Source organism: Gymnogyps californianus, chromosome 4 (assembly GCF_018139145.2).
Source record: "Gymnogyps californianus isolate 813 chromosome 4, ASM1813914v2, whole genome shotgun sequence".
Taxonomy (NCBI): Eukaryota; Metazoa; Chordata; class Aves; order Accipitriformes; family Cathartidae; genus Gymnogyps; species Gymnogyps californianus.
The window spans coordinates 7342062-7403009 of record NC_059474.1 but is presented as its reverse complement, the minus strand read 5'-3'; the positions used below and the strand labels follow the sequence as shown (position 1 = coordinate 7403009).

The following is a 60948-nucleotide window of genomic DNA, read 5'->3' as shown; positions in this document are numbered from 1 at the left end:
AAAAAACCCTTTTTTTGGGGTGTGAGGGTCAAAATCTGCTGCCCTCAGGCCCCCCCCCGTGGGGGAGGGGTGCCTCCACCCCTCACCTCAGGGCCTGGTCGTGCCTCAGACTGGAGGAACATGGCGGAGGGAGGCCTGTAGGCCTCATCCCGGGGGCAGCAAGGAGGGTCAGCATCTGCCTCAGCCGCCTGCTCCCTGCCGGCCCCTCCTGCCCCTCCGCCCCATGGCTGTCCCGGTCTTTTGCAACGTCTGCTTCTGTGAGCCCCGCAAGCCCACCCCACGGTTCAGCCTCACAAGCTGCGGCCATGTTATCTGTGAGATCTGCCTCCAGAAAGGTAATGGCTTCTGCAGGCACAGGCGGCTCAGCCCTCTGCTTCAGTGGGTCAGGCAGTGCTGGTGTGTGCACGTTTACCTTAACCACTAGCATTTCTGACTCACTGTGGAAAAAAGAAAGGCCTGAGCATTTCTTCTTGTCAATCACATGTTATTCATAAATCTTTTCAATTCTTGCTATTGATTTTCTTTAAATGGTAAAAACCACCTGTGTCTGCCTCCAGATGAATCTGGCTGGAGCAATGTGGCTTTGAGAGCAAGCCTTAGACACAGAAAACTGGCGGCTTTAATAGAAGTTGAGTCTGGATGCTTATGATCCATGATCGCATTGTAAAAAAAATAAGATGGCATTCTGTTCTGTCTAATTTTGGAAAGGGCATGCTTTTTCATTAGTGAAGGAGCAATTTGCAAAACATAGGATTTGTTTAGGGCAGGTTTTGCGAATAGTCTTAAGACATTTTAAATCTCAGTATTGTCACTGAAAGACTAGAAAATTTTCAGCAGCATTAGGAGGATTGGAGGTGATGTTTTGAAGCTCTTGTGTGTTGTGTGCAATTCCTGAGTCATATTCTGGGACTCCTGTGATGCATTTAGATGAAGACCTGTGGAAAAGATAGCGGAATAAGGAAGTTGCTTTTCAAAAGAAAAAAAGAGCAGACAAATATCAATGTTTTTCCCATTGAGGTCATGCTAAATGCCCTGGTTTTTGTAAGGGCACACAGAATAAATGATCAATCTGTATCTCAGAATTAAAAACTTTTAACTAAATATTTTCACAGGATTGATGTTGAGGAGAGATGATCATAAAATGCAGCCTCTAAATACAACTTGCAGGCTCCTAGAACCTGAACAACAGCTTTCCTTTCTGCTCTTAATATTGTTTGGCAGAAAAAAACCTGAGTCATTATATATTTTTTTCTGTGAATTCAATAATAATGATAATATCAGATTTAAAATGTATTTACTCTTTAAAGATGTTTATAAACATTGATCCTTAGAATTCTTAGAAAGGAAGCAGCTAGTAAAATTATCAATTATAAATATTGTAGTAATATGCATTTACTAGAAATATTTGCTAATATGTTTGCAAATAATCGAAGAGACATTTTAAAAAATGATAAAGTTTTAAAAAGTTATTTATTAATTTTTCACTGGAAAAATTCACAGGGTAAAATTATTAATTCTTTGAAGTTAAGGTTTCATATATTTTATCGAGAGAGCCAGACTGGGCCCCAATCGAAAAAGTCTTGTATCTGGTTGACTCTAACTCATTAGTGCACTTCTGCATACATTTAATTAAACCAGGCAAGTAGTCCTATTTAAATCAATGGAACTAAAAGTCACCTGCATTCAGTGACACTAATGATATTCATAAAATCATTTACATGAATGCTTATTTGCAGGAGTAAGACCTGATCACATTCACACACATTTTCCCTGTGCAACTGTGTGTAATGGTTATAGAATCAAATTCTTTATTCATGTTTATTTGCATTTCTTGTATAACCTTCAGATTCCTTCCACAAGCTCCAAACAAAGGTTTAGGCATCAAATTCTATTAAAAACGTATTCAATATCTCTTCAGTTTGATGTATATTTTAAATGTGTCTTTACCTTACAGGCAAAAAAGGTGAATGTTTGATCTGTAGAACTCCTTGTCGTACATTAGTCCTTTCAAAACAGGTAAATGAAGCTTTAGTATTGTTGTATTACATTAATCTGTAGTTTGCTTAACAGCTAAATTATTTGCATTACAAAATACTTCCCTTTTGTTTGCCAACTGTGACATGAATATTTACTGATGATAGGCTGGTAGACTTAGATACTTATGCACTATACAGCTTTTAGTTTTATGGATTTCTTCAAATAAAAGCCTACGGAGACTTTTTAGGTTTTCAGATTCTGCTGGACTGTAAATCACTCCAACTTTTTCAAGAAACATGACTGGCTACTGTGTAACATCGGTGACTACTTTCAAAATGTGGAAAAATGTTTATTGACTTTGGCATTTGTACATCAGAGAAAGTGGACTGTAATGAATTATTTCATGTAATGGACTGAATTGAAAATCTGCATGGTGGTGCATCAAAGTTTTCAAGTGTATTGGGTTTTTTTCCCCATTTTCTTTTAAGCTTAACTATTTTCCTCATGGCCATGTGATTAAGAAAGGATCTGAATTATTGTTGGGAATTCTTGCTATTCACTAGAGAATGAATAGCTTTTAATTCGCTTTCTTGAGAAATCATTAGAAAGATTTAATTTTCCCATTTCTACCAGGAACCATCTTCTCCTTAGCTGGTTTCATAAATGGGTTGTGAAAACATTTATATTTTCCTAGACTGATGCCTACCTAAGAGACAAGCCTGCCTTACAATGATAGAAGAAAAATACTAAGAGTGTTCAATACAGCTAACACATAAAGACCTACAAGGCTATAAGGCAATCATGTATGTGAAATAAAGGACAATTTGGGACTAACCCTGAAGAGGTGACCTTGAAGAAGGGCATGATTTCTCTCCATATGTTTAAAACTGAGCTGATGTATATCTAAATACAGAAATCTCTTCCTCTACATACTGTACATAAAAAAGTAAAAAACTGTTCCACTATATTTCACATTTGTAAACACAGAATCTTGCAGAACTGAAACAGGGTGAAGAAGACAATGCTACCAAAAATAAAAAATTACTGCAAAACAACAGAATGCAAACATAATACAAAGGAACAATGCACACGGTAATCAAATAAAAAAACCAAAAAGCCCCTCATAAAACTTCTAAAGGAGGTATTTTAATAAGCTTTCAATATCAGCCTACCCTGGCTGCAAGTTTTGTTCTTAATTTCAGTCACAGAATAATTTAGGTTGTCCGGGACCTCTGGAGGTCATCTTGTCCAACACCATGCTCAAAACAAAGCTACTTTTGAAGTTAGATCAGTCTTAAATCGCAGCATTTCAACAGAACTTGATAATTGACTTCAAAAATACTGAAGGAATTTAAAAATGCAATGATTGGGATACTAACGAAAATATTAGATGTTTCATTAGAACCTGCCAGTGCTCTGGAGGACTGGAAGGAAGCAAATTACCATATTCTTTAAAAAAGACATTCATGATGATTGCTTAGCCTTGATTAAGAACAGATAAAATGATTGGAATGATAATTAAAGATGCATATAAAAAAGTCATGGCTCTATAATTCAGGAACCCGAGTGGAAATATACCTGGTAACCTTTATAAGCTTGATGCTATGGAAGAATTCCCAATGAGTAGGAGGTCCTATAAATGTGTTAAAACTCCTCATTAAATTGTATATTGGGGCAATCAACATCTACACATTAAATATTCTCATCTTTTCAGTAATGCATGCTTGTCACCTTTATATCTTCCTTCTATGTCTCATGATCCCCACTTGCTTTTTCCCAGAGGATGGTTAAGTGTTATGATAAATCAGAATCTTGCTGTTCATTATTTCAGAATATCATATTAACATCTGCTACTCCTCCATGCAACAGATAAAATATAAACAGTGTCTACAAACCTTTATTTTAAAGAGTTTTTACATCAGCAATGAACCTGGTTGGTTTTTATTTTTTTCAGAGCTGATAGGTGCTTAAACCAAGGTCATTGCTTTGTTAGGACCCTAAATAGGTTTCTAGAGCTTGCCTTCTATGAATACATTTTAAAGATGCCAAATGTATTTTTATGAATACATTAATTTTTCTAGATGAAATTTTATTGTCTTGTTTGTATTTTCTTTACTTAAATACCATAGATAGGTTAAACTGTGCTATCTGTCTATCTGCTTTTCTCTTTCTCAGTCTGTCAATTCACCCTGTGGAAATATTTGAATGTTTTGGCTAATGTCAAGCAAATTCAAAAGAGCAGAGGAAGTCTGAAATACAATTAATTTCCTCCTGTGAGTTCTATAAAAATTAGTAGCTGGGGAAAGCAAGGAAAAGCAGTTTAGTTCTCCTGGTGAGAGAAATGCAAGTACAGCTCATTAATAATCAGAAGTGCATTTGGCAGCCACATGCACGGTTCTACAGTAACCAAACAGTGCATGCTATCTTTGCTCAGATGAATTGCTATACAGGACATCAAAGTACCTGATGTCAGAATATGGGGAACAAAAAGTATAAATCTGTTGCAAATCCAGGTTATTAATTTAGCTTCTCACACAATTATTTGTCATACATATGAGACTCAATTCCCTCTTATTATTAAAAATATATAACATAAGCACACGTTGAAAATAGGTTTGACAAATACAGATGTTATTTAGTCTTGGATATTTGACTTTATTCTAGTGTTATACTATTTTTAGAGTAGGTAAAAATATTGTCTCTCTATATGTTTGTGCATTTCCAAATGGAGCAAAGCTTAATTTCTTTTTAATTCAATGCAATATTTTTAATATAAGTGATAGAACTTATCTTTCTGTTTTCTTAGTAGCCTAGAAAACTGTTGCTTCATTCACAGGTGGCCTACTTCTTATTTCTTTCAATAATTCACCTTTCTTTAATTTTTCAATTTTTTTAACTTTTTGAGATTCTTTAGTACTTCTGGGATTAATCTACATTTTGCTTGCAACAGTTTCAGTTGTTTTTGACTGGATTTTGAAAGGTGGTTCCTTACATGAAGGATGCTTTTCTTCTGGCACAATCTTCTTTTATCATCTAAGTATGTTGGGATTGTTTTTGCTTTTTTATTCAACTTTTGGCTAGTCATAAACCTACCTTCTACTATACAATCACAATATATCAAAGAGAACCTTCCAGTTTACATTTTACAGGTAGATGGTGGGGGTTTTTTTGGCTAGATTCCTCACTTTTAAAAGCTGTTTACTGTTACAGTAGAAGATAATTGAAATGTGATCACTGTTAGTTCTTAGTAATATAACTATTATAACTTATTACTATAACTAGTGTAACTACTTCGGAGTTGTATTTTGTTTGTTTTTCTTATGAATAAATTAAGAATACATGTATTCTGGATTAAAGTAACACTTAACTAAGTTATCTACATTGCTTTGTAGATTTGGATAGATGTCCAAATGTTACTGCCATTCTGAAATTCACTTTATATTTTGTAACATTTCTTTCTCACTATAAATAACAAATATATCTTTATTGCAATGATAGCTTAGGTACAGAGCACTTACTTACTCAGCATTTTCTAAAAACACAGGTGGCCATTTGTGAGGCCACATCATGATCTCTGATTAAAAGTCTCAGTCATAAAATACTTGAAAAATTCAGCTATCATTTTAGGGCTTTTTTCTTATGCTAGGATAGCATTCTGCTGCCCAACAGGCAGGAGGGATAAAGGGATCCTAGTCAGCATTGGAACTATTCCAAAAAAGGACTTTGAAACAAAACTGATTATAAGATGCACCCGTGTGGCTGGGGTTGGTGAGAACCAAAAAGCCGGAAAGGGACTGCCAGAAACCTGGCTGTTGGTCTGAAGGCAACACCTCTTCCAGGGGATCACAACATCTTCCTTGAATGTCCTCTGGAAATTGTTGTTGTCTTAGTTACAATAAGTATATATGTGTGTAATATATTTAAACAAAAGCACAAAGCCTTCCAGATGGTTAATAAGGGTAAATAAAGGTAAATAAAACTGGGCTTGTTTTCAATTTCTGTATCATCCTACTCTTATCTGTCTATTTTTTATTTATACACATCAATCAATTTAAGGAACACTTCACAAAATGCTTTATTTAATATAACTTGCAAATAAAAATGCTAACCTTGGTACACTTTCTTTTCTTGGTAGACAAATCCTGATATTCAATCACTGTTCATGGGAATAGATACGTTATGCAAGAAATATTCAAAAGAAATAACACAGGTGAATCTGCCTTAAAACTTTTTAACTCTATAAAATAATCAGCAACTTCTACTGATTTTTATATAAATGGGAAAAATATATGAGTGTATGCTTGAAAATGAATGTATGCCCATTATTGTCTTCCTTAATTGCACAGTTTCAAAGTTCTTAAGAAAGCATAAATTATTCATCATGGTCACTGCTTATGTTTTCAAACTCTCTCTGAGGACCACTAGTCTGGTTATTTTAATGGTGTAAAATCACTTTCAATGCCGTGCAATGAAAAATTAGATCTGCCAGAACCCTAAACATGCCCAGATAGTGTGCCCTAATTATACCTATAAAAAGTTACACAGTGAAAACCTGAGCTAGCTGAAGTCCTGAGCTGAATGCGCTCTCTCTCCTTTTCTTTTCTTTTTTTTTAAAATCAAAACAGGTCTGTTTTTTTCAGACAGATGCAATAAATGATTCCAAGGTAAATTTCTTCCCTGTCTTCTGTAAACTCCAGGCAGGATCCCTTCCTTCAGGCTTAGTTTCCAGTCCAGAACTTTAGTAGCTGTCTGGGTTAAACGAATACATATAAACTCCCATTGCCTCCTCATTTTCTGCATCTCTTCAGCTTGGCTTTGGGACTTGTCCTCATCCTTGTCCCTCTTACTGAGCATCTCAGTGGCAGTTTCAACCACTCTAGGTTGAACTGTAGTAGTACATCCTCCCTGAACCCACCTGCAGCCTTCATTGTGTATTCTCATCTCCCTTGGGCTGGTACTTGTTTGATCTTGTGGTGAGCTTCCTGATCCAGCAGGAAGGTAACCCAGGGAAGATCACCTGCTTTATTCAGTGGTTATTATGGATTCACATTTGCTCTACTCTATGGTTCACAAACTTCTCCAAAGCTGAGCATGGACCCTTTCCTCAGCACTCCTTCTCCTAAGATGCATAGGTGACACAAGGTAAACAAGAAGTCTTCCTCTGTCCTTCCATACACACTTTCTAACAGCATGTACGATGACCAGCAATTATTCTGTAAACTGAACAAATCCAGACAGCTATACCACCAATCACACGTGAATACAAACTTCTGTAATGTGTCAAAGAAGGGAAAAAGAGGACGTGATCTCAAAAGACTAAGGTAGGTTTTCTGTAGCCTGAGATAACCTATGGGAAACATATTCAAGTGTAATTAAGGCATTAAGGTATGTTCAGAATTTCTACCAGCATCAAAAGACATAAGAGCAGCTTGTCCTCTGTTAGGGTAAAGGTTTATCTAATCTAATATCCTGTCACAACAGCAGGTGCTTAGGAAAGCATATGAGAGCAAGGCTGGCGTGTAGTGATACGTCTTCAGAACAGCCTCCTGGCTTTCAACAGTTTGTGGCACAGGGATTTCTCAAGGTGGGGTTGGTTCCTTTGCATTCTAAAGCCTTTGGTGGATATTTTTCCCCATGTAACTGTCAAGTTGTTTTCTGAATATTTAGCATCTATCACATACTATGGAAGGGAGGTCCACAGGTTAATACACTGTGTGATGATTTCCTTTTTCAGGCTTTAACCTGCTACCTGCTAGTTTCATTTGATACTCTTGAATCCCATTCTAGAGGAAAAAGTAACCATTCCCATGCACTCCATCTGTGCTAATCATTACTTTTAGACTGCTGAAGCATCCCTTCTTCAACTGTCTTTTTTCAGCCATGAAGACTCATATTCTATGTGGTCATTCTTTTAATGAAGCTCTTACATACCTCTGATTAATCTGAACTATTTCCAGACCTACTGTATCCTTTCTGAGATGTTAAGCAGACTCAGGATTTAGTAACATACATTTTTTAAAGTGGAATAATGATACTCCCTATTCTATTCCTTTTTTAACCACTTCTAAGATCTGCTTTGCTTTTTTAACTGGTGCTGAGCACTGAATTGACATTTTCACAGATTTCTGCTTTATAGACCCAAGATCTCATTTCTGAGTGGTGGGAGGGAGCTCAGAGCCGTTACTTTCTGAGTGACTGTTTCTTCCATCAGTTCTTCTGAAGTTACTTATCATCCTTTGATGAGTATCCAATGGGAACCTCCCAGGCTCTTCTACAGTGAATAAAAAGTAACCATTTCAATTAGATACTCCACTATGGGTTTATCTTCTTAGAGTGTTTCTTCCCAGTTGTTTCTTTCCCTACACATTTTCTGGCAGTTTACACATGAGAAGAAAGATTTATTGGTAAGTTACTGCCTATTGTAATTTGTTCCTCAACCTCTTGTCTTGCCTACCTTGTATGTTTTTACTTTTAACCTGTCATGGTTTATGATCCTTATTTGGACACCAGAAGTGCTTACACACCACCAGACAGTGTGTCTAACAATTATTTTTTAATTAACAGGATACTTCTACAAGGCAAGTTATAATTGCCAGTAAGACACATTACTTTTTATGTTGCCATTAATTTTATGTCTTTGCTTAGCACTAATGAATAAGAAACACCGCAGCTAAACTGGCTTTCCAATGTCTTTACCTTGTAATTGAATATAGTGTTAAAATATAAATTCAGTGAAATAAATCTACAAACTCTAGTGTAGGTCATACTAGATTAAATAAACTTTATAAGACTTTCTCTATCAGTGATAATAACTTAGAATGTTTTGTGGGAGAGCATTTAAAGAAGATATGTTAAATACTTATTAAAATATAGAAAAATTTGAATACTGTGAAGTAGTTCTTCTCCATCACTTTTTTTTTGCTGAGGTTGCATAAATGTAATTAAGTGAAGCTTGATATAACTGTATTTATTTTTAGATTTCAGAATTTCAAGAAAAACATCGTAAACATTTATTAGCATACCACAGACAAAAGGTAACTCTAATTGTGATTTTTCTTATTTTTGTTGCTTATGTTTGCCTTGTGACTTTGGTTTATTTTTAGAAAATATATTCAACTTTTATTGGAATACTTAGAATAATGTATCAGGATTGCCTCATTTCTGTCATTATAAATACCAGTTTTTAATTGTTTAAAATCTGTGAGGATTTTCTTTGTTAATTATGGTTACTATTCTTAGTATAGTAAATATTCTTAATTAATTAATAACCTTTATTAATTATGGTTACTATTATTTAATAAAACAGATTTTAGTTGTGGGGTGACAGAGATCAAATGGATAGTGAAATGACAGGGAGAGAAGAAACTAATTCACTGTATGGAGGAGAAAGTGGAAGAGGTGTGGAGAGATTGGTACTCAGATGATAAGCCTAGAGAAAAAGAAGACTAGGGCTGACAAACTAAATGAGAACCTTGAGCGATGGAGAACAAGACTAAGGGCTAGTACCCTGAATTAGGGATAGCTCAATGGGAGGAGGAATAGAGTTAATTATTCTGTGGAGAACAGGTACTGAATTTGTGACTATACCTCTTCCTCTGTAGGTTGGAAAGGAAATTTCTTTTTAATTTCTCAGCTACTTCTAAATATTTGATAAAATATTTGGCTGTTTCATTAATTTCTAAGGTCATGGCCAGGTATATTACTTGAAGCTACTTGGCACTACTGGTGAATCAACCCATCAGTAGGTGCCCTATTTATGAAATGACAGAAGCAAACTCACATAGCTGGCCAACTGGCCATTTCGTGTGTGAGGAGAGCATCTGATATGGTTTTCATGGATAGAACAGCTTGGAAACTTAAGTGCTTGTGGCCCATTCTCCTCTGTTTTCCATGACTGCATTTTGGGATCACTCCTAGTGTACTGTGGAGTGGGTAGTTCTTTCAAGGTCCCGTCCTGCTTTCAAAGCCAGGCCATAGAGGAATCCTGATTTTATGCCCCCTTCTAATCTATTGTACTGACTCCAGATGGTAAAACTGAAACCTGTAGGCAAAGTAAAATAAAGCTCTTAATAGAATTTTGCATAAATAGAAATGTTATCTCCAACGAATCTGTGCAGAGTTTTGATACTTTTTGATGGTAAGTTTCTAAGTTATTTACTGTTGAGATAGTAATTCAACAGTGGTTGTAAAGTACTCGACCTAAGGAAGGTGTTTAGGTGGCAGTATAGAAACAGCTGAAGATTTAGTTGGTTGCTATTTCAATGGCACACTGTTTTGGGTGGTTTTGTTGTTGTTTTGTCCATTCTATGTATTTGTTAGTATTTTAAAACTGCTTGCATTGGATCAGAGTCAGAAGAGGCTAGTTGTCTTAAACATCCTATGTGCATCTATGGCTAGCACTGGTGAGGCTGTTTTGGTGGAGAAATGGTTTGACAGTGAGGCTGAGGTGAGCAAGGAAGAGAAGAGTTTCCCTGTGCAATGATATACCTGTCTCCTTCCTGTGAGTTTCAGTTAGCAATGCTCCCTCTTTCAGGGCTACTGGGAGGGAGTCTGAAGGAGCTGGGGAAGGCTAGATCACAGCTGGCAGAGGCACACAGGATGAGACAGTGGGAGTAGATGCTCACATTCAGGGTTATAATCTCTGTCTGAGTCTTCTTGCCACTGGCTTTGAGATGAAGGTGAGTGGGAAAAGGACGGAGCAAGAATGATTTACAGTATAAATAGTTTGGCAAATGGCAATGACCCCCCGGGAGGTGAGGAAGCACAAATCTACTCTTTGACACAAGTGCTTCTTCCTGCCACTCTCCACTCTGCAGGTCTTGGCCTTTGGGAAAGGCAGAGTACTGCATAAGGAAATTCACAACTGGGTTCTCATGCCTGGCTATCTTGTTTGTGGTCCCTTTCCTTATTTCTAGTATGTCATCCTTGTCACTGTCAACCAACAGCTCTCATGACCTTGATAAAAGCTTCTTTGTTGCCGTTTCTGTGAATTGTACAGATACTGTGGTGCAGACGATGGTGTGTGGTGTGGGCACTTGATGTCTATATTCCTGGCAAGTCTAGACCCCGTGTTGTGCTAGGACCCAAAGATATTGAAAACCAAATAGTTATTCACCTTCTTTAACATTTTGGCCTTAAAATGATCCCGTCCTACAGAGTGACAGGGTAAAGTACATTATTCCTGACATCTGTACTGGTCACTTTCTTAATCAAACCTAGCTCTCATTAGGAAAAAGAAAAAAGAAGAATACAAAAAATTAGATCTTATGTAAATTAAATGTTGCTTTTAATCTGTTTTGCAGAGTTTCACATCTGCAAAAAGAGCATAATATCTCCCACAAATAATATGATTTTATAAATGTATATCAGGTAATGTTATTAAAGGATTCCAATAATATTGTGAGGAGAAGCATGAAAAGCTAACAAGAAAATTCATAATTTGTCTTCAAAGCAAAATATGAATAGTGTGAAGTAATGAAGGACTAAGGTCACACAATGGAAATTAAGGATATAATATAGATGCAGTATTGAGGCTATTGAGTAAATTTTTACATCCTTCATAAAATATAATGTATGACCATGTAATGAAAGATTGTAAAAAATACACATACTAGGGAGCTGACCTAATGTTCTTGACCTTAATGTTCTTCAATTTTGCAAGCTCATAACATTCTTTACTGGAAATATTTTTGGTTGTGTCTATAACATAATAGGAAATACTCTTCACATAAGCTTATTACAAATAGATACTGCAAAGAACTGAATAAATTTTGAATCTGAAATGAGAAATATGGGAACATGGTATTTGGTATTTTGTACAGTCATTGATATCTTTTCCAGATAGTTCCATATTAAATGCAACATAACTTTTATATCAGATATGGAAAAGAAGAAGAAAAATAAAAGCAAACTATTTTTAAGCACTTTTCTTAGTATTCATTTATCCAATATTACCAGCACACTTAACAAAAGGTAATCAAACTAAGTCTGTAACTGCCAAAAAGAAGCATATCTTTTTCAGACTGTTTAATGGATCCATATAACAGCTATAGTCTTGCTCCAATAAATCTGGAATAGCAATGATATCTAAGGTTAAAAACAATAGAAAGCAGCCTTTCAACACTTTAGAATACTAGTTGTATGAAAATGAAGTTGTATATCACACAAATAGATTTTATTTAAATCTATGATTATCTCACAGACGGTAAAGTTGGAAGAATCTCTCAAGAAAGTAACACAACAAATGCATCAGATACAACGGTAAGAGGTTTAATGCAGCAAAAGTAAATGAGAAATAGTCTTTGTAATCAGACAACAATAAGTTTAATTGATAAAACAATAAAAAAATCATACTTTGCCTTTCTCATATATTGTGTTGTATAAATAGAAGCAGTATATTTTTACAGAAATGAACAGTGATTTCTGTCATCAGGTCCATTTTCTACACATTAATCAAGTCTGTCAGGAAGGAATCCTTTTATTTTTAGATTCAAGTCAGTAGTTACTCTAAAAATGAACTTTTAGCAATCTCTATCATATAGATACTCAGTTTTAAAATTTTTATTTGCATTTACATGAACATGTTTGTGTTTTTTCCAATTGGCTTTCCAGCATCAGCCTGGAAAGTACTATGATATCTTTCCTAGTATCTAGCCCATTTGCAAAATTACCAAAGTTTTGTAACATCATTCTCATCTTCTCTGTTTCTAGTAAAAATCAACTTCTTGACTCATCTTAAATTAGTCTTTTTTCACAAATACATCAAAGAGATAGCCAAGAGGTAGCTCATTATTATCCCCTTGCTCATTGACTGATACCCCTTAATCTTTTAATCTTATTTACTTCCAAATTAAAGCCAAAGTTCTTAATGATCCCTAAGCGCACTCTGTGCTATTACTTTTCATTTCATTAAATTATATTTCAATTATTTGTTTGAAAATATCGTTTTTTTAAAATCACTATATAGTTGTCCTCAATATTGATGTAACTTTCTATCTTCAGAACTTTCTGCCTTCAGATTTCACAAACTGCGGGCTATCCCTGAGTCATCAGGGAGTATATTAAACAGGATCAGTTGCAAGACTAAACTGAAGGGGACATCACTAATAACGTTTCTGCACTCTCTTCACCCTTTTTTGTTGTCGTTTCCCTTTTAACATTATTTATGGTATACTTACCTGAATTAATCGCTCTTATCTCTGCTTTAAAGTCCACGTGGCCTATACAGCACTTTAATGTTTAAATTGAATTAATGCAGAAAAAATGTACAATCTTACTACTGTTTAAAAAAATCTGCTTCCCAGAACATAAAACAAAACAAAAAAGATACCAGATTGATCTACTGTGATCCACCTATGGTGAAATTATTACATTTTCCATATAACATTTGTTCCTATGTCCTGTTTTATCCTTTCAATTTTCTAAGATTTCAAAAACTACTGGGAAAAAAACCTAACAGGCTTGGTCTGCTTTTCACTTTTAATGAACATGGGTATTAAGAGTACTTAGTGTATAGTTACAACGTACTTCTCCCTATAGATCCATCTTCTTGAGAGAAACCCTTCATGAATGCCACTTTATGAATACCTGTGATCAAGGATGCTGAAATCTCCTTAATAAGCCAGTTCATGAAGTCAGCAATTTAATTGCAAAATTTTGTTGATATTTATTCCTTTTCTGTGTTTGTTCAGTATAGACTTTCTTTGGACTCTGACGTGCACATAATACTGTATTATGCTCTCTTATGCTGCTTGGTGTAACATAACTGAAAGAAAAACTGTATAAAGGAAACTATGTATGTGGTGGATTGTCATAGTTTATATATTTTTATCCACTGCCTCCTTTTTCTTGTCTGCATGTCAAATAAATAGCATCTTGTTTATACCAAATACAGAGTTCTTACTGAATTTCAGATTTTTCAGAGTTCTACCGAGAGAGTGTGACCTAGGGCTTTCCTTGCATGCCCACTAGACATATTCCTCCTATTTATGGTTATTGACAAAAGTATCAGTTTTACATAACTGTTGGTGAATAGCATAATTATGCCAACATTTCTTTTGATAACTAGATTTTTTAAAGTTTGGGAAATGTATACATCAAAGTGAAGATTTTTGGCTCAACTGTAGTTAATAGTTGTATTTTAACATCTGTTGTTCCATAAAGTACTTTGCCATAATGTTATCCTAAATTGATATTGTTGGGCATGTAATGACACAAATATTATGATATAGAGAAGAAGTTAATAGCTTATCAAATAGATTGATATTTTGCCTCATGGCAAATACTGTCATGCTAAAACCAGCTATTGATGGATAAAATGCTTTGATTTTATGCTTTATTGACCAGCTAGACAAATGAACTAACTAAAGCAGCTTTCAATTTATATCTGTTGTTTCTTCTGTTTCCCCTTTAGTATTAAACCTCCTGAACAAACTACACAACTACCGTTTTCCAGTACAAGTAGAAATCCACTTTCCAGTAAGAAGTGTTGGTTTAAGATACTAACTATGGGATACATATCACTGGATATAGCTATGTTCTAATATTAAATTTATTAATGACTTTAGTTCCTTCAAGAAAACAGAATGGTTATTCTTCATGTTCTCTTCATCATTCCACTTCTGAAATGTAGGTACAAATCTGTTAATTTTCAATGAAAATCTTGACAATGACAACGTACTGATATTTTATACACATAGTCATTTTTTTTGTAGTGAGTGTAAAATAAGTATATTTTCTGATTTTGTGCTTTGTTTCTGCAAACTGTGTAAGTATGAAAGAACTGGGAAGGGTCTTATCTATCCAAGTGTACATAATAACTACTTGTATAGATTGCCTTTGTACTCACTGGAAAATATTCTAAGGCATAATGCAACGTATTCTAAAGAGTTTCTGGATAGATAGATTGATTAATTAGTGAGGAAGTCTTCCCATTGACTGTAGGGAAAAACTAAATGACTTGTACAGACACGAATATATACATTGTAGTTGTCTAAAGTTAGATGGGATGAACTCCAGTAAGGCTCATTAAATTTTAAATAAATTGAACATAGAGCTTGCTCAAGCTAGAAGGTTTCTATACCTGTGACTTTATTTTTTATAAAAAAATGAAATTTCAGAATGCCCTTGTTGTGGAGACAAGTGACAAATGTATAACTATGCATATTTATTCTGACTTAAATACAAGAATAACAATGTTAATCATAAAATAACTTTCTCTGTAAATGTCTAAACCAAAGCTCAGAACCAATTAATAGTTTTTTCTTACTGCTAGTGGGTTTTGGAAGAAGTCCTAAATGCTCATACATACTATGCATTATGTATTATGCTTTTCCATTATTAGTCAAATTTAACATGAGAATATAATGTAATTTTAGTCATTATAATGAATGTGTTCTTTTTATTACAATGTCATGCTTATTTTGACCTTTGTTGTAAGAATGGAGTCAATGGAGATTGATCCTGTACCTTCACCAATGAGGAAAGTAAGTGGTTTTTTTGTACATATGTTTATATATGTATGTATATTACATATGTATGCATATATACATATGTATGCTTTTGATTTCTCATACTCTGTTAATACTGCAAAAAAATAGGATCTCCCCCTCCCCCCTTCAAAACAATTCTTATGTACATGCTGATTTCAGCTATGCTTGATGCTTAGTAGAAGTCAGATGCTCCCCAAAAATGAACCAAAAAGAAATAAATCACAGCATTCATTTCTGGAATTATATTCTCCACATGCCATATACAGGCTTTTAAACTTCTGATGCTAAATTAAATGGCAAATTCTTGAAATCTCAGTGTGTTTATATTATAAAAATGTTGTAACTGTTTCCAAAATAAACATTGCTAATACACAAAACTGAGAGTTGCAATTAAATTTAAGTTCTAATATATTAAGGAATGGAAATATATGTAAGATTTCCACCTTCACCAGACCTCATGTAGATGCCTGCAGTGCAGATCTACGCTAGCATCTCAGGGTTTCTTTTATAACCTATGGATTGGTTATATCCATAGATAGACCTATATCCATAGGTATAACCTATGGATTAGTATGTGTGATTCATCTCATTCTGAAGGAAACTTATTGGTCTCATTCCTGATTCTTTTCCTTGACCATAAAGGGAATTTCAGGGGATCAGGCTGGATGTAAACGCTGTCATTGCAGATGTCTGAAGTTACAAGAGGTGAATCACTGGGCACTCCTAACTTCACGTCACACTGATTTTCAAAACATTCCTGAAATTTCATTTATGATGGATAAAAGTTTTATTTAAGCCACAAATCAAGCCAGTCATTATCTTTCACCTTTCATAAACATTTTTGTTTGCTGCTTGACCAGGTGATCTTGCTTCTATCTGCGCTCAGGGGCATCAATGTGTGTACAGTATCTTCACATGTTAAGAAAAAGCTAGGTGTAGAAGTCAATGGTCTGAAAGCAGTGTTAGAACCTGATATTTGAGTAGGGAATTGCAAGCTTTGAATATAATCTCTAAAATGAGAATGAAAGCAGAAGCTTTTCACTGTATTAGTGTTCTAATTAATTAATATTAATATTAACTAATATTAAAATACCTTAATAATTAACGTACTTATTACACTGTAATTAGTACCTTGCCATTCATTTAGCCTGAGACACCAACCGGTCCAACAAGATTATCATTAATAACCCCACCGCAAGATGGACGTATGGGTGAGTAAAAACAAAGTTTGTAACTGGGTAGCATTTGTATTACGTTAAGAGGATTAATAAATTAAAATCCATACATTAGCAATTTACTGAGCAAACTTGAATTGTGTTGAGGTATAAGGAACTTATCATGTAGACATCAATCCAGCAGACAGGAAATGGTAAAAAATGAAGAATGAAATAAGTCTTCCTAGTACTGACCTACTCCGTTCTGCGAATAATTACTTGCAACTAAAATTATTTTTTGCTGAGCATAGTCAACAGTTGCAAAGAAAATACTGTAATGGTGTGTATGGTTGAATAGAACAGGCATACTTGCAATATATGTTGTTGACCCTCTATTAACCTTCATAATTACATTTGTTTATAGTTACCAGAGATTAACATTGTCCTTAATGTCATGTTAAAAATCACATGAGGAAAAGGGGGGAAACTAAATGGCAGTTACAAAAGTATTCCATAACAAAAGTGAGGTAATTAAGTTGAGATCAAGAATTTCTTCAGAAACGTGATTTTTTTTCACCGTATCACTGTAACAGGGTATAAGACATTTTACCTGCCTGTACTTCCTTTCATTCCTGTGCTGTTGCAGAGCTTGGGTAACACTCTGGTGTAAATAAGACAAGAATAACAGCCTACTGAAATTAGTGCAGTCTCCTTGAGTACTGTTTATTTGTGAGGAGTTTCCCAGAATTCCTAATGTTCTGCAGGTCTACCATTCATGTGTCCCTCCCCTTCTTGGGTTTACATTCAGCATGTTTCTGTAACAGTCCATTCTCAGGCAGTCTTTCACCTGGCTTCAGCAGTTAACAGAATCCATCTCCAGCCACATAAGGAGCTTTTAGCACTCTTGTGTTTTTACATGGTGTAAAAGTCCCAAAACAAAGACAACGGCAATTACAATGCAATTGTAATGAAGGAGCAAAGATTGCTTTTGCTATGCATATTGCATATTTCTATGTTATGCCTGATTTATATGTTCAGACCCTTCCTAAATGCATGCTTGCCTATAAATTTATGGATAACGAGATAGCAAGAGTTGAGGTTAACTGTTTTTTTATTGTGTCTAAATATAAATAGATATTTAATTAGATAGTAAAATTATATGTAGAACAGTTATGTGTTCAGCACATTTCAGAATCAACCCATAAAGTTTTGCATTGGACAAAGCTGAATGAATCAAAGTGTACTTGCAAAAGTAAGGGCAAGAAGAAATAATGATTTAATGGTGTATTAAAGAAAGTTCCCTTCTCAGAGATGGGCAGGGCAAAAAAGAATAGCTGAAGAACTGGAGCACCTCAGCAGAGCTATCCTGATAGTCTAATAATAGACTAATAAATGAGAGAAGATGAAAGAAACCAACATACGTGTTTAACTTGAAAAAGATTTACAGGAATGGTGCAATATGATGTTTTCGTGACAGCTAAGCTCTATGTAGGATTAATCTATTGAGACTAAAGACAATTTTTCACCTTTACCCTCTGTTGGAGTACTGCTGAGGACTTTTGATAGCTTTCACTTTTGCTGGATCTTCTTCCAGTAAGAAGTACTAGAAGACAACTCATGCCTCAGCAAATGTCTTGCCTGTGCTAAATTGTAAAAACACATTATTAATTTTTAGGGCTATTTTAATAATTTCTCAAGTGACATAGTGACTTTATTTTGTCAGCCAATTCCTTATCTTTCATTGTCTAGTGTATTTGTGCACCATTTTTAATTCTTGAATAAACTGATCATGACTTTGTCCCAAATAATGCAATTAAAGTACTAATCTTTGTTTCCAAAGTTATCTCTTAAGTAAAATGGGTAATTCATGTTGGTCCTGTTTTCAAAAATTTGATCCTTACAGGTAGTGTATCCTACAGAAGTTCTCAGTCATCTGGAATAATGTCAAGTCAAAATAGTAGAGCAGGATCTGCAAGGTAATTAAATACCTTTTCAAGACGTTACCGTCTCCTATGCGAGACTGAAATTTCCCTTGTCTGGCCTGTATTAATCTGTATGTTTAAAGGTTATATTCTATATCTGAAGAAATGTTATTGTGCAGGCTAGCTATCACCTATATGAATGTGTTTGTTATTGTTGGAAGGTTTATATATATATTGTTGGAAGTAATTTATAGCATTTTCTATTAAAATATTAGCACTATGAATTTAAGTGGTTTTGAAATCTCTTGTACTGTGAAAGTAGCCTCAAATCATATCCAAGAATTAATTTCATTAACAGATCCACACCTATAAAACTACCACATAGCGGATGTTCACTTACATCATCATCTGGATCACAAAGTAGTAGAAGGGGGTCACGGACTACTTCCGATTTCAGAACTCCTCAGTTGTATACATTTACGTCACCTTCCCCACAGTCATCTGTAACAAGACATCCAATCACCATCTCTGGACTTCTGCAAAGACAACATTTAGGCAAGTATATTTTATAAAATAACAACATTTAACAATTCCTGAAAAAATTTCAGCATAACATATGCTTATTACTTATTTACTGGAGAACAGTAAATAAGAAATAAATTAAGCAACACAAAAATGATATTTCAAAATTGGAAGTAGTCTATCAGCAAAATATGAAAATGTTGATGTTTATGGTCAGTATTTTGTCTTAGTCTTCTGTGCAATAAAATATCTGCTGTGAAAATGTGTTCTTGCTTCACCTCAGAATGATATTCTAACAGAGATTTAAATCTGATAATGTCCATAATTGTTTTCTAGAAAAAATACCAGTTCTAAATAATGCAAAGCATATAATAGTTTGACAAAAACTAATCTTGCAACAAATCTCAAGTAAGGAGTAGAGAAAAGAAAAACATGAGTGGAGGAAGTGCAATGAACTCAGTGGGAGTCATAGCAAGACTGAGATAGTCAACAGGAGTCCTTTAATAAAGCAGAATAGTTGAGTTGGCACATGGGAAAGAAGGAAAAAAATGTCTATAATGAAAAGAATGAATGGGAGACAGTTCCTGTATGACTGAATGGCGTGCTGCAGAAAGTAGGTGACAGCTGACATCTCACTATGTCCAGCAGAGAAAAAACGAACATAAAAGGAAACTGCAGTATTCTGAGAGTAAGAAGTGAAGTATTAGTCACCTGGTTATTAGTGACTAGGGAATATTAATGGAAATGAACAAATGAGTGAACTCATTCTGAAAATGAACAATGGATAGGGAATGAGCAGATGATGAGACAGAGAAGAGGAAGGAAGATGTGTTAAGGAATAGGAAAAAAGGTAAGCATATTAAAAAGTTCGGGAGTAGAAAAGGAGCCCAGAAGAATGCATGGGACAGAACAAAGGCTATAGAGGAAGCAGATTAAAGAACTTATGAAGAATGGAGATAAGAATGCAGAATATTAGTGTAAAAGAGGAAGCAGGATGGACCAAAGGAAAAAGATGAGAGGCCAGTAAAAGCTATTTTTCCTGCGAAGCAAGAAAAGTAGAAAAGAGATGCTCTGGATAGTTACAGCAAACAGACCAAACAAAAAAGCAAAGAATAAGGAAATGATGGGAAGAAAATCAAAGAAGACAAAAGCATTTTCTAGTCTTTTATTTTTATGTTTTATAAATATTATTATTTATTTCATTGTACTTTTTTATCCCATGTTCTGTATCTTCACAGTTTGGGAGGAAAGGCTTAGATGATAATCTTTATCATTTGTTGCTGGTGATTTTTCCCATATTCTGTACGATATTAACTTTATTTCTTTTATAATTACCTATTATCCCATCACAGACTTCAGTAGTAATCTTCCCAATCCCATGATTTTTTCAGTCCTAGTACTGTTCTCTCATTTGCCAAATTTTCTGTCTCAACTTCACATTTCTTACAGACCTAGCTGTCAAGACACCCACATAAATGTCCGCAAGTGACAGTAAAAGGGGAGATAGGCTGGGGTATTATTTGTTGAGTGCAGCATAAAACTAGCAAAAGTAGCTGCATAGAGACCAGCCCAAGAGGGGTGTAGGTAGAAATTGCACTGGGACAGATTAGTTCATAAAATAATAGAATCATAGAGTCATAGAATCATAGAATCATAGAACAGCCCAGGTTGGAAGGCACCTTGAAAGATTATCTGGTTTAACCTTTTGTGGGAAAGGGAGCCTAGATGAGATTATCTAGCATCCTGACCAATCACATCTTGGAAACCTAATTCTTCATATTGCAGAGTTTACATCACAAGTGAAATCTTTGTTATCTACATTAAAAGGATAATTCAGCTATAAAGCATTTTTTGGTCCATATTAATAAATGTGACCTTTTTATTCCAAGAGTAACACATCCCAAGCGGTTTTCAGTTCATGAAACTTCATGAAACCAAAATAAAGATATTTTAAGAAATTCACTTGTACTCAAGTTATGAATGCTTACCGCTTGTGGAAGCTTACATCATGATTGTTTTTCTTGTGGAATTTCTGGACAGTGACATGGATGTGAAATAATGCATGAACCTGACAGAATCTGGAAATAATGTAGTAGAAATTGAAGTTAAAAAAAAAGCAGCTATACTGAACTTAAGTATTAGTCGTCTTTGAGCTATATGTTTACAGGTTAATTGCAGTTCATAAGCAGAACAATGCTTTGGACATTCACTTGTGTAGCTGAAATTGGAATATGGCAAAAATGTTTTTACAGAAAGAGAAACCTAATTCTTTTATATAAATACAAAGGAGCTTATTTAGATTCATAAAGAGAGCTGTACAAAATTTCTCATTGAAATGTATGGGGTTTATTTTTAATTTTTGATAGTTTTCACTTTCTCTCTTCCTTGAATAAGTTCCCAAAATAATTTACATGAATAAAGTTTTCCTTTAGTCTTACCAAATTTTTTTCGATTTGTACTTGTATTCTTATTCTAGGATCGACTAATTTTGGAGGACATTCAACAGAAAGATAAGCAAACATCTGTGAATTGCTTTGGTCAACAAGCATCTGGAGAAGCCCTACACAATCTTTGGATATCAAAGTATTTGTAATTCCTATAAAATGTCAAATGGGCATAAACCAGCTAACTATTCAGCATGAATAATGTATTCAAAACATCACTGATCTTGCTAATTAACATCTACAGTAGTTTTAAACAGGAGTACAAAATCCTCTTGCTGTTTTTAAAAATTTTGGCTTAAAATATATTGTATAAATAAACAGCCTTTATTAACTAAGTGTTAAGACAAAACATGGTTATATATTCAGTGAGCATTTCTTGCTGTGAATGCATTGAGCTGCAGCAGAACTCTATTTTATTGCGCCGGTACAGTATTAGAGATGAGCCCTAGTCCTAAAAAAAATTTTAATTTATGGATTTTTGACTCCAGAATTCCAAATTTTGGTTCTTACTCAACAGATCACTTTTTGTTTGCACTGTTGAAAGGGGTAATGTTTGAGGGATATTACATTCTAGCAGGGTCTGCTGAGCTCATAATACAGTATCTATTCCACACTCCAAGAAGTTTACCATTTGATTTAGGTAGCAATGATTTCTTCCCAAAATGGAATGAAGTGGAGGAACTGGGGTGAGGAGACAAAACACAGTGGAGACTACCTCTACTCTCACACAGGAACAGCAAATGGAGACTCTGAATGAAGGGTGCCAGAATGCAATCTTTTGCTTCTGAGAAATTCCAACCATTACTATGTATGTCTGGCAAAATTTTGGTACAACTGAGTCATCAAATACGCACCTTTGTTTTGTTTTGGCCCTAACTTTACCTGGACTATTTTAAAAATAATAAAACTAAAAGCTGGTTTTTTGAGATAAAGTCCCCTGAGTACATGATAAATTTCTTTTGGGTTGAAATGCTTTGCTTGACCTAAAAGAAAGTTAGAACAGAAAGAGGAGTATAAAGGAGGTTTTTTGTGATGCTGAGAGAAAGTGTTAATTCATCCAGAAAACAGAAGAGTGAATGATTGTTCTTACTATCTCTGAATTTGATTTAATCATTCTTATATCATCTCCCCAGCTAGCTACTGCGATGAGTTTTAACTGGCAAGTGTGCCTCTTGAATGAGAGTAAAATAGATGGAGAAACACCTGTTTTGTGAACATCTCTGGAGCAGGGGCTTCCATAACAAATTTTAAGCTTCACATATCCCTCATTTCAATGTAAAACTGCTTTTACGTTTTTACCATGGGAAAGTTTGTGTGTTTTCTGCTCCCCAATATTCTTATACTTCCAATTTTAGATGGGATTTCTAAGTAAATTTCCTTTCAAGCAGACTTCCATTTGAAAAATCCAATTTTACAATACCACAGACATATACAAGTAAAGGAGTGTGGTGTAACTTTTTAAAATTCCTGCTCTCCTTTAGTTCCAGATGAGCTAGAATACCTTGAAAAATGAGGCTAGTAAAATATGATTGCCGGCTTCCACATTAATTGTGCCCCAATTATTTTCTGTTTGTTTGGATCACAAGATGGTGTTCTTTCTAATTTCAATTTTATCACACTGCAGAGTCATCATCCAAGTCTGCAAAGTCATACTATAGCTTTTATAATTGCTGGAAGTTGCATTCTACAATCAGGTGAAATATCTCAGTTTTGTTAGTTTTGTTTCTCCCTCCTCCCTCCCCCATCAATTCCATGGTTGTAAATGAAGACAGAATTTGAGGTTGATAAAGCTGCAAAGTTGTGTCTATAAATGGGACTTGTCTGAAGGTTCCCTGGAAGGAATCATATAGGAAGGAGTCACATATGCTAGTTCTACAGAACTAACAATAATAAAAAATGCACCCTGTCATTCGAAGATGTGAATAAGTATACTCAGAGAGCTGAATGATTTCTGTATGGCCGCTCACCACAGTGGTTTCCACACAAATTCAGTAATGATCTTCATGTCTCTGGCAATCTTCACCAGCTCACTTTTTCTGTGGTAAAAGCTTGACACAGGCAGAGTGTGCTTTGTGGCTGTAGATTGAGAAGAGAACTTGGAACATCCCATCAATAAAGTATAGTATAAAAATGGGTATTTATGTAATTTTACTTCTGCTTTGAACTACTTAGTAGCATCTAGTAGTGTCTTCTACTTAACAGGTACTACCTAATCTATTTGAGCCCACAGTCTGATTGTGAAGGAAAAAACCCACTCATCTTCAGAGATGTTACAGCTTTGAAATGCATTTTGAAGAGAAAACAGAATGTAATTTGAGTAAAAAAAAAGACACAGGAACTATTCATGCTGAGTAGAAATACCTTTGAATGACACCCTCTTGCTTCCCAGTTCAGATAAAATGAAAATTTTGAAAATACGAGTTAATGAACTGACTATAACATGAAATTTTTCAAAACTTACATCTAAGTGGCTCTCATATCATGCAAAATAATTGCTAGAAAAAAAATTAAAAAGAAAAAAAGCCATTTGAGGAATGTAATTTGCCAAGTTCAATGCTTTTATCATTTGTTCAAAAAAAGTTGAAAATAATTAATTCAGTATTTTCTTCTTTAAGAAGAGAAGAAGGAAAAAAAGCAAAGTTTCATCTATCTGCCAATAAGCACAAAAATGTCTATATTCATCTCTTAGGCATCCATCTTCACGGAATTTTTCTTGCTTTCGTGAGGAATTAACGTCCTTTGAGCTTTAAGGAAATTTGCAGTACACTAATGATACACCAGAGGGTGCTAACTTACCTCTAAACAAATTTAGTCATACCACTCTGGGGGAGTAAAATCAGTATTATTCTGGCTTTTTCAGTTTGGAATTTAAATAGAAAAGCTACAGATAATAAAAAGAAGGGCAACAAAGTGATATAAAGTCTGAAGAGAAAACATCAGAAAAGCACCCGAAGACAAACAACAAATGTGAGGGACTGAGTGAACTAAACTGGAAGTTAAAAGAGTAATTCAGATACAGTAGTCCACAAATATGTGAAAGGTAAAAATGGAAGCAGGGATTAGTCATGCTGGTGGGCTAAGCAGTAGTGGTCTGAAGGAAGAAATTATTTAGGCTTGATATTGGGGAAACTTTCCTAACAGAGTACTTCGGCAACGCACTAGTCTCTCAGGATAGAGTCCGTGCACCATCACAGTGGGTAGTCAAGACTTCAGAGTTAAGACGCTGGTGTTAAAGCTGTGGTGTATAGCTTTGAGAAACACAGAGACTGAACTGGCCTCAAGTTCTTTTCAGTGTTTCTGTCTGCAGCTTTCTGGCTTTAAATCATAAGAGGGCACTAATTTATCTTTTGCAGTTTTCTGGGAGAGAAGACAAGAGTATATATTTCACTACAAGGGTGTTTTATGCACATACAAACAGCAGCACAAGATTTTATTACAAGTCAGAATCATGCTATTCATGCAATGGGGTCACCACTAATGCTGAAGGTATCCTCTTGTTTGCATTATCATTGCCAACTTCAGCTTCATTTCACAGTCATCACTTATCTTTTTCACAAGGTGACGCTTATACCATATAAGGTAGCATCATGTCTCTTTATTGCTTTGTAATACAAAGGAAGTCTGTTGCAGACAAATGCTCAGTCTGTTAGACGTAATACCTGATACTCGTCAAGTAGCATTTTCTACAATTGTGCCAATTAAAATGCGAAATTGCTACCACTTATTTTTGAACTCTCGTGTTCTGGCAGTCAGGGAAGCATGCCATAACTCATCAAGATGCAGCACTGTTGGCTTATCTACGACAGTCCTATTTTTCCTCTAGAATTTAACCTGCTTGTGACCTGAGGAAATGCAATTTGATAATTGTCTCCTTCTGTGGTCTCTGTGTCAAAAGTGCCAACATCCTTCAGTCTGTAGATCAGCTTTGTGTGCCTCTGGTGCACATGCTGTTTCTGATGGTCAGACGTGCTGTTGTGCCAGATTCTTCCTACAAATCTCTTCTGTGCAGATAGAAACATCCATGCAGATTGGAGGACACTGCTCATGTCCATGCTGTGAGTGTTTGGGGTTCTTTCATATTGCACCTTTAGGATTGCTAGGTATCCCATCAGCTCCAGCAAGCTTTAGCACTATGGAGTCACTAAATCATCTGCATCACTAGAACCCCTGACTGCTACAACACTTTGCAGGGAAAACTGCCTGATTTGCACCAATATGCACCAGTGCCCTTCATAACAAAAGAATCGGATTGCTGAATATCTTCAAGGAGAAGGTTAGTGATGTCCTGCCCCAAGAATCCTTTGGCTGGTGTGCCCCACGAGCTCTGGTCAGCTTTTCCCTCAATTATGTCTAAAGCCCCGATAGTTTGTCCCTTGGAAAGATACTAAACAGTTGTCCTGGACTCATGAGAGTACAGCAGTACCAGGGACTAGGGTGCCAGCTGTCTGGAGGGGATAGGGAAAGAACTTTCTTGGGACAAAGTGATACTTGTGTGGTGGTGAGGTGGGGAAGGACATGACTGTGCATGTTAAAGGCTTTTCAGTGTTAGGAGTCAGTGAACAAGCTGTGTTATCAAGTTACAATTTACCACCAGCAAAAGGGGAAAACTCTTTCTATTCTGCAAATGAAAAGAGTTGCTTTTCTTTTCTATGCGGAACATGGGAAAGGTCCCTCACAGCCCTGCCCATAGCAAACAGCAGTCCCTTGACCTTGCTGCCGTAGAGCTATTCAGAAGCCACCAAAGCTTGAAAAGAGGCTGTTCTACATCCTGGTCCACCTTGCAATACTCTGAAACCAGGCACTTACCCCAGCTGTGCTGCCAAGGCCCACATGCAAAAAAACCTCTGCAGAAGATCAACAACACTGAGAGAATCCAGTTTAATTCTGGCACTCTAGAGAATCAGCCCATGCAGGCGGTATTTTGTCCTAACCAACACGGGGCCTCTCAAATAACGGCATACAACACATTTCCTATCAGGACAGCCTCCATAACAAGATCAAGGACTGTCTATCCCCGTGTTAAGGCATCTGGAGGAAACAACACAAAAGAGAAGAGGAAATCAGTCCCACTAGACATTCCTAAAGACTTTTTCTGGCCCCTGCCTTAACTGAGCACACATTTTAGCCATGTTTGACATCCTTGCCCAGCTCATTGTTGAGCCAAACAGAAGCTGACTTTGGAGATGGTCTAAGTACATCTGCGTCTTTATGCATTTGGCTGTGCAGAATACGTTGAAAAAACATTTCAGCCACCTCCAGCTCCTCTGAACTCAACTGATTTGAAACAGGCAGGACAGAGCTCCAAGAGTCACAGTGGGTGACGACAGGCAAGGCTTCGTGCGATGGGAGTAAGGAACAGATGGAGCATTTGGGATGACCCAGTCCGGTCTCAGCTATGTTTTTGACCTATATTTGCAAGCAGGATCCAGCCTGGGAGGGGGACAGCTCTCTGTGGGTTAACTGTTATGCTAGCAGTTGCCTGTAACATAGGAGCATTATAGACTGGGGACGGTGCAGGGGAGGGGTAGGAAAGCCTAGCTGGGAGGTAGAAGGAGGGATAAAGGGAGGAAGAACAAAAGCAGCCAGGAGCATCAAGGAATGTTTTCAACATAAACCACCTCGTTCCAGTCTTGCTCAGCTTTTCTCCTTGTGTGTACTTGGATGTTCATGCATGCTCTCCTTTCTGCTGTTGCCCATGCAACATTAGCAGTGGATTGGTCCTGGAATGCATTTAAAGGGAGGAGAGAGTGTGGAACACCTAAAGGAGAGCCCTTGGTCGAGACTTCTGCTGTTTTGTGCTTTGATATCATTCTTCTTGGAATAGATATGCAGACCTGGATTGTCTTATTTGTTTCTTTCATTGTTTCTTTCATTGTAAGCTCTGAAACGGGCATTTCCAGCTTTCTGGGTATTTACTTCCCCTTCTGTTAGAATCTCTGCAGTTCCTAGTAATGGCTAGCAGGTCTTTTACAAATTATGCAGCTTTTCTAACTAAGGAATAAATAGATAAAGGGATAAGAAGCAAGGACAATAACCTTCATAATGTAGAGGACTTGCACTTTTTCACAAGCATAGTGCGGTTACTGTTACTTCTGACAGCACTTCACAGCTTACCAATAGAGTCTATAGAGTGTGTGGGTAAAAGTAACACAGTGTAGTAATGTTACAGCACCATACATTAAATCCTTGCTGAAACATAAAAAGAGAGCTCTAGTTTGTGTGTGTGAAATTACCAAGTTTGCAGTTTATTAGCGTGAATGTTAAAAGCTTCTAGCACAGCATATGGTAAATACATTAGTGCTATATTCCAGAAAGAAGCATTTTCCCAAGCTATAGGTCTTACTGACATGTGTGGTGGAAAGGCTAGTTCTGCCAATTGTCTGCTTCCTTCATATCCTCCAATTTTGGTGCAAGTTTAAAGCAATGTGCTTAATAGCCTTAGTCTAGTATTTTGAAAAATTGCAATGCTATCTATCTGTGTGGAAAGTCACATATCAATGACATTTGGTTGGCACAGTGGGTTTTGAGAAAAATGGCAAGGGAAACAGTTGGCACTGAGTTTTGAGAAAAATTGTATCAGAAAGTGTGAGTCTGTATGCAGTAAACTCACATTTTATTTGCTCATATATCACTTTGTCAGGGTTTTCAATAGTTCTTGTGGAAAATATGTAAATGAAATATAAAGCAGCTTTTACATACAGTAAGGATTTTTCCTTTAACCTAACTGGTGTTCTCACAACCTATGCCATATACAATATGCTGGGTAGTACAATATTGTCCTAAAAAAATTACATGAGCCCCCAAAGTAATTTCTTTTTTAAAGAGCCCATCCGTGCACATTTTGCAGGACATATATGAGGCAGGGGGGTGTGTGTGTATGCATAGGCTGAACGACTGGTACCCTGCCATGGATGCATGTGGACGTGGTGGATCTGTACCTTCACTTGCTCATGTAAATATTGATGCTGTGGTTGCAGATTTAGAGGAAAGCTGCTGTATCTTTCCAGTTCAACTCCAATTGGAAACTAACAAGCCACACCCCAGCCGCAGTCCCTCTCCCTCACACCATAAATCATAGCCAGCTAATAATAATAATAATGCTAAGGCGTCAGACTGCTGAAGCCTTTTTGCACACTGGATGAGACAGCAGCCTTTTGGGGTTCAGGAATAAGGAGTTCAGAGTCTCACTGGTGGGCTGATATGGGGCAGCTTTTGGCAGTCTTTGTAGGAACGTGTGGATGGGGCAGAAAGTCGTCTCCACGCTGGCGTATGGAAACCTCTTTGGAGTCCTTGCATGGTGGTGCCCCTGCGCTTCTCGTCCTGTAACACTCAGAGTGACTTTCCTACAGCCTATGATTAATCGTTGTAACACTTCGGCAGTGAAATCTGTTCCGTGCATCCCAGCTCTGTAACTCAGACCAAGGGGTGACTTCATAAGTATTTTTCGTATGTGCAAACATTTTAATGCATCGCAACTCGAGCCCTCTTTCTTTGGGGCAATCTTTGTTTCAAACTATATTTCCCTTAAAACTCTTACCTCAGTTGTTGATGATGGAGCTACAAATATTACCACTAAAGATAGAAGTTAAAAAATAAATGTCGCAAATATGCGTACACTGTATATAAATACACACACGTTAAAAGCCTTCCCGTTGTTTGCAATGGTTAATTCATACACTGTTCCTTGAGAATCAGTTGAGAAAGATATAAACCAGAAAATCGGCTCCCTACAATGTGTTGTTGAGGTAATTGCAAATTTTCTACATTGATTGTTAATATGGTGACAGATTGTTTGAGGGGACAAAAAAAGGGTTGGAGAGAAGGGAATAGCTCTTGTAAGACTCAGCTGTGCCTGTCAGAACTGTTAAAACAGTAATAGTTTTTGTTAGGCAATAAACTCGAATCCCTGCCGTGCTTCATTTAGTTTCCAAAATTCATAAATGCAGCCTGTTTCCAAAAAATTAATTAGCTCGTGAGTAAAACAAAAGCACGGAAGTTTATGTAGAGTGCTTTAGAGCTTTCTTGTGATATGCTAATTGATGTTTTATTTTACCTGAATTACCATTCAACAGTATTGAACTATCTGAATACACCATATGTAATGTCATATTACTGCATGGATCATGTTTAATGAGATACTGCTGTACTAGCTATATATTTTCCCCAACTTTACATAGTGTTTAATCCACATTCTTTATACAGTGAAAATCGTAACTATTCAGGGAATACAACCTCTTATGTTTTCCTTTCAAGCAGTAACAAGCAGAACCTGAAAGAGTATATTAACACAGCACAGCTGAAGCCAAGTCAGTGGGCACAGGCCAGATTTTGCCATCGAAGAGCCCGGCACCCAGCAGTGAATTTACTCCAGCAAAGACCGTCAGCAAACAGCTCGTGAGCCAGTGGTCTCCCACTCACGCGCCGAAAATACAGCCAAGCAGGGCAGAAGTGATACGTGAGCCCAACCATCTCAGCAAGAGGGAATTTTGTTCTTTGTGAAGCTTTTTGGGCAGAGGTGCCTGGAATATAACCATTTGCTGCCAACAATTACTTTTAAAATAAAGCAACAAGTCTCTTTTATACTGAAGGAAGAGAAACAGTTTCTATGAAAGTCAAGCAGGGGTGAAACACCACCAGCCACGCTCATAGTTCCTACCCACATCTTGGGTTTTGGTGGCTTAAAAAGAGATACATGCATGTGTTTTGCCACATAATTTCATAAATAACCAAACTTCTGGCAATCAGATTGTTATAACTGGGAAGGTAACAAATACAAACGTTTGCTTGACAATTAGTAGGGGTTATGTTTGAATTCTTTTCCATAAACCTGATATTATTGCTTTGGCAATACCAAATATATCTTTAACGTCTGATTATTTAGCCTAAAAATAATATATAAAAAAAAAAGAACAAAAAACCACAACTCACTTTAACTTTACAGTTTATTTAGAAAAGTCAGACAAAAAGTTATACTAAATGGTAGTAGCTATGTATATCCTTTCTTGGGGTCCCAGTTATGCCTCGTTATGCTGTTCTGTCATAAATATTTACGTGACATATAACTCTGATATTTTTAACAGAGTTCTCAGTGATTTTCCAGTAAACATTATGTGCAAACTGGGAGAGGAGAGACAGCATTTATTAGTTCACCGTTGAGGGAAAGCCACCAGCTGGATGCCATAGTGTCCAGGCACCGGAGAGACCCCATGGGCTGGTGACAATAAAAAGCCATGCCTGTGCAGCTCAGTCATATCAGACACGCAAGAATCCACTCCACCATCAAGGTTGCTTTGCCGTGAGGAGCCTGGGATGTCTAATTAGCTGTGAACTCTGTCTGAACTTTTCCTTGAGCTTAGTGCTACATTGTGTAGCCTTCCTAGTGTCTAATAAGGGTGAAATCGCACTGCAGCACTAATCTAATTCAGGTAAAAACAAACAAAGCATGAGATAGCCTTCTGCTGGAGGCCAGCCTTTTATAAGTCCCTGTACTCAAAGAGGTGCTTGCTCATTTAACCTAAAATAGCCCTTTTTGTCTAGTACTTAGTTTAAAAACAAGTAGCAAATCATTTGCGGCATTGATCTGCAGAACAGCCTGGGGAACTTAGGTGTGCAGGTCCCATGCCTGTAGCTAGCACTGGACTTTATGTGGTTTTCAGCAGCAGAACTGGTTTTCAGTGAAAAGGAGTGAGTTTTCCAGATAGGTGATTTTTTAAAAATGCATGTTCATTGAAAAATATGTGGGCTTTTCATATTTTTCCCTCCTGTCAACCAAAAAAAGAAGATCATAAACAGAAAATGCTTTATCTGAAACAGTATATTCTTATTCAGAGGATAGTAAAACAGTTATCCTGGCTGCCTCCTCTCCCATCTTTTTCTTCCTGGGAGTGCAAGTGGAGCTAAGAAAGCCAGGATGTCACATAGCAAAGCTCGGCCAAAGAACTACTCACCCAGCCTGCTGCACCTAAGCAGGGTCAGTGCAAGAACAGCTACCTGCCCAGTTTCCAGGGGGCTATGGTGGCATCTTTTCATTCGGTAGCACTGGATTTTCCTTCCAAGGATGTCCTTATAACATAAACAGGGAAATGAATTCAACCATTTGTTTTCAGAAGCCAAGAAAAACTTTCTCTTGTTGCTTCTACATTCATGAAAACATGGTGGGATCAAATTAAAGCAACATACATGGAAAATAAAAATATATTTTGTTATTAACATAAATAACATTCCTAGACTAACTTTCATATCTAATCAGATGTTAAACTTATCCAATCCATGGGCCTGTTTCCATGCAGCACGAAGTGAGATCTTAGGATCTGAAGTGGAATAACCAAGGAATTTACCTCATTTTCGTTGCTGTTAATTTAATCCTGTGAAATTTCCAATATTCAGTATAGCAGAACAGAACTAGTGTGAAACCAGCTGAAACCTCCCCAAAACCCTTTACACAACACAAAATACGAATCTGCAGTCTGGTGCAAACCTGAATACAGCTTGCAAACCCTGCAATAAATGGGAGCGGCATTTCCGTGTGGCCGTGGTAGAGATAACAGGGTTGAGTCGATGTAAAAGCAAAAAGCACTCTAAATAATGAACTGCTGAGTAAGAGTGAAGTCCGGATTACAGTACATACCTTATGGCTATCAGCAAGCAACGCAGTGAATGGAAATGGTCTCTGAAAAATGCATTCGATCAGGGAAACGGCCCCGCCTGTAGCTCATTAACAGGATTAAGTCCTGCTACAAAGTGACAGTCAGTATTATTTGTTTAGGCAAAAAGCTCGCTCTCTTTGTAGTTTTTGGCATATCCAGCTGGCTTTAACAATATGGATCTGAGACAGCTAGTGTAGCTTTAATGTTAAATTAGCCAGGGTTAAAAGCTTGCCAAGGCCAGGCAGAAACAAAGTGTTCTTTTTTGCAAAGTTGGCACATGGGGCCAGTTTCATTTCAGTAGCACCCATGTGGTAGGTACTCCATTTCCCGCATCCACGGCAGCATTGTTCCAGGTATTAGATGTCATTTTGTCACCAGAGTGGCACGCTATTGCAGTGCGAGGGAGATGGTGCTCTCCAGGGCCGAGCAAACCGTGTAAACACTCCATCCCTTGTTGGGAAACGGTCCTCTGCGCTTGCTGGCACTCGGAGCGGCCGAGCAAAAGGGGAAAACCCAAAGATCAGCCCTTTGTTTAGAGGAGGCTCATGCTGCTGAAATCTGAGGTCTGTTCTGAAGTCTAAACAAGAGATAAAGACTCAAGTCCTCAGCTGGTAAAAATTAGTGCTGCTACTGTGAACTTCTGGAGCTGCTGCAGTTTAGTTTATTGTAAGACAGCTGGAGTGTGGTCTGCAGCGTGTAACTGATTCATTGCTGTGTCGTTCCAGCTCCGTGTGGAGGAACCGGCGCTGGAGAGGCGGCTCATGCTCCAGTGCTTGCTAAATATGGCTGGTGGTCTGGATTTAGCTTCGGAAAATAAATATCAGAGGCTATTATAACAGTTGTTAAATTGCTATTTTAAAATCAAGCGGATCGTAGTTTATCTCCCTTTTTGTATTTGGAGGCTAAGGTCAGTATTTATGGATGTTAGCAGAGGTTGTGTCAATGTATTTAGGGGAAATATTTGTGTATTCCTGTACAACAGCATAGCATCCAAAGTGCAGAAATGTGTTTGTTATTAGTAATCAGTACTTTCCTTTCTAAATGCAACTACTGCATGATGTTTCCTTGCCCCTGCTGCTGCCACCCCACTACCATGCTGCCCAAGGCCAGCATAAACCTCTTCTTGCACTGAGAAAATAATATGGAACTAAAACATTAAAAAAAATACATTTCTCATCCTCCATAAGTATTTGCTATGCATCTCTTTCCGAGCTTAATCTAATGCCTAGGCCTGGTGGGTTAGGAAGAAATTTTCTTTGGAGGTTACCCTAAATCTACTCATTTGCACCTTTTTTTCCACACCGGCTGGTGTAAGAGCCACAAGCCGGAGCCGGACCAGAGGCAGTGGCTGCCGTGCTTCTCTACTGGAGTGCTGCAGTGCTTATGCTTTGGGGTCATCCAGCCCAGTGATGCTTAAGGTAATCTGGGTTTGAGAACTGCGATTTATTGTGTTTAAGAGAAATCAACATTAAACCCTATAACATTCTGCAATGTCAGAACATGACATACTAATATCCTTAATAAAATGTGAAGTAAACATGGTAATTTAAAATCTATAAACCACTGTGAACTTTGGCATTAAGGGGGCAGAAAATGCTGGAAAAGTTTGCTCATGTCACAGCTTAGTGAAATCCTGATGATTAAGAATCAGGCACACAAGATAAAAGGAACAATGTTGAAAAAAGAGAAGACTGATATATTCAAAAAGTTTGATCAAAAAAGTACTTGCCAGAGAGGAGGCTGAGGTAGATATGTGAATCAAGCTGTACCAAATCTTTACAAAACAGACTTGTTTATGCCTATTGTTCTAGCATTGAAAGTAAATGGGCAATATAGCTATATAAGGCACCAGAATCTGTCATCACTTATAGCCAGAACAAGGCCACGGAAAATGGACTATAATGCAACCTAAGTAGCAGTGCCATGAAAAGAGAGTAATTTCATTTAGATCAGAGGATTCAGTTTGTGTGGTATAGACTTATGAATATAATCATTCTTAGTCATGACAGATTAGCCTGCCAATGTACTACAGCACTCTGCACTTTTACAGAAATGCCATCCTCAGTTACACATTTTGTTTTAGTCTGTGCCCTGTGATATGCATTAGATTTGTGATATGTATGAGCCACCAAAGACCAAACTGAAATCCCTAAATCCAGTATAGTCTCAGAGATCATAATATAAGCTTCCCAAAACAATAAAAAAAATTTGTACCATTAACTCAGAAGATGTACGTGATAATAAGCAGTTTTTTGAACAACCAAGAAATAAATTCATGAAAGGCCCAAGGAACTGCGAAGAATTATTCCTGTTGCAGGAGAATGTCTATAGTCAGCCAATGAAACTAACATCTTTCTTCCAGTAAACTATGTTTAAAAGTGCTGGAGAATAATGATTCCACACACATTTATTCTTATTTGTGGGAAGCAAGTAGGAAACGAGGAAAATTTCCTTCTCCATCCACTAGAAATGTCCTATTCCAGATCCTACAGGTGCTAAAAAGCTTACAGTTTCTCTTCCTTTGCTTTGATCATCTCTATTTTGTGTTAGCACTTGTTAAACAACACGTAGACATTGTCTGTCCATCTCCTTTTGTGTGTGTACAGTCTCATACCATCGAAAATGAAATAAATAATTCCTCTTTCTAGGCTTAAATATTCCAGCAGGAAGGATGGCTGTTGCCAACCAAGGAAAATAATGCTCTCTGTTCCTCACAAGCTCATATCATCCATATCTGAAAACTTTCACCTTTGCCTTGCATGTTCTTCAAGAAGTTTTGAAGCATTTTAAACTACCTTAGACTGCAGGGCAAGTGTGCTTTAAGACACCCCCACAATCCTGGTGCTGACCAGAGCAGGAATCTTGGTGGATCTTGCTTTGGTTTCCTTTCAATCCATGTGCCAGGGTCCCAGAGGTTAGAAAATGAGGGCAAGCTGGGGGAGCGTGGAATAAGGAGGTGGGGAGTGGAGATTTATACCTGCGGTACTCCCTGTATGGGAGCTGAGATGTAACTAGAGCTCCTACTCAGAATTAGAGTCCAAGAATTGCTCCGGGTTCGTGCAGTTCACACTCAACCCTGATTACTCCATTCTTAATGCGTAGACAGACACATCATGAAACGTAAGCTGACATTTCTCAGCAGTGTCTTTCTTTGGAGCATCAAATCATTCATGGTTTTAAGTTTTGCACTGAAGTGTAAGAAAGCCACTAATGCCCATATTCATGTTTTATCATTGCAATTGTCCAAAGGTTTTATAACTGTGGAAAATATATGGAAAAAAAAAATCTTGAGGGACCTAGGGCTTGCATAGAAAAGAAGCCAGTTGGATTTATTTAGCTACCGCATGTTGGATCATTGAATAGAAACTTGATAGTAGTGCAGGAACATAGTAACATCTTTTTAACTTGTTTTTATTCCATGTATTTTGACTCCACAGAGATTCAAAATACAGTCACTGTGACCCACAAGTGTAGTTAGTTCTCAGCTTGTAATGCATATATGAAAAAAAAGCATTTGTCTGCTTAGCCAAGGTTCACTTGCATTCACGGCATATAGAGCTGAACTTTTCCTGTTTTCTTTTCTGGCCAAAAAAGCATTGGGTCAAACTTATATCTGGTGTAAGAGTGCTGATTTCAGTTACTTCAGCAATGAATAAGACCCATAGCTTATTTTTAGGCCAGATAATGATACCAGTAAAACAATACTGATGACTGTAAGTTTGGCTCACATTAATAGATTAAATGTGGGTAGATGCAAACAGATGGCATTGGTTGCTTTGTCGCTTCCTGGCAGAGCTGGCCTCATTAAAACAGCAATTTTGCTGAAGCTTTTGTGCCTGTGATTAAAGTTGCCAAAACTTTTAAATACGCAGAGTTCCAAAGTGATAGTTGGGATGGTTTCCAAATGTGTCTGGCATAGTACAGCACTACACATTAGACTTGTAAAGCTGGATGTTTTTGAGAATAAAGAAGATCTTTCATTGACTCAATAGGCACTTTTTTCATTTCATATGTCATCTGTTGTATTTGTAAGAATGTTTGTTTCCCTCCAAAGAAAACAGTCGGTGGGATGTAATGAAGAATTATTTAGTAAACAGTATGCTAGACGGCTGTAATATCACTGACGCTTCTTCTCTGAGCTTTGTCAGAAACAGAACAGGGTGAAAATGTTCTCACAAATGAAAATTCACAAACGAATGTGGGTGAGAGGGAGAGACGGATATTTGGAAGCTCGAGTGCAACTTCTGCTGCTGCGCAGTAACGCAGAGTGCTGACAATTACCAGCTTTTATTCAAACTGCAATTTGCTTCTTTTGCAGTGAGAGATGGTGCTGCTGCTGGCGGGAGGAGCAACGCTGTTCTCAGGTTGAGTTCATGGGTATTTGCAAAAGCATTAGTATTTATTGCCCAAAGGAAGGGTGGCTTTCAGTACTGCACTGGCACTCCTGCAAGACGCCTTATCCACAGAGCTCCAGTGCAACCATGAGCAAATCATTTAACTGTTCTTTCCCCTGGTTTTTTCACTGTCAAGGTGGTTTTACTTTTTTTATGGGGGAGGCAAAGGATATAAAGTTGTCTGGAGATGAATTGCTGCAGGGTGCTAAGAAAATAAAACTACCTGCTAGTGGCTATAAAATGGATAGATACAAGGGTAGAGGAGAATAGAAGTGGTCTGACATTTGCGAGTTGAGGCTGAAGCTGGAAGATGTTATATTAGCAGAAAATATTTTGTCTACCTGTAATTTTGAGCAAGTTAAAAATGGAGGGGTTGCTTTTTGCTGGTAATTAGCAGATTAAGGCTTGGATCTGATGGTGGGAGGTACTGAATGAAAACTCAGATGAATCTGTTGAGTGGAAAACTTCTTTGACATTTGCAGAAATGAGCCCAATCTTTTATAGGTCTCAAATACATAGCAAACATTTTAATTCGCTCGGTTCCAAGAATATTACAAACAGGCCACATAGAAAACCCTGAAGTTTGATATACAGTATCTGGCTTTAGGAAGGAGATTATGCTTGCACATGTGCTGGGCCTATTGTAGTTAATGACATATGAGAAACACAGTTTTAATGAGTTCACAGATTATTTATTACGGGAGCAGAACATCATAAATTTGATAACCAGATCCTACTAATTTGCCAAAATATGTAAGAAACACATTGATGTAATTGCGTTTGTACTGTATTCACTTGTGTGGAATAGTTTAACTTATATTTATGGGAAATTTCCATTCAAAGGCAAATCATGCAACAGTATGCGCTTCTGTGCATACATGTACAAGATCTTACGCAGACATGCAAAATTCTACTACAAAATACTGGTATCTCCAGAGGAAAATAAGGACTATTTTACAATTACAGATTACAAACTACTTATAAATTGGCAAATCTCTGAAAGAAGAGTTTTGAACACGGCTGTGTTTCTGCAAATTTATAGAAAAATATTGCCCCAGTAATAAAACTAGAAACTACCACATCTAATGAGAATCTATTCCACTGCTTTATTAACACTGGTCCTGGAGACATGAAGATCAGTCCGTCAGATGTAGTTCTGTCCCATCATACTGTTTGACCCGTCTTCTAAGCAAGAAGTCAAGAGCAGCTTAGCATGAGGGAGCTTCTAAGTACTCTGTGAAACTTTCCTATCTTTTAAAATAAAATCAGAGAGTGATTCTAACTATAATATGAAAGGGACGAATACTGTCGGTGAAAGGTCGTTTGTCACCGAAATGACACATTCCCACAGCGCTGTGTTTTTATAACAAATACGAAATCATTCATGAATGGCAAAACCACCTCCAGTTTTAAACTGAAAGCAGGAATCTCATTCAAATTAGTGTAATGAACTGTCAGTAATAGATAGTCTCATGAGATTACTATTTTAGCTCTTTTCAGGAGGATCTGGCAGGAGAAGGGGGTGGAGGAAGGAACTCAACCAAGCTGTGCAGAACGTCTTATTTCCATGCAGTGAGTGATCCTTACATCCGATTCCTTCCTGCTTTTGCAATGGAAGTTGCAAATTATTTGATTTGGACACACAGTTTAAGGAAAAACTGTAGTGTCTTCAGGAAAGACCTCATGATCTCCTCAGGAGGGAATATTATTTCCTTTCACTCCCTCAAAGCAATTTAACTGGCTTACTGGATGTGTGTTGCACAAAATGATGGCATGCAGGGAGTTTTCCCCGAGAGAGGAACACATTTTAATGCGACAATGTATAATCACTCTCACTACTCATGAATTCCCAGCTCTGTTTCCATGACTGATTTTCATGAGCAGCCGCAATGGCTTCACCTTTTCTTCACATGAGGAATTTGCAGTATTTTCTCTCTGATGAGAAAAAGGTGGGAACTCAGCCAGGTTTCAGATGGTTCAGTCATCTCAGGTCTAGGTGTGATCAGCTGGGTCTTGGACCTACATTTCAAAGCTGTTTGGCAGCTTATGCTATCACGATATCCAACAGCCCACTAAATGCCCATGGCAAGAATTATGCTGATGTGTTGTCAACAGCGCAGCCTGCTTCCAGATTTCAAGAAGGAGATGGAAGTGTCCGTTTTGTTCATCAAAAGCCAGAAGCCTGACTCTAGCAGAGATACAGCTCTGAATGATGTGACTCCAACTAGCTGGCACCGCATGGGGCTGTGCATAGCCCTGAACTTGGACCCAGGCTCGGTCTTGCGTTGAGAAGGTGGCAGGTTACAGGGTGCAGATGACCCACTCATCTTTTCATTGAATTTTCTTGAAAGTTATGCACTGGATAAAAACCACAAAGAACTATCCAAAGGGTTAGAAAAGGTCACAGATGAGATATGATTCCATTACTATTTGGCTCCAAAAAATATGAAAGTACTAGCAATTAGGGACCTGACCTGCCATTTCGGAGGGCTGCAGGGAAAGAAGGACCAGGAACATGGTAGTATTCCTCAAAGCTCACTGGAAACAGTAAGCCCTGACACAAAATTTGAAGACCTGAAGGACTTCTTTGACTATTAAAGCTGAAATCCTTAGCATGACACTGCTAGCAGAGTAGCTGGCTACCCTCCATGTATGTATGTGTATGCATAAAGATATGGATTTATATTTTCAGATTTCTGAATGCCAGTTTATGTCGTGGGTCTTGAACAAATGTTAAGCCTATTTCATGTGAAAGTATGAATTGAGAATTAGGAGAAAGAAGGATTTAGTTCTGCAAATAACTACAAATAAGTACAAATAAAAAATAGACCAGAAAGGAGAGAAAGAGAAGCTGAAAGACCATTTTCAGTGCTCCTTCAGGCCTCGAAGGCCCCTCAGTTTAGGAACCCTGTGCTTCCGTTGGTCTTTGACAGCAAATGTCCCTTGATCTTTGTGGTGTTTTGTTAAGCTGCTATTTTAGACATATAGTATTCCAGGAAAAAGAATCGTCCAATAACCAGACTTTCTTACATCTTTTTTCCTAGAAAATATGATGGTTCATTTGACACATGGTTGTGGTTACCAGCAGCTATTATACACTACTTTTATTGACTGTTTTTTGAAATGATTGACTGAGTTCAGAGTAAGCCTCTGTGTTGTTTCTCCTTGCAAACAGAGAAATTATAAGTCTGTGCAAGTAGATTAAATATTTAAACTCTTTCGTATCTGATTTTGTCCCTCAAAAGCCGTATGTCAGCTTATGCTTAATAGGTTATATTGGTTTATCTCAGTAATGGTCTGCCTGAAGTACAGCGTGGGAGCAGAAGGGATAGCTGCCCATCAGCAGCATTTCAGAGCTGTTAAAAGACAGTCACATAAGGGATGGGTTGTGTCTCCACCTTCCTTTGACCAGGCATAACCATGGCTTGCCAAACAAACACAAACAAAGCATTGTAGTCTGCCTGAAATAAAAACATTTGCTAATGGGGAAATAGAGCCCTTGGTGGAAAAATGAGACTCAGAAACAGCAGTCAACTGTATAAAAGCTTTAATCCATCACTCTTCTGGTGTGACAGGGTGCCAGGTCAAAGAGACAGGTGGGATATTTGTTGTTTGGAAATGCCATCCCCCCAGTGACTTGCTGTTTTCTGCTAAACAAGGAACGGCCTCATTCCACCCAAAAAACCCTCCTGTTCTGTAATCACAACAGTCAGAGACCTGCAGAATTTTTTTTTGACTCTGTTGGACCTTTGAAGAGAAGTAGACATTAAACAAAATCCTGATCTTGGAGGGGTATAGTGGTGCAATTTCTCCTTACCCCAGCTTAAAAAGATGTGAGAGGTGAGCAGTGACCAATGTAAGGAAGCCACAGCCGGAAAATTAGCTTCCACAACCAGTATAGCAAGTGCCAGATACACTGGTCTAGCCCAGCTGTTTTGCACTGCTGCTCCAGTGATCCTAAACTTTGTGTTTTTAAGCTAGCATAGGTGCCTTGCGTCACCGTAGCATTATAAAGCCACTAGTGTACACCAATGAATAGGAAATCCACCTCCTGAGCACCTAGACACTTACTTTATTCAGAGAAATCCCTGCCTCGAGCAGTATTCCTCTTTATGAGGATTCCGTTCGAGGTGGATTGACTTTCATAGGAAGTGAAACATTTTTTCCAGGTTACTTCCATTTATTTCTATGCAGGGGAGAGGGCATCCAAACCAACTTTGCAATAACGTGCATATTGAGTCCTTGTTCATACAAAGGTCCTTATACATGCTGGGGGAAGTCTAAAGAGCTAAACATGGATGTAATCCCTCTCTAAATTGCCAGAACAGTGCAAAGGGCCTCAGTGTAAATAAAAATCAGGGGATAGCTGGCAAAGTTGTGTTTCAAGATGTTCCTTCCCAGAAGAAGCCCTTGCTCCATTGAAAGCACTACAAGAGGGGAGCTTGGAAGAAAATCAAGAGGGCAAAGGAGGGAGAAGAAAAGAAACATTTTATAGATCAATATCCCTGTCAAAGGCAAATATTTTCTCCTGTTTTGTCTGGCACACACAGTTTTGGAGGGGATATTTTTAGAATATGTTACATGAATTTTTGATTACCTGAAAAGATTTATTTTCTGCCAAAACAAAGGCATCATATTTCTCTAACCAGAATGTGGCACTTATTGTGAGGAGGGCCAAATCTTGCACATAATCATTGAGGTCATATGCAAATAAAAGACACCATACTTTGTGTAAATTCCCATTTTAGCTATTCTTACAACATTTCTCATTTATAATATTGTAACTATTTTATGAAAAGCTCTCTGGGACTAGTCCATTAAACCATAACCAGCCTATTTTCCTTCAGCTCCTGCTGAAGAACTGCCTTCAAGGAATATTTGGAGATTTAAAAATTAAAAAAAAAAAAAAATTAAAATGCTTTTTAGCAGTTTAGTTTGAACCCATCCTTTAAATGCAGTAATATCAGTAATATCTTGTTCATCTGCCACTGTCATGGTCCAACGCAGCAGTGATGGTGTCTGTGGGGTGGGAGATGCAGGAGGAGGTCCCTGTGCTGGTTCTTCTCGTCCTTCAAGTGACCAAACACTACTGTGTGCTGCAAAAAAGGGGGTGCCACAGCCCTGCTAATCCCTGCGTACAGCCAGTGCTTTTCTGTACTCACCATTTTATCACTCCCCTTTCCGTCTCCTTCCTCCCGTCTCCCCTGCCCCAGCCTTCATCAAATTTCCTTTTTTGTCTTTTCTCTGGAAAAAACATTTGTCTGGCATATTGAAAGACTCGTGGGAAGTACATTGTCTCATGTATTTGTGCATGAGGAGGCCAAGGCAGGGGCTGCTGCATTATAACAATATTTCTTGTATGTAAGTACAGTAATTAGGGTATGGCATGTAATGCTTACTAATGGTGTATTCTGATTCCACTGCTAGGCTAAAAGGAATTAATATTAGGTCTAAAGGCATTCAGATTACTGTCCCTGCTAACTCCTTTCTGCAATCATATGTTACAAAGATTCCTACTGTTCTTCTGAGCCATCTTGTTCTGGCCACTTACTGACATCAAGCAAAAGAAAGTACTTCAACAGGGAAATTAAAACCAGCTTTTTTGTGTAATTTCAAGCAAATGATTGCCTGTTTTAAAGCTGTACCCAAAATATCTCCTTTTTTTCTGTGCAATAATAGGGCTAGATGAGAGTGGTGGGAAGATTTTGCACATTTGGTCTTGTATGGATTTTCTGTCTCTTCCTTTCTGCACAAAGTCTTGGAAAAGTTTTTTTAGCTACCTGCCATCTCTGCTTCACCTTTTAGACGTTATTTCCACAATCCTCACTTCAGAAATATCTCCCCACCCGTATCCCTCTGCTGCCTTGGCTCTTGCCAAATTGCATACCCTCATTTAAGCCACGCTCTTCCCCCAGAGCTGGACCTGGTCCTTTGTTCTTATTTGAATGACAGGGCTAAGCAAATTATTTTTCACGTCAGCCTGCACAGGCTGCCAGCTCTTCCAGTCATCACTGGCCTCCTATTTCAACAGAACTAACAATAAAGAAGTTCTGGCTATTCCACTGTAGCTGATAAAAATCTTTATTTCATGGGTAACAGTAAGAAAACCACCAGGTAAAGTCAAACACTTCCAGGAGAGTGAAAAGAAACCCTGTATGAATGACTTGAATGACAGATCCACTTTCTTCACGAGACAGATAAAACATATTGCGCTGGTGCCATCTGGAAGCTGCTCAAAACCACCTGCCCCAGTGCAAGGCCATCCGTTGCCTTCCTCCCTTGCTCCCATCCCTTCTCGCACACACAGTGGTCACAGAGCATAGCAGAAATTATTTTATACGGGTGATTGATTGCTACTGGCATGCTCTGTGAGCAATTCGTGGCTTGTTTTCCTGACATGATCTGAAGGCAAAGACACCTAACTGATTCCCTCTTCTTGGAATACGCCCTCTATCTCTTATCATAGAATAGAATAGAATAGAATTTCAGTTGGAAGGGACGGACTTACAATGATCATCTTGTCCAACTGCCTGACCTATTCAGGGCTGACCAAAAGTTAAAGCATGTTATTAAGGGCATTGTCCAAATGCCTCTTAAACACTGACAGGCATGGGGCATGCACTGTCATTTCCTGAGTCGCACCCTCTTTCTGTTTTCCTTGCTTTCCAGCCATAGACAGCGTGGCAAAGAATTTAGGGTATCTGAGAATATCCTTATGACCTTCTCCTAAGTGCAGCTGTTCTGTTCAAGGGACAAGGAATTAAAGGACAAAGGTTTTCCTTGTGTGCAGCAGCAGACAGCCACATCCTACCGATGTGAGATTACAGACCCTTTCCACAATGTTAATAAATCCTCAAAGTCAAGTGGATGAAGAGAGCACCTGAATGTGATGGTAACACATGGTGCTAGCACAGAGCCCTGAGAGCCTCGTGACATGCAGGACATGTCCAGTGTGTTTCCAGTCATCAGATCCCATATTTATGTCACTTACTTTGTAAATGCTAATGAAGAAAAAGGACCCTCTCACTGCTTGAGGTTCCCTTTCACTACCTCCCCACATTTGCATGCAAACACTGTCTGTAATAGATACCAATTATCTAAATGAGTCTCCACTACAAAACCACCCTCTTACTTCTGTTTCTCAAGCATCCCTTTCCTTTACTGACCACCATCAGAACTGCTCTTTGACCAAAAGAAAATAAATAAGCAGTAATTTTACAGAAGCCAGACACAAGCACTGGCATTGCAGCAGAACATTATTTACTAACCCAAGCAGTGCAAACTGGTTACGTTTGAACCAGCAGTTAAATCCTTCTGGGGAGTTTAGTACAGAATTACATCCTCAACATAGAATTTTTAGGTTTCCTGTAGAAAGGCTTTCACTCTCTATGACGTTATGTTGTTTTGCAGACTAATTTCTACAGAATATTTTCTTTTTTTAGCCCTATTCAGTTCTAAAAGGCTTTGCCATAAATGTTAGGACTCCTAAGTGATTCCACGACTGCTGCTGGTCCATTTTGAGAATGTGTCAATGCAAGTCTCTGAAGATGCAGGTTATCACTGCTCTACCTCAAGAAGACTGGAAGAGTGTAGTTTGGATTCATCTGTGGCTGCTCCTACGGTGTTTCTGAGCACCTGCACATACCTTCTGTTTTCTATAGGCCTGCACAATGTTACCACCAAAGAAAGATAGCTCTAAACATTAGACGTGTACTTCAAGAAAGAAGACTATGTTTTTCCATTACCTTACTGTGATGTCTCAGTGCTGTTTCTTCCTTGAACAGGATGGCTCAAGGGGCTTATTGAAAGATACAATTTTCTTTTCCAAGTCCAGCTAAAGTCCAGTCCAGCCTGATAATAAATGCAAATGGTATTTGGGCTGGTGGCCCATTCAAAATGAGATGATTAGCCTCCATTCTGTCCTTAGTTACCAGGTGTTCACATTACATAGTTGTACAGCAGTGGTCTCAGCAGAGTTATTAAAAACAGACAATCCCCTCTTTCCTTAGCAATGATCTACAGGTCAATGCAGTGGCATGGGACTGGAGGGACGTGGGGACTGATGAAGCTTTCCATCCAGTTGGTTAGTTATATCTCCTCTTCTTTACATCTCCAGCTGCTGTATACAGAGGTGGATTCCCCGGCTTCAAACTAGCTAAGGTTTTGGCTGAGCAACTTCCCGTTTTCAGAATTACAAGCCACTCCAACATTTCTCTGGAGTATCAAACTCACACGAGCTGAAATAATTAAGCCTCCACATTTTACCAACCCTTCCTGAGGAGCGCTGGAAGGAAGCGACTCGCAGGAAGGTACTAACTCCTCTGTCTCCCTCACAGGATCTGCATCCATCTCTGTTTGCCATTGTCCACGATGACTTCTCCAGTCTCATACAGCTGGCACAGGCATTTTCAATAACTGTGACTAATAACTGAACAAATTCCCTGAATTTTCTTCCTTGCAGAAGGTTTTCTTCTAGGGCTAGATCCATTCTCCTAGTTGTGCCTAATTCAGTTTCAGGTGGACTCTAAAAGGGCTCTTTGACTGGGCATTGCAGGCCCCATACTCTGTGTAGTAACCTCTCCAGGTGCTTGGGATTTTGAGATGGTTAAATGAGTGTGTATATATATATTTTTTTACTTTGGCACATAAAATGGCACCTGAGCTCCAAAGATTTCTTTTTTTAATAAATTAATCCTTTACTCACGAAAGTGTCTCTCCTTTTCTAAGGATGAAGAAGCTATTTGTCCCAATCACAATCTCACTTTATTTCTGTTTTGGAACAGTTTTCTGTTTTAGAATTAGTGTGTGTTATATATTTAGAATAACATGTGTGCTATTTGCAATTCATTTATTATCCTGTGAAAGCTATTCCTCCAGTTTATTATTATTGTTTCCCTCCCAGTTGCTCACAGACACCCCTTTGTAGAGTGCATGTAATAGGTTTTGGCAAAACTTTGACTTTTTTTAAAAAAGTTCATTCTGTTATTTAACCTTTTTCAAAGAAACTCTAATATTCTACTGCCATTTCAGCTGTATGAGGTGACGTTGATTAGCAGTGATAGGTGTAATGTTCATGCTAGTCAGTTATTCACCTCTTCCATTTCTGCATATTTGGTGAGTGACATGACCTTTCCATCTAGTTGCCTTGCAAAAGGTCTGTTGTTCTCAAAACCTCTTCCTTTGGGTAGGGAAACAGAATATTCCTTCCCATGAGCTCTTCGGCAGATGTTATTTCATGGAAGTTCTCGTTTAAGGCAGGAAAAGTGTCTTTGTCACTTCTTATTTTTGCGGTGTTACATCCAGCTTTAGGTACTAATGTAGTTCTTGAGATGTTAAAGAGCTCATGCTTTCTGCTTACATAAAACTGACATGGAATCTCCGAGGTGGGTCCAGTGTGCTGACTTGCTGGTACCTGCGTATCTACATGCGTTGTGCACAGTTACAGCTCTTCAGGAGCGTGAAATGTGATAAAACTTCCTCATGAAGCAGAAGTTCAAGAATCCATTTACAAAGAAACTTTTCAAAAGACTTTCAAATATTTAGTATTTCCCAAAAAATCTGGGTGATTTTTTTTTTAACGGAATAGTTTATTTATTAAAAAATGCAATCTAGTTGGCCCAAAATAATTTAGATATTTCACCTAAATTCACCGAAGAATTGCAACCGGTTAGTATTTGGGGGACTATTTTCAACACGCAAACATTCAGACGGAGCAATTCATTTCATCCCAAAGGTGAAGCCTGCATTTGCTTAGCTGAATCTCAACCTAAAACTGCCTATTGTTCCCCTCTGACTGTCTAGGAAACTTTAGCGAATAGCTCAGATGTAGATATTCACAGGGTAGATGTCTGTGGTTACAAGGGATAAGTCCCAGCTGAGCCAGCCAATGGGAAAATAGGGCCCTTTTGTTCGAGAGGCTTTAACAGCACATAACAAGATCCCAGGAGCTTATACATTTTGTTGAAAAAAATCACAGGATGAGACAGATTGGGACAGACGAGGTTAAAGAAGTTATTCAAGGTCATTTAGCAGCTTAATGGCAGGGCTGAGAGCAGAGCAAGGTCAGTGCTTCATTGTCCAAACCAAATCGCATCCCCTAATTATTTATGAAGTTTCTTGGTGTTGGGCAGGACTGAGAGAGGAGGAAGGCAGCCCACACTGCAAAGGACTGAACACAGAGGAGACAGGGTGCATGACAGTGTCAAAGAGGTGAATGACTTCATGGTGTTCCTTTGGCCCATTATTAGTTTCTCTTTGTGGGCATTTTGAAAGGAATAACTTGTTAAAGGGGACTTGAACGAGGTAGAGAAGTAAACAGAGACGCTGGCAGGATGCTTTAGATACAGAAGCAACAGGGAAGAGAGACACGAGAAGAAGGTGAAGGGAGCAGAAAACTGGACCATGAAGAAAGGAGTGGAAGGAAAGGATGGTGATAAGTTTGGAACGGAATGGTAACAGCTGGAGTGTCTAAATACATATAACAAAGACAGGGAGAGAAGGAAAAAAAAAGCAATTAGGTAGTTTCTATGTTAACAAAAGTTAAGATACTGGAAATTAGAGAAAACTACAACTCTAAATGGTCCTTTGGATTGTCCACCAAAGGTACAGCCCCTGCAATTCCTGCATGTTCAGAACTGACCTTGCCACCTGTGCAAGGACATGAAGCCAACACTGTTCTTTGAAAACCCTTCAGCTTCAGTCTGGCTAGTATCTCTGTACAGTCTGACTATGTCAGCCCTTCCTAAATGTTCAGATTGAGTACTTCATATATTTTACATATAATGCAGCATTGCAAAAATATTTTCTGCAGGATGGTTGGAAAAAATGCATCTGCTATGGAGGGTTCTGCACATTCCCGCTACGAGGAACACTGTCGGGGAAGGAGAGTACAGAGTGGCAGCTCATGAAGTGATTTTGAAACTGAAATGTAGGATCCAAAATAATCTCCAATAGAATTTACTGGAGAATTCTGGATTTACACCCAGAAGCCACAATTACACGCATACAAAATAATTAATTTCCCCTCCCTCTCCATGAGGCTGGCACTAGGCTTTGTTATGTGATTTCTGAGCACCTTCACCTCCAGCAACACAGGACTGGCCCACATTTAGCACTAGTGAAGTTCTCTATAGAGAAGCAAGTAATTTAAATAGGAGCTCAGAAGAAAATCCAGTTAGAAATATATTCAAAGCTGTTAAACAGGAAAAGAAAGAAAAGCCTTTTACATTAATGAAATGCTTTTTTCAGATGATTTCATAGGCATCAAAATATTTTTCTAACCTCTTCCTGGCTGCACTTGAGCAGTGGAAACTTATTTCTCTGTGCCTGTCATTCTCTTGCGTTAGTTGTACTCACAATTACGGGGAGTTGTACTCACAGGGAGAAAAATGTGTCTTTGTATCTGTTCCCCAAGAATACGTACTATCTGCCTGCATGTAAATAGTGATCCAGTTTTAAGAATAAAGAGATGATTTCCTCACCTGCAAGGAGATGCAAGACAGGTGAGAGACAGCCTGTCCTTTCTACTCTAGGCTTGGTTACGTAGGTGAGTAGAAGGGAAGAGGAGCAGGTCTAACAGTACAGGGCAGCACCTGGGCAGCCTGTCTCCCCTTCCCCTCAAGCTTTGGCCTTGTTCTCCAGAGCAATAGCTATGACTGGGCCTTCATCCCTGTTCAAGCTACAAGATGGCTGGAAATTCTGGAGAAGCACATTAAAGTCCTCAAAATCTATGCAGACAAAATTTCTGGGTGGAAAAAGCAGAAGTGCGTGCAGAAATGCAGATGCTTGGTGGCCCTGTGGCTTCTTGCAACACAGGGAATCATTCCTCACCAGTGCACAAACCAACGTCTGTTTAACAACTTCTGTCCATGACATCATTTCTGAGCCTAGCATCCAAAACGGGTTAGCTGTTGTATACACATATTGGGGTGCTCAGTTCTTGTCCCTGAGGAGGTACAACTTGAACAGGAAAGAGAGAGGGGCAGGATTCAGATTAAACATAGAGGGGATTAGATAGTAGCAGGTGAAAAAACTCTGCAAGAATGTGGTATTAACAATAAGGGATTGTCTGCCTGTGAGGACTATGCTGGCTCAGGGTGCTCCCAGTACTGGTGCCTTGCTTCGATTTCAGTTTTCACTCTACTCTGTGTGAGCTGAAAGGGTAGATGAGAAAGGAGAAAGCAGTGTAGAGCAAAATCTTGGCTAAAGGATGAACAACCCCAAACTGAATCAGTTCTGAGCCATGAGTCCCGTCTTAATCCAAGGTTTTTTGAGAAAAGGAGGTCTTGGGAGATAATGTTGGAAGAGATTTCAAAGAAGTGTTTTATCCTACAGCCCATTCCTCTAAGGCAGGATCAGTTGTTCTCACGGACACTTAAATCATTCCTGCCTCAGCTGTTTATGAGACCCTCCAGTGGTGGAGGTTTCACAGATTCTTGGACAAGGTTTTCTAGCATGAAATTAATCACATCAGAAGGAAGTCTCCCCTGATAGCCAACCTGAAGTTCTCTCAGTGCTGTTGAAACCACTTACTCCTTGTCCTATCATCAGTGGACACGAAGAACTCTTTGTCTTTTTCTCCTCTGCAGGTACTTCGTAAGTCTATACTGCTGCATTTCAGTCCTCTTGTGTGACGACTAAACAAACCGTATTTCTGCACATCTTGTTTACTATAGCTCTGACTCTGCTTTTTTTCCTTCTCTGGACACGCACAATTGGTCCAGTGGGTAAAGTTGATTTAGGGAAGAGAAAGCAGATGATATCTTGATATACACTTAGGACCAAAATGGATTGAATAGTAAGAAAATAAAGTATATTAAAGAAGTCAATACCAAAAACCCCTCCTGTCCACCTCTTCTCCTGCCCAGACATGCTATGTACATCCATGCAGCTCCTTCTGCTTTTACTTCGGCAGCTGTGAGGTTTGTCAGCCCTTTTGTGGCAATTACTTTAATTCCCTGAAATCAAAGCACCTGCCAAAGAAGTGGCTTGTTTTACAAAATCAAGGCCTATTGAAACATTTTAAGGAAAACAATTGTTTCATTCTGTAAAGATACAGATCTGCTCTTGAGTCAAGGAGAGAAGATAAAGGAGGAAAGTTTGACATTTGACTTCACTCTGGAATGCAGGTAAAGGCTTGAAATATAAACTCCGAGATGAACAGATTTGATTAAGATATCATTTTAAACTACTGTCCTTCTTTTCCTTATTTATTTGTAACTGTGAAAGAAAGACAAATAGCCTTATCTTTGCCACTGGACAAAAAAAATGCAAGCTGGCAGCTTTCACTGAGAAAGTCTGAATGACTTTGATGGCTACCATGAAAGTGTGTTGTCCCGTTTGATCTTTTGTTGACTAACTGCAGGTTTGGAGATGTTACAATACATGTTTACATAATGTAGGCTAGCTGCAAAGCCTCACCTCGGGTGAAAAGACACAGCTGGTTTTAAAAACAAGCTAGATCAGGATAAAAAGAAAAAGAAGTTACACAACAAGTTATGAAGTTTCAAAGGTAACGCATGGGTTATACGGCCAGCATAAAAAAAGACCAAACAACTGTACACCTTCAGAAAAGAGTGCAAGTAGACTGGGAATTGATGGAATCCCTTGTAGTTTGAAGCCAACTTAGTGTTCAGTGTAGAGCCAAACAACATTCCCTTTGAGGGTTATTTGTTAAAGAGAAAAGCTAATTCAAATATCATCACCTAAGTCCTAGGCTAATCCTTCTCCTCAGGAAAATTTGCTTTTACAGTTCCTCTCTCATTGCACTGTCCCAGACCCAGCCTGCTCCCACCAGCTAGATTTTCTAATGCTGATGCTGGGACTGAAACCATTAGTGCCCTGGGAAGCAATCAGCTAATCACCAGAATCTGTCACCTGGATGCATGCAATTAAAGTGTCCGGCCACTCTGTGCCACCACTGTGTTCAGCTACGAACAACAACGCAGTAACATGGCTGGTGGGCTAGATTCACAGAAAAGTCATGTGGCATTATAGCAGATGACCATAGGTGCTTTTGCTGCTTCAGGGAAGTCAGACTCCTGGCCTAACTGATGCACATGGACCTGTAGGCACCTAAGAACTGGATTCGCAGGAGCCAGAAATATAATTGAAGTAAAACTTCTACTAGAAGAAAGTGCTAAGGACAGAGCTAGACCTTTAAGCCTTGCTCACAATAGTCTCTGTAACTACCTCTGCAAAGAGACAAAACTCTTAATTGAGCTTCTACAAGGCTGTTTCTACCATAGCAAGCAACTTGGCAGAAAAGGATTGGATGGGTATCTCCAAGGGGTTGCTGCTGAGGTCCTTACATCCACACATGACGTAGTTCAGGGCAGTTATTTCCATTTATATGTAGTCTGGTTTCCTGCACAGAAAGGCCCCACCAGGCATGTGGGTTGAAGCAATGTCCAGAGGATACAGTTTGGGACCCTCACATCCCTGTAGGAGAACATCTGGGGTGTAGCTACAGCAGAGGTTTTGGTTTTGTCTCCCACAAAAGGAATCTGGTGCTCTAAGACCGCTCTGTGAACTGAGTAAACTCTGTGAACTCTGCAGTAAAGGGAGTGATGGGGGTTGCTTCAAAACTGCACAACTGCTCCAAACCAAAATACTCATGTAACATAGCCAAATTTTACGGAAAGGGAGAGGGGCCATCCACTTCTCTTTAAAACACAAAACGTCCCTTGAAACCGCAGTGGTGAGGTTTCTTGCCAAGGACTATGAGTTCAGGTTGCCCCCCCCCGCCTGAGGTGAACCATCTTGATATCACACTGCTTTGACGGTAAGTGCCGTTATCTCCATGTTTTGGTTCATGGCTGGAAGCTGTGGGAGTCAGTTCAAGCCATCATACTTCACATCAACTTTACTGCGTTGCTGTTACTTCTTGGACAGCTGGTAGAAGAGCACCTAATGGGCCACTGGGTCTTCTTAATGGTTTTCAATTATTCACATCCTTTTGCTTTGGAAGATGTAAACTTTTCCGTTGACTTCAGAAGGCCTTTGGATTTGGGCCTCACTTGCTGAAATAACTAAGAGGAAATACTCTGATTTCTGCAGTGTTGATTATAAGCCACAACTGCTAATTACTTGGAATTTTATCATAATTGGTAAAATCTTGTTTTTCAGTGTCTTTGTGCTATATTGAGTATTTTGTGGATATAAGATGTCTGTTGGTCTATTCATAAAAACAATTAAATCTTAGTGTGTTCTTTAGAGGAAAAGTGAGATTTAAGAGACACTGTATAGTTTGTCCATGATTCATCCGGAAAACTTGTTATGCAAGTGGTGACAAATTATGCTGGTAAACAGAGAGAGGCAAGGAACAATTTTCCAGTTGTGAAGAAGGTTATTTTCAAATTTACCGTATGAAGATGAATGCAGTGCTCTTAGCTCAATGGAGATGGCTTTCCTCCAGCTGAAACTTTTGTTAAACTCCATATAGACACTGTCGTGTTTGTTTTTTGGGAAAACCATCAATGAGAACTGCATAGTTCCTTCTAAAATTTCAGCTTGATCTGTGGGCCAATACAGCTTACCCCTTTTCAGAGTGCTCTGTCTAAATTCAAGTATTTTATTCTTTTTGTTCAACCTCCAAGGAAGCAGCCTGATAGCAAAAGCTCCCTACAAAGTTTCTTATAGAAGTGCCTGTGATTCAGCATTGGAGGCAGGTGGTGTAGAGAAATGGGGATGTGCGCACAGTTCGGTATTTCTGACATTCCTGACAGCAAAGGGCATATACAGAGGGGATGGGGGGACAGGTGAGAGGGTGGAATCTGGGAAGACTTTTTAACGAGCACTGTTTTTTGTTTCCCTGGTGGGTTGAGTTTAAATGTCGCTCAGACAATGTTTTGGCAAGATAGTTGTTATCTTTTTGAGTAAACACTTGGAGGAGTAGTTAAAACAATGGGAATAAATTTGAAATCACCGTGAGAGGTCTCAGTGGTCCCAGCAGACACGCTGAAGAGCAAGCACAAATTCAACTCTCAACAAAAACCCCGAGAAGGATTTAGTTAAGCTAATTGCCTGATATAGATATTTTACAATTGAAGAATGAGCAGTAATACCCAGAAAACTTTAAGTAATGAGGGAACAGGCAAAACAGCTTTGTTAAATTCAGAATATTCCTTAACTTTACCAGAATCTGTTTAATATAAACTCCTCAACAGAGTTGTAACTGTCTGCAAGACAATTCAAGAGTGTCTTGGCTCTGCTTTCCCATTGCTACTCCTGGCAGAATGTGGAAAACACACCTTACTGTGAGCAAGGATTTCTCTGAATAAACACATTTGTGTGAATTCACTCCCATCTATAACTAGCTTTCAAAGTGAAAACACATTTTTTTTTTTATGAAACGAAGTCTTGTTACCTCAGGGATAAAGACAGTTTTCAGATTACATTTCATAATTCAGTCTGCAGTAGACTGGGTTTGACCATGAGGACTCTCGTGGGGACCATTTTCGTCTCTGTAGCCTGTGGGCTATCTCCTCTGGGCAGCAACTATTTATTCAGCTTCCAAAATAAGTGAGGAAGGAAGAGATGGGACCAGTGCCCCTGAGCTGAAAATGCCCAACTGATGGATTGTGAACAGGGGAACTAATTTCTGCCTACTGCTCTCTCTGGATTTCCAGCTGGCTGCCTCGCCTGAAATGTAATACGGTCTTAGCAATTGCAAAAAATGCATCAGAAAACACCATTTAAATTAAGCTCAGTTATGGCTTTGAAAGTAAAACATATCTTGCAGTAGTTCAGCTGTAGTCTCCTGTTCCCTCGCAAAGCACAGAGTATGCAAGGGCTCTAATACCAGTTTTTCTTATAGTAGATTTACCCCAAAACACTCCCACTGATACCAGTAGATTTACAGTGATGAGCATCTGCTTTAACGGCCTGAACCAAAGCCTGTTTGAATCAATGAGGAAACTCTCCTGACTTCAGTGAGCTCTGGTATAAGGCCTAAAAGAGACATCATGGGAGTTCCTGAGCATTTTAGGTGTTATTTACAGTGGTCTGCTGCTAGGGGAGCGCTAAATCACGGAGTTATTTGTCTACTGGGGAATTTAAATGGCAATCTGCTATGCTGCTGCCACAGCTACAATACTGTTTCTGTTGCAATGATTCATGACAGGTCAAGGGAGCATATACAATGGAAATACGCTTTATTGTGTTCTATCACTTGTCAAGTCTTATAAACACAACATTTTTATTTTGGGGTATTCTCATATTCTCATAAATACTTTATTTTGACTGATATCTATATGCAGAACCGATGAGAGTATATCTTTATATACAAAAATATCACCAGATGCCCTACTCATCTTAAAATCTCGTGTATTTTTCATGTAAAGGCTGATCCTGCTTACCTCTCCCAGCCCCAGTAGCTCTGGGAATTTCACTTGAGAAAGAAATGCAGCACAAGCCTTTTCCAGGCCCCAGTGGCCAAACCGCTATGGAATGGGAAGGGGGCAATCAGCCTTGCAAAAGGGTTTGTTTACTACAAAAAGGGCCAGGTTTAGGCTCCAAGAGCAGAAATCTTCCATCTGTGGGATGTTTCCACACGAATCCTGCTGTGCTACCACTCCTTGAGCCATTTTCAGAACTCTCCAGTGTTTTCCAAAGCATTTTTCACTCCCAGTTCCCAGCCCTAGGACATGGTTTCCTTACCCTGTGCTTGCAGCTGCATTTCCATGTGGACAACGGTTACCGCAAGCCACTCTTCAGGCAGGATTTGCTTGGTCCTTTCATCATCAGCTTAACGTGGACAGGGAGCATAGTGCAGTACTGTTCCCTGGACTGAAAGTTGGTGTGAAGAACATCACCGTTCGGGAACGCAGTGGGTAAAGGGAGCAAGGCAATGCATCTTGTCTGCAGGAGATGGGCTGCCAGGTAGGATCTCTGCATGCTTTGCAGGACACCACTGTGAACATCACCAGCTTCACATTTTTGTCATTAAGTAGCAACCTAGAGCAAACTGCACTGCAGTATCATGATTTAGAGGAGTCCCAGAGTGATGCAGAGCCCTGCAAATGTATTGGAAAGACATGCGTTCAGCCCAGGGATTGGGAGCAGTGGCCATTTACCTGTTGCTTGTATTTCAGCCTGAGTTTATCCTTGCCTTTAAGTGCATCTTCAGAGATGGGGCCAGAGCAACCCAGCCAACTGCCACCTTGCTCCTGAACGACTGTGGTGCTGTGGCACGTAGTGCCAGACCTGGTGAGCCATGCATTGAGTTTTATCTGACTCCCTCCTCATCAACAGACACACGGGCTTCCACGCTTCAGTAGAAGTCTGTGATTTTCATGGCTGTCTCTGCTGAGATTCCCACATGGCAACATGAGCTACGGCACAGTTTATGTGTTACTAGCTACAAATTGTGCTGGAACTTGGAGTTTGACTCAAGCACAAATTGCCACATGATGATAACTGTCAGCAGACACCTTCAACACAGACCCTGGGTTGCACCTAATGCAAGACTTTGATCTGGAGTCACCCCACAAAGCCAGACCCCTTTAGGAACTCAAGCAATTGGGCAAAAAAATCAGCCATTTTCTTAAAAAAGGAAAAAGAAGCTTATTGTCAAACTCCAGGCCATGTGTAAAAGTTCAGACATAATTTCTTTCCTTACGGGTTTGCTTTCACCTGCCTCACATCGTCAACTCTTCCTCAGCTTTATGAAAAACATGTGTCAGATATATCTAAAGTGGGAAAAAAATATGCCAGACTCAACCCCTTTTTAGCAGCCTTGTGGCTGTCAAACTCAGCCAGAGGATTGTCAGCTCCCTCTCGTGGGTAAAGGAGCACTAAACGGTATAGGCTGGTGTTTCCGAGGCAGCTGCATGTCCCATGTCAGACCTGATTTATTGTGCGATGCTTCATCTTTGTGCATGACAGTGTCCACAAAGCATGAGAAGATAAATGTGAACGTACAGGTCTGTGCTGGCTTGCACATACATATGCACAAATACGTCTACCATGGGCAAAGCAAGCAAAGCCCAGCCCTCAGTTTGAAAATCGGTTTTGGGCAGATCATCTGTTGTAGTTTGTTTGCTTTTAAAATTCATCTCAAGGATGGACAGTGGAGTAGCACTGCCCTGACTGGTACAGCCTTCATGCAGCTCTGCTGGGTGCTGCGGTGACAGCATGCCCCAACCCTCGGGATGCTCTCCCCCAAGTTGCTCTGGCAGGAGAGGTGGACATGCCCTGTGTCCCCCAGCATCAGAGCAGGAACACGCGAGGATGCTTGGCTGGCAGTGTCACCCAGACAGCTCTGATGGTGGCATCCAAGAAGGAAAGAGTCTGCTCAGCATTAAGCATCAGCCTGGGTGACAGCAGCGGTGAGGTGCCTGCTAGCGCTCAGCCGTACAAGTTAACAAGCAAGTGGGAGCACTGTCTGGTATTACTGCGGCTTCCAAATGTACTATAGGTTTACCAAGAAGGCTCAGCTTGGCTTCCTGCATCTCCAAAATACCTGTGCATGCCCTTTGGCTGACCTACAGCTGGACAAAGCTTTGTGGATGCAGCTCATTTCTTCAGTGTGCAAATGGAGATCACTCACAGAAGATATGCCTGTGACACTCCCCCTTCTCTTCGTGGTGTTATAGCCAAACTCTTTTGACACTAATGATTATGCTTGGAAGCAATGCTTTATCTCTGAGTATTTATAAAGTGCTGCAAAAAGGATGGTGGTCAGGAGGCTGTCTGGTTTTGGCCTTCTGGAGGTGGTTATAGGTCAAGGTGTGGTCTCCAATGCCCCAGCTGGTCCTCCAAATTAGCTCATTATAAGAGATAAACTTTGTGTTTTATTTGGAGCTGATAAAGCATACAGAAATCTAGATCACAATATACAAAATATTTTTCCAGGATGATTTTTCCACACAAATAGTTGATTTTATCACCTCTTAGGTGATTTTAATGGGAATATCTGTCAATATCCACAATTCCCACAGCTTCCCAGAACCTAAGAGCACTTTTGTGTTGGGAAGCATAGAGCTAAGCACTGAGTTCAGGGATGAGGAGGAGGGAAGAATGCCTTAGATCCCCTACTGCCACATATTAGATAAAAATCGAGTTATTAGAGCTCAAAATCATAGACTCCAAGAAGTTATAACTCCTAAAATATCAATGTCCTAAAATAGAGATATGTAGACTGAACTTTTACCATAGTTCCTCTGATTTTTCTTCCCCCTTGAATAAGGTGCTCAATTTGCGGGTAAGATCTAACAAGGTACAGAGACCCTCTTGAGCAAATGTTCTTAACTCCTAACAACATGAGGGGAAATTAGGAGACACAGCAGTGTGCCTAAGGTGCAAAAGATTTTCCAGGAGAAGGTCCGGGTAAAGAAGAGGAAAAAAATCTCTTGGGAATTACTGTCAAATATAATGGGATTTCAGGGTCCATAACCCTTCATCGTTATAAAGTGGATTTATGCCCAAAGCCTGTGCTTGTATATGGTGCCAGCTCTTAAGCTAGGCAAAGAACGTGGTGCAAATGCTAATGACATATTTCTACTGAAGCAAAACTTAGACATAATGTTTCCCTGACAGGTGATCAAAACATCTCAGCAACTATCACACTCTGTTTCCTACTGTCAGAAGTAATGGCGTTATCTAGACTGGGAGCTATTAACACTATGTTATTGCACTGCCATTCACAGAGCCCAAGGGAGGATGTTTTTTTTTCTTAAATTGCAATCCGTCAGGCGTGAATGAAGATCTTTATCGGCTGAAAGATAACAGCTGATGTCTTCCCTCCTGCTCTCAGACAGGGAAAGTAATATCCTACATATGGAACAAGGGAGCTGTAGTAGCTCCAGTGAGAATGAAGAGAGAAGGGAGTAGATTGTGTTTCAGGTGTAAGTGTTGAGCTATTATGTTTCACGGAGTAATGATGTCCTACCCTGTAAGACAGAGTAGAAAGAGGCTTTTTATTCCACCCTCGGGGGCACGGCAGGGCTGTAATCGCATTCCCATTGTGTGGGGGGACCAGGGGATGCAGAAGCCACAATCTGTTTTCCTACTTCAACTTATCTACCAGAAGGGGAAACGTTAACACTCTGATAGTCAAGACAAGCCTTTTTAAATGTGGTATTTGTTTTGGCCGGTAGAAGTAGCCCCAGTTAACTAAAATGGCAGAGTTATTAAAGAGCCATAGGAATGGGGTGGGCAGGGCATGTCTTATTTCAGTCAAGGCTAGTCTTTGAATAACCAGCTCCTGTAGTGGTTATGGAGTGGTCTTTAATAATTTGTGTTTCTGGAGTGGGTGAAAATCATGCTTTTAAGTCTCTGGGCATTTGCTGGAAGAGCTGCAGTCAATGGTACTGGTACCATTTGGCTCCCCATATACCCAGACCAGGACACAGTCCTACAGCCCTGCTGCTGAATTTATCATTGTCTTAGCAGTCATGGCGAAGCTGAAGGAAGTGTAAGTTTGGAGCATGACAAGTCAACACCAAGGGCCCTGCTTTGATCATGGCACAGATAGAGGCATACGGGGAGGCTTCAGACTAGCTCAGGTGTCCCAGCAATGTCACCACAGCAGGCTGGAGGTCTGAGGGAGCTCGCAGTCTTTCTACTCTGCTTCCTAAGTAGGCTTTGGTGTCTTTCCTGAGCTGTGTACTGCTGTTGCTACATGGCTAAAGAAGAGAAGTCAGCAACAATACAGTGGACACAGACAACTGGTGTCAGAAAAGTTTCACATGGTTCACACTAGTGAAGGAGGGAAGTGTGAATAACCTGGGTCATCAGAAAAGACTGTAGTATTTTGACGACACTTTTCTGCCTTTCCACTCTGAATCTTGCCCTATGCCCGAAATGCAACAAACGTCACTGCGGAAGCACCACTTGCATGTTCGCACTCCAAGATCAAGTTGCATTTGTGCAACTACTAAAAGATTTTTTTAGATATTTCTTTCTCTACCTCTGGTATCACTAATGAATTCTTCCACTGAATAGATATCAAAGAGGAGTTGTGGTTTTCCTCACAAAGGAAGTGATGTAAGAATGAGAATTTGTTCTGCTCTTCCCCATACGATGAAAGGCTGAAGTCAGGTTAGCGCATTACTTCAAAATAGAAAGCTTTCTTTCTGCTTTCTGAAACACTTTACAATTACCTTTTACTGTAATTTACCTGTAAAATTACCTTTACCTGTAATTTGAGACCCTTGTTCACCCATCTACTCACTTACTAAAATGAGGCACTGTTAAATACCTTTCTGAAGAGGAACACAAAAATGATTTCCTCTAAAAGTGAGAGAGCGAACAAGTCCATGGTCATCACACAGGAGTGGGAACAGCTGTATCTTGCTTTGCAGGCTTTAGCCTTTCATCCACCTTTAACAAAGACCTCAAAAAAACTTCTTTGAATGCAAATATGACCTTAGGTAGACATGGGAGAAATGTGCAGGCAGAGAGATTTCCCTGAAGGAGCTGTGGAAAACCCTGCTACGTTCTTTGTGCAAGGTTCTGTCGGTGCTACTCCAGGGGGTCCTTTTCCATCAAAGTATCCTAAGGTTATCCAGCAAAAATGGGTTGCATCCAGGATGGTCTCTGCAAGACGGATGCTCTCAGAGTATCACCTGGTGGTGCCTTCAGCCTGTTTGCACATAAATAAATGAGCAAAGACTGCAAGGTTGATGACAGAGGGTGCCGTGTGGTTCAGTTGTCTCTATTTTTTGTGCCTGCTGTATTGCTCTCACATGCACTAGAGTCTAAATGGAGTGTAAAAAAAAAATCTATTTACATTTAAAAATCCATCACCTTGACACTTTGGCAGATGGTTTTGGAGGCCGCCTTTTATACCGTGCTTCTTAAAACTTGTCAGATGCTGCTTCTTCTGTTTCAACGCTTCCCACCCCCCTTTTCATCCCCCATTCACTATCATTAACATTGTAGCTAAATTGCCAGACATATAAATGCTATTTTCCATTAAGGTTGCCATGTTACCAAATAAGTGCAAGTTTGAAGGAGGAACATGAATTTAATTCCCAAATACCAGTGAGACAGATGTTTCTGTTATGAGGAATTAGCACTCGGGGCTTCCTTTCTCTTACTCAAAACAAAAAGCGGTGTTGCTAGCATTCTTCTGTAATTAGTAAGTATCTACTTGCTCTGTACATTCTTTTTGCTAAAAGTTTTACACACTAGGGATTGTGTCATTTTTCTGTTTTGGAGCATTGTTTAATAGAGCAAAAAGCTCACTTGCCAGTAACTGCTTGTAATTTATTAACTAAATAAATTAAATTAATTTCTTAAGTAAATTCTGTGCTGTTCAAAAAGGGGCAAAAAGTGTTCTGAATCCAAAACATTAGATGATCTAAGATTTATGTAGCTGGAGTAGTCTACAGAGCTATTCAGCTGGCAGATGTAGGCATCTGCTCCAGGGCAGCTGAATCACTTGCCGTGCTGCTTTGACTGTGCCAATGGCACCTCTGCCTGGCCTGTAAAGGAAGCCTGAGCTCTTGATTCGCACATAGACGCCTATGTTACACACCTAAATTAGGTGTCTTAATCCGTGAGCTGAATTCCCCCTTGGTGGAATTATTTGGCTACTTCAGTGAAGGGGCTTTTGCAGAGCACTAGGGTGCTGAGACAACCACACAGGACTAGTGGAGGTGGCAAGGGATGTCCTGGAGACCTGTGCCCTTCTGGGGTGGCAGCTGGAGACCAGCTGGGCAGTGCAAGAGCATCTCAAGTGACACAAATGCCAATGTTTTGGCAGTGGAATGGAGTGCCAGGTGTCTATTGTCAGTGGGAAAAATTACCCTCTGGAAATGCCTGTCTGTTGCGGACGGCCAGAGTCTAGATGGCCAGTTTAGATTAGGCTTCCAGCTTTTAGCTGGTGAAATGAATCTCACTTTATGAAAAATTGGAGTGCTAATGGCCCATATGTGTAATTTATATTTGTATTGTAGAGACACTTAGCAGCCCAACCAAGACAGCTCCATTTTACTAGGGCCTCCACAAATAAAAAATGAGTGTGTTCTTTATCCAAACAAAAGCTCTAATACATTTTTATATGCATATGCCCACTCAAGAGAGGCGAGGAACCACTGTAGTCTTCACCCTAGAGATTCAGACCTGAAACAGAGAGGCGTGAAGTGATTTGCCTAGAGTGACATAGAAAACTTTGGACGAGAGAAAGAACTTCACCTGGCTTTCCTGACCTTGGTTCTATGTCTTAATCACAAAAATGTTTTTTCTTTTCTTCAAATAACAGAGTTCTTAAAGCAAAATCTGTATATAAATCTTGTCTGAGTAAATGCCTGTCCTCTACAAACCATATTCAACTACCCATGTTAGGCTTCTAAAAATAGATGGCCTAAAAAGAGAGCCTTTTCCTTTAATGGTGTTATAAGTAACATGGAAAATTCAAAATTGTGCATAAGTTACATGTGTTTGAGCCTTGAT

The 60948-nt window shown here is 38.9% G+C and overlaps 1 protein-coding gene across 1 annotated transcript; it reads left to right on the top strand.

The window, feature by feature from the left end:
• The first annotated feature begins 223 nt into the window (after positions 1–223).
• On the top strand, positions 224–21697 carry RNF212 (ring finger protein 212). The gene is made up of 12 exons (XM_050896544.1): positions 224–335; positions 1955–2016; positions 6113–6187; positions 8955–9011; positions 12179–12237; positions 14390–14454; positions 14544–14604; positions 15416–15461; positions 16615–16678; positions 18525–18597; positions 18902–19098; positions 21542–21697. The coding sequence occupies exons 1-12, from the start codon at positions 224–226 to the stop codon at positions 21577–21579; spliced, it is 909 nt and encodes a 302-aa protein (XP_050752501.1). The 3' UTR covers positions 21580–21697.
• The last annotated feature ends 39251 nt before the right edge of the window (positions 21698–60948 follow it).

Excerpts from the sequence above, each read along its gene's own strand:
- RNF212 (XM_050896544.1), top strand. The coding sequence starts at position 224 with ATGGCTGTCCCGGTCTTTTGCAACGTCTGCTTCTGTGAGCCCCGCAAG. Across the intron at positions 336-1,954 it reads TGAGATCTGCCTCCAGAAAG|GCAAAAAAGGTGAATGTTTG; the intron begins GTAATGGCTTCT and ends TTTACCTTACAG. Across the intron at positions 9,012-12,178 it reads TAGCATACCACAGACAAAAG|ACGGTAAAGTTGGAAGAATC; the intron begins GTAACTCTAATT and ends ATTATCTCACAG.